At 43.4% G+C, this 72,089-nt stretch overlaps 2 protein-coding genes across 2 annotated transcripts; both read right to left on the reverse strand.

Moving 5' to 3' along the window:
• Positions 1–7,118: 7,118 nt before the first annotated feature.
• On the reverse strand, positions 7,119–20,398 carry LOC112250456 (isthmin-2). The gene is made up of 6 exons (XM_024420624.2): positions 19,248–20,398; positions 15,673–15,927; positions 13,021–13,342; positions 10,305–10,442; positions 10,025–10,093; positions 7,119–9,905 (listed from the first exon to the last, which is right to left on the reverse strand). Exons 1-6 carry the CDS (start codon positions 19,596–19,598, stop codon positions 9,388–9,390), a joined length of 1,653 nt encoding a protein of 550 aa, XP_024276392.1. The 5' UTR covers positions 19,599–20,398; the 3' UTR covers positions 7,119–9,387.
• Positions 20,399–20,653: 255 nt separating this feature from the next.
• Positions 20,654–48,684, reverse strand: LOC112250457 (serine palmitoyltransferase 2). Its single transcript, XM_024420625.2, has 12 exons — positions 48,441–48,684; positions 45,793–45,987; positions 44,801–44,955; positions 43,631–43,779; positions 42,291–42,415; positions 35,632–35,725; positions 35,091–35,196; positions 33,415–33,634; positions 32,730–32,856; positions 25,774–25,909; positions 25,361–25,490; positions 20,654–23,917 (listed from the first exon to the last, which is right to left on the reverse strand). Exons 1-12 carry the CDS (start codon positions 48,603–48,605, stop codon positions 23,765–23,767), a joined length of 1,755 nt encoding a protein of 584 aa, XP_024276393.2. The 5' UTR covers positions 48,606–48,684; the 3' UTR covers positions 20,654–23,764.
• Positions 48,685–72,089: the final 23,405 nt, after the last annotated feature.

Consider the following 72,089-nt stretch of genomic DNA (forward strand, 5'->3'; position numbering starts at 1 on the left):
TACTATAGGCCAGTCAAAAGTTTATAAACAATGTATCCTTTATTATGGTGCAATAATAACATGTATAGCCCTATGTATGTTATGACATGTATATAAGACGGTAATAACAGGTCACAGAGATAGAAATGATCATGTGATCATGATGGAGTTTTGAGTCTTTTGTGAGAGGAGTTCAGAGGAGTTCCAAGGAGACACAAAACTGCACTACTGATCAAAAAAAGGCCTTTTAAAAGCTTTATTCCAACTTCCAGCTTAATCAATTGAGAGAAGAGAGTATGACTCATGTGAATGTACTGGGTGCTCAAATATAACCTAGGCCTAACTGATGTGTCATAGATACGTGACATGCACTTGTTGCATTGTAAAAATCTGCTCATGCATTTCCCTCTAATAGAGTGTTAAGAGAGGTGAATTATAATGTTCCATGTCTCTGAACTTCTCATTGAGTTAGACCTCCATATCCTCTCATCCACAGTTAGGCGTGTGGGTGTGCGTGTGTTTGTGTGTGTGTGTTTGCGTGCGCGCAGAGGTGTGTGTGGGTATCTTTTCTCTGCCCATACATTGCGTTGAAATCTCATCTGCTCCAATGAAGAGGCAAGGAATTCCTTCTTTGGCTCAAAATAGGAGCATTGTTATGATAGCCAGGCGTAGAATGGTGTATGTAGAGCTAACTAATCCCACACTTCACTGCCTAAGAACACCTATCCCTCTCGGTTGCAGAGCAGAGCGGGCATCCCTTAGAAATACAATTACACCCTGATGATGGGGTAATTGTGGGAGTCATTTGTGGGAGTCAACAGATTTCAAAGTGAGTTCAAAAGTGAATTCAAAATAGCAATTCACTGTGGAGGAGGAAGCAGTGATGCACATGAACATTGTCAATGTGAAGGTTGAATAGTTCTGTACGTTGCTCTGACTATGTTTATATCTCCTTGTTGAATGCATTATGAAGTGCTGTCTCAATGTGTGGTGGGGAGAAGAGAGGCAGGGGCACAGACAGTGGATGACTATGGATCTGTTGGCTAAACATGAAGTTTCATGGTCATGATTTATTTCGACAGGATATCAGGAGAGTTCTTGCTGTTTGTGATTCTTCAAGGGAATGAAGTTGATCACTTCTAATGTCTTCGCGCACCAGATTAAGAAAGTCATTGTTCCACAAGAGAGGCTCTCTGTTTCATAATAAAACCTGTAGCCTACCTACGACAAGTCATGATTGGTCATGGAAATAGAATTATCATCCTTGCTTAGGATGAACTCTATTTTAATTTGTCAGCCACACACCAGGCAGAACAGTCAATTCAGGTGAAAAAGAAGCGCAGTGTTTTCAGTTTAGATCACTATTAATAAAGGAGAGGAGAGGAGGAATCCTCTCTAGACTATTGAGATGCTCCCGAGTGGCGCAGCAGTCTAAGGCACTGCATCTCAGTGCTAGAGGCATCACTACAGACCTTGGTTCGATTCCAGGCTGTATCACAACCGGCTGTGATTGGGAGTCCCATAGGGCGGCGCAAACCCTAACCAGCATCGTCCAGGTTAGGGTTTGGCTGGGGTTGGCTGTCATTGTAAATAAGAATTTGTTCTTAACGGACTTGCCGCGTTAAATAAAAAAATAATAATAAAAAAGATGCAGCCCATGGCTCAGTGATGCATTGAGGTATGTCCAACAGAGGACGCCTCACTAGACTATTGAGATGCAGCCCATGGCTCAGTGATGCATTGAGGTATGTCCAACAGAGGACGCCTCACTAGACTATTGAGTGCAGCCCATGGCTCAGTGACGTATTGAGGTATGTCCAACAGAGGACGCCTATCTAAACTATTGAGATGCAGCCCATGAGTCAGTGACGTATTGAGGTATGTCCAACAGAGGACGCCTATCTAAACTATTGAGATGTAGCCCATGAGTCAGTGACGTATTGAGGTATGTCCAACAGAGGATGCCTATCTACACTATTGAGATGCAGCCCATGAGTCAGCGATGTATTGAGGTATGTCCAACAGCAGGGGTCACTCTATGTTAGGTTTTGAAGATCCTTCCTTCCTAGTGTCATGCTGAGGGCCTTTGCACTGCCTCACTTACATAGGTTAGTTAAGGCAGTGATTCTCAACAGTACCCTGGGGGGTACTTGGCCTATCCACAGGGGGTACTTGAGAAGACTCATTAGACCATAGGCCTACTGCTAAATTGCACATGAGGGGGTACTTCAGGGGTACTTCAAATGTACTTGGTGGTACAGTAACCAAAAAAGGTTGAGAACCACCGAGGTAAGGAATAGGATGAAGCTGCTCCCAGATCTAAGGTCAATTTCTCAATCACACAATTTCAATCAATCAGTAGCCTTGTCCCCAGGCTCAATTGAGTGAGCTGGCTGGTGGATGAGATTAACCAATGAGTTATTACCATATTTATTCATGTTTTATCAATCTTCTACAACCTCCCATAGATTGTAGATTTCCCCTCTCTGAAGAACTGTTTGTGTGGTGACATATCAATGATACGTTATCGGCCATACCCGCCATACAGGCTACTGGGTAGATGAAATGAAATCCAAAATTAACTCAGGCAGTATGTACAGTAGGTTATACTTCACCTTGAACTACTAAATCTCATTCTCCGCTATGCCAACTTCACGCCTGTACATATTGTTCCCAATAACTTCAGTGGTACTCTGCTTTTTTTATTCACAGAGGGGGAAAAAGGAGCAATCATATTTTTGAACTGGTCCTTGGCTCAGTGTAAGGCTGTAAGCACCGGAGGCTGTTCAATGTTGTTATTGTTATGGCTGGCTCACTGCCGTCCCAGTAGTATCACTAGGCTGGCTTCTCTTCTCTAGGCAAGGCTGAGGCTCATCATGTTGCAGGGTATTGTCTTGGCTCATCTTGTGGTTACATTAACAGCCGACAGAGAGAGGCAGGGAGAGAGAGGAAGAGATACAGAGAGACAGAGCAGATAACACTAAAGAGAGAGAGACACAGAGAGAGAAAATGTATTAATCCTCCTGGAAAACAGCATCAAAACAAACATTTCTGGAGTCTGATTCCACAGACGAATTTGTTGGTCCTTTTTTAAGGAGGATATTGCTGTCCTCTATTGGGATCATTGTGCTGAAAATTGCTCAAACAATGTATTGGAATCACGCCACTGTAGGAAGTAATGCCACTATGTAGGTATGTCAATGTCAACCACAATTGCTTTACCAACTTCTCCAGAACTCATAGAATACATGGAATAGAATACAACTGTATTATCCATTGGTTAGAAAGGACACACGTTGAGAGGCACAGGATCAGCAGCAGTGCAGTGCCCCTGGATGGAGAGCAATTGTGGGGGGTTAAGTGCCTTGCCCAAGAGCACAATGGCAGGAGATGGTACATTGCATCAGAGACCATGTGCAATCATCTACCAACTCTGTCTGTTGTAAATGTGACCACAAGAGAGACCTCACACATACTCAACTACAACATTCTAACAACATGCAGGTTAAAAGGGATGTGAACCATTTTTATTTTAAAAAACAACCCCTGTTTCCTGTCTTTCTGTGTACCTTTGATTGACGGTGTGCGTTGATATGTTTGTTTGTTAAATGCATGTAAATCATAAATCACTGCTCACAAGAAAGAAAGCATGTGACCGCCTCAGAGGCACACAGATGTTTACAGGTCTCCTGGGGTTACATATTAGCTGGAGTAGATCACTTCTGTATGACAGTCTCCAATGGCGTCAGTTCTAGTAATTGATCTGTATTTGTGTGTGTGTGTGTGTGTGTGTGTGTGTGTGTGTGTGTGTGTGTGTGTGTGTGTGTGTGTGTGTGTGTGTGTGTGTGTGTGTGTGTGTGTGTGTGTGTGTGTGTGTGTGTGTGTGTGTGTGTGTGTGTGTGTGTGTGTGTGTGCGCGCGCACGCGCGCGCGTGTGTGTCCTGTGTACTACTCTCATATAGGCGGGCCACAGTGTGTGTTGGGGGCTGGGGATTCTGTTGGGGATATAGGGAGTGTAGTGGTGGAGAACTTAGTCCACTATATGCCGGTCCTGGTCCACTGCGGTGCACTTAACATGCTGAGGAAATCTCATATTCCTGTCAGCCTAGCAGAGTTAACAGGAGCGTAACCACCAAGTCCTGGCTCTGGGCCTGGCCAGCCATGACTAAGACTGCATCCATATACTTTCACGTCATCCATCTGCACAGCTTCCTCTCCGATGCCTCACCTACTGTAACGTTGCTTTTACTAGTAGCCTTTTCTATTCCCCCTTATTCTTCGTCCACCCTTTGCTTCACAAGGATTTATCATGCGTGGTATTGTAAGATTGCATTACAGTGTACAGCAACTGCATAGTGAATTGTGTATTCTGAACTCAAGATCCATAAACGAATGTCTAGTTCTGTTATGAACATCTGTGTTTTGGTGAAATATGGAAATGATAGAACCATGCCGTGAGATGATGTGCGTGTCGCGCTCATGTTGAGTTGAGCAAATATATGCAGCTCATTGAAAAACACCTCTTTCTTGCATGATTCAAGATTTCAGATAACATTTTTAGTCAGTCCCAAAAATGTCTCCAATCCTTTTTATGCTCTTTCCTTGAGCATTTTCTTTCTCCTTCTCTGTAGACCTGGGTTCAAATACTATTCAAAATCGTTCAAATACGTTGTGCATTTGTTTAAGCCTGCCTAAAGTGCCAGATGGGCAGGGATTACACCTGTGGGACTATTCTATTGGTCCATTAAACCAGGCAACCTCAGTCAAGCACAGATCAAGTATTTGAAATGATTTCAAAGAGTATTTGAAGCCATGTCTTCTTCTCTGTTCTGTCTTCACATCTGTGGATATTTATCTATTATTCAGAGAACAAACGTGGTCAGCATCTGTCTGGATGCATTCCACAGACAGCTCATCTTTAGTCAACTTAGAACTAGAACTAACTGTAAAACGCTATCTAACACAGATTTCTTTATAGTTAAATGATTCTACCGGCAACTCAAATACATACAAATCTTCACATACTGCATTGATATGTGTGCAAACTTTCACATACCAATTTTGGGTACAGCCGGAAAGGGACTCGCAACTCCTCGGAGCCTGGTTCCTCTCTAGATTTCTTTCTAGGTTCCTGCTTCTATGGTGTTTTTTCTAGCCACTGTGCTTCTGCCTCTGCATTACTTTCTGTTTAGGGTTTTACGTTAGGTATCTGTAATACACTTTGTGACAACTGCTGCCATAGAAAGGGCTAAATTAAAGTTGACTGATTGAATTTAGAAACTTGGAACAATATAACTGTAGAACACACACACACACACACACACCATCAACTCCTTATTAACCAGTCCTGCATTTGTGTGAATGAGCAAACCAACACTGGTGTTTCTTTCTTACTCTTTTCCTGCTTTTAAGTATACATATTTCAAATCAGTATAGACTCAATTGCCACCCGGACCCATGAGCAAAATAATGTTCCGTTCTAGAAGTATCAGTGTTCCTCTGGTGTTCTCCTTTCTTACAGGGGACAGAGAGGCAGGAGAAAATGCTATGCTATGAATTATGGTGAGGACCTATAGGAATTAAGAGAATCTAAAAATGGTTAAATAAAAGAAATAATGTGTACTTGAGGTACACTCGACAGACAAAAAAGTAGGCGTAACAGAAAGTTCAAGACTGTACCTTCCTTTTGAGAAGGAATGATACGCCTATGGATCTGCACTGCCCTGACCTCTGAATCTCCATTATTTAACCCCCCTGTAAGAGTATACGGAGTTACGGACAGACATGATTATGTACAGATTAGAGAACCGAGAACAACCCAGAAAACAGATGAGATTGTTGTCTATGTTGCCATCTGTGAGTTATAGAATCAAAAATCAATGCGGATGTGATGTGCCTTCCTCACCCTATAGCAAGCGAAACCACATTATCATCCCTGCACTTGATACTTCCTTGTGTCAATAAGAAAGAGAACGAGGTTCCTGTGATTTCTATAGTAATTAATAGGTCATCATGTTTTGGTCTAAGAAGCGTTTGTTCCGTTATTAACTCTGGCTTCTCCAAAATCTGGGTTGGACTTTGAAAACAAATTGATGCCATCTGGAGAACACAGTCGACGAAGCAAATTGAGTGTGATTCTGTTGATGCATGGTGTTTCACTACGGTAATATAATAACGTAACCAGTCCGAGCACTCTTCATCCATATGTGATTGAATCAGGGTGCAAAGTTCAACCCTGCTTCTCATCATTTCAGTATAGAGTCAATAGTCACGACGAAATGTGGCACAGAACTAACGTTTCATTTTGTTTCCAAAGAGGATCATTGAACTACATAATAAAGATGCATTCATGAGCCAATGTTGCTTCGTGTCTTGCAGCTCAAGTTCAGGATTTGGAGGTGGAGAATAGAACTCACCTCAATGGTCTACTCAATCATTCTCCAATCCCCCACTTACTGACAAAATCAACAACGACAGACAAAAGCCTCTTTGATCCTGCCTTTTTGTTTGCAGCCAACAGAACATAGACGAGCTCGCTCCGAGAATAACCAACATGTAAAAAAACAAAACATTCTGCCTGTCCTAAAATGTATAACGTTTCAGGCCGTTTGGTCTCCAAGTGAAAGCAGATTGCTCCACACATGCGGAGGCTGGGGTTCAGCCTTGTAAGATCAGTCAGCAGGCCATGCCTGGACGACCCTGGTTAAGGCACAGCAAGTGGAAAAACAAAGACATCAAAACGCAGTCAGCTTCTCTTCTTCTCTGCCTGCCCGAGACCCTGGGAGAGAGAGAGGGCATGCTCCACAGATCAGGTTCTTGTGAAAACGTTCAATTTGGAAGTGATACTACTGAGTAAAACACAGGGCCGTTAAAAGTTCACCGATCTCAACTTTTTTGGGGGGGTAGTGAACAGCCTTTTTTGATGAAGACCTTGGGCCAAAACATCAGTAAACTTAAGCACCTCTAGAAAGAAAGATTTGCGGCCAACTTTTCTTATGCTTTACTGTGTTTTGAAATCTAGTAGATGAGTTGTGGCTTTGTGTATGATGAGGAAGTCAACTACACAGAGAAACTACGCAGATTTCAAAGACACCTGATAGTATACAGAAGGACAGAACAAGGACAATTATGAGCCAGACAATCAATGCAAACGTCTTTATATTCCTCATTGTATTTGTCACAACATATTTTCATAGCACAGAAGTACAATAAAATGATAAAATGATACAGACACTTGATGGAGTTGCTGTTGGAGTGGTCATATCATGTGAGGCAGGTCGTTTCCCTTCTGACGTCACCATGGAGTCAGAGTGTCTCAGTCCGAAGTAGATTTTAAAGATTCCAGAACCTTTCCCGAAACAATTCCAGGAGTTTTCCAGAAATCCCAGTTGAAGAACTCCAGGTTGGATGATTCCCTCGCAGGTTATGCCCTGCTGATTCCACAAATATTCCAGCCAGGATTTTCTTTACCTGGGTATTTTGGGAAAGTGAATGTTGTGAATTTTGCAACCCTAGTAGTGCACCATGTGGGTTTTAGTAGAGTCATTTCAAAGCTTTAGCAGACTTAAAAAAACGGACAATAAATACTGTACAAGACAATATGGTACACTCTTAGACAAAAGGGTTACAAAAGGGTTCTTCAGCTGTCCCCATAGGACAACCCTTTTTGGCTCCAGGTAAAACCCTTTTTTGTTCCAGGTAGAACCATTTTGGGTTCCATGTAGAACCCTCTGTTGAAAAGGTTCTATATGGAACCCAAAACCGTTCAACTTGGAACCAAAAGGATTCTACCTGGAACGAACAAGTGTTATTCTAAGAGTTCTCCTAAGGGGACAGCCAAAGAACCCTTTTAGGTTCTAGATAGCACCTTTTTTCTATGAGTATAGTTATACTAGTTTAAGAAATCACAAAATATCAACCATGCTTTTAAACAGAAACTCACATGATAATACACTTTACAAATGGACAATGCAGCATTTCTGGCAAGTTACCCTTTCACAATTATAACATTATAACATATAAACATTTGATTTTCATACATGCCATCGTTTGTATATATATATATATATATATACCTTAAATAAAGTGCCTTCCTTAAAAAAAACAACAACATGTGATTTCAAAATGTAATGCATGTTTGCACACATAAAAAAAAAACTGAATTCCTGAAAGAGGTTTGGAGCATAAATGTTAAGACTTCAAGCCAACAGTTCCCACTCCTATGAAGTCTTTGCAAAAACAATGCAACATATCGCAATGGAATAGAACAGCTATTCAACTTTAATTACATTGACAGAAAAAATGGCTTGCCAAAAACCGCACAAAGAGCATCATTTCATAACTTTATCTGAATTAATACTGTATTTATCCGCTCTTCATCCATTTACACTGTAGATCCAACTTTTTCGTTTCCGTAACACGTACCATTCTCATCTTTAATGTGCGCTCTGAAGTACAGTCCGAGGTGCACTCTGAAGTGCACTCTGAAGTAGTGGTTCCCAATGCTGCTCCACTGTTGAGGTACATATGGGCTATAATCTCTAACAATATGAGTCCCCCTGAGAAAACTGTAGAAACATCCATGATTGAAGGTTCTCAAACTGTCATTGTTGAAACAGAGGACGAGAAGTTCAGTCCAGACCAGAAGACTGTCTCCACCTCCAAGCTTCTAAGAAGTTGTTCTGTTGGCATGTTATCAAGAATGAGCATGAGGTGCTGGGTGTGGTTGTTCGTGCTTGTAAACTTCTTTCTTTAGACCAAATTCTCTCCTAAGCTTTAGATTATATTTTTTAAGAATAACCTTTCAGCAAATTCATGTTTGTTCAATCATATATCCCCCTCCAGTACCTATTTAACTTCATCTTCTCATAGCAGCATAGTTATGACTATATTCATGTGTTGGGCATGACACATTCCACAATCCCCTTTTCAAAACAAGACTTACTACAGTATCAAACATCTCACACAGCAAAATCAAATCAGGAAGTACATTTGGGATGTTCATGTTGCTTTCGTCAGTCACACAGAGCCACAACACCTACAACAAGCCACCAACAGGCTAGACGACAATGTCATGGACAGACAGCGTGAGAGAGAGACAGAGAGCTTGGTACCATGCTGGATGCGAAACACGTCGGCAAGCATTGACAGGACTGCGTCTTTTTAGTTGTTATTCAGTTCAATGAAGTTCAGTTCTGTTCTGTTGGGTCTGGTCACAGGGTGTTTAATGTGCCAAATCCTAACTTGAAATCAACTTGCACCTCAACCTTGCAACCGCCATACCTCCTTATATGCAAAATGCAAAAAGCTATGCAAAACAGTCCTACACGCACTCCCTTCTCAAGTTAGGATTGGGCCCCACTGTACGGGTGAATTCTGGGTAGTGTAGTTTTGGCTGCTGTGTGTGTTCTCAGTATTCCCGGGCCTCCTCCAGCTCGTTCATGAACACGTCATGGTGGGGGTTCTCCGGGCAGACCAGGCCGTTGTTGGGCGGCCGCACCGCGTGGAAGCGGCTCCAGTCCCCTTTACACAGGATCCAGGGAAGCACGTCCACCTTGAAGTGGAGCTCCGGGGAGAAATCCGTGCTGATCAGGTTGGGCGTTCCTGCACCCTTACCCCGTGTGATCAGACAGCCACGGTCGTCGTAGCAACAGTGCTGGGCGCCGAGTGTAGCGACATCGCTGGAGAGGGCCGAGCGGATGCAAGTCCTCGCAGAGGGTTTGTAGATGTCCAGGCGTTCTTTAGGGCCACTGGCGTCATGCCAACGGAAGGTCCGGTCGTGTCCCTCGTCGAAAGCGCTGACCACGGTGTAGGCGGCGGCCGAGGGGTAGGCACAGGGGCAGCTGGGTAGTTCTGAAAGGACCTGGTTGAGGTATCTCTGGAGGAAGTCACTCTTACAGTTCAGCCACTTCTCACAGGTGTCCACATCTAGAGGGAGAGGAGAGAGAGACCATGTTAGATGTAATTCGATTAGTAGGTGCATTCTAACTGCCCATGTTTGCTAGTTTGACTAACCTATTTGCCAAGTGTACATTGATTCGACATACCTGTGCCAAACGGTTCAGTGCCGTTCTCCATCTCGAAGGGGAAAGGTTCAGCCACTGTGTTGACAGCGTCTGCAGAGACAGGAATGGTACCATTTAGTTAGATCACGTCTCTAGCTCACATTCACAGATGATTCAGCTAATCGACTAGTTGACCAACTAACTTAAATTAGCTGAATTGGGTGTGTAAGTGCTGGGCTGGAGCAAAAGCCTGTACATCCTGTGGCTCAGGACTAGGAGTTGGTGACCGGAATCTAGAATAAACGTTGTGTGTGAAGTTCACCTGGACAAGGCTCCATGTCACATTTGGTGGCCTCTGTCAGGGTGCAGCTGTAACCACAGGACCGTGTCCTCTTCCTCTCTCCATGACCACAGGTGACTGAGCACAGAGACCAGGCACTCCACTCCTCCGTCCCCTCCTCTGTACGGGGGGAGACAAAACAACAAAACTGAAACTCATTAAGGATAAGGATCTGGATTTACATAGTGGTTTCCATGTTGTGGGGTAACTGTAACTCATTAGCCTGGGACCAGACTAATACTTGTCTTTGTTTCACCTTTGGTTTAGCTAGCAAAACTTCTGTCTGGTCACAGTAAGCTAGTATCTCACGCCTTCCATAACGGATGTGTAGGAACCACAACTACACACCCCTAGAATCCCCCTAATGCTCACTCTCTAATCAGAGAGAGTTGAATTCCTCTCCCAGCTGTAGGGTTCCCTAACTAGGTTCCGTAACTGTGTAGAACTCCCATTAAAAGCATTTGGTTTGTTCACCACATACATTTAACAAGCTATCACGGAAAAGGAAAACAACAACTTGAAAGGATTGATTAGGAGTGGGCACGAAGGAAAACTCTGCATAGTAAATAGTGCTGCTGGGAAAGAATGCTAGATTAGGTTTAGATGCCTTTCCTGAACCGAAGTATAAGCCGGAGCATACTGTAGACTCTTACACAGGAGTAGCGTTTCCCTCTCAAAGACCCCTTAATTAGCAGTTTTTCTAAAATAATATTATCTGCAAAAAAAATCTATTGACTAAATGTTAATATTTGCTATTATAGCTAAGCCATAACAAGGCCTGTATATAAGTTTTCTATCTCAGGCAACAGTATAATTTTCCTCGGGTCTAACCTTCTCCCAGCCCCATAGTCCTGTAATGTAGACTCTGCCAAATTAGAGACAAGTCTCCGCAATGAGGCTGAAGTTCTCCATCTGCTTCTGAGAGGTTTGAGTCTGGTGTTAATGATACCGAAAACATGTCCGCCCTCGATTACAGACAAGATGAGGTGGGCGCAGAAATGGCAGCTTTGTTGGTGGTGCAGCTTGGGCCTTTGTGGCGCTGCCAGCTCACCATGTGGCCAGAACACAGGAATAGACTCTTCTCAGTACAGGAGCATTTTAATTACAGAAGGGAAGCCCCAACGTTACATTACGCTAGTCTGGCATACATACTTTATATTCACTAGAATCTTATTTTATATCTGACCACTTAATAGACATGGTCGCCTTGTTCCTAACCAACATACACCTCATTTAGCAACGTTCAAGCCAGATGCACATGCACATACACATCCTATACTCAGTGAAATTGTTCAACTGACTATGTTATCGGAATGTACTGTGTTTTGGTTCATTGAGGTTTGAGGTTAAGAGCAATTGCCAGAGTTAACAGTCCGTCTCTTTTGTCTGAAACCAATCCCTTTGTCTGATCTGAAGGGTAGAGGCAAAGGGCACACTGGCTAAAATGAGTGACTTAGAATTAAACAGGGAGCTCCTCTGCCTGTGCACTATCAACGTAAACATTCATCAAACTACGAAGTTGTAACCCCTCTCTGCCTATCCTCCGAGGCCGGATTCTCTCATCCCACTGTCTTTTCCATTCCTTTAAAGTTTCCACATCCATACTCTTCCCTTCTCTTTTCATTGGCTCTGCTCTGCGGGGCTGAATAAAGCTATCTGCCTGTGCAACCAGAAGGCATGGTGCTCTTTTCCCACCATGCAGAAGGAGAAAACAGACTGAGGAGAATTAAGAGAAACAAAAAACAATAGAGGAGTAAATGTTCTGCACAGCCCTGAAAGCCCCGAATTCTTGAACTGTCTCAAAAGGCCTTGCCGCCTAGGGCCCAGGGCAGAGGGCCGAGCCAGGGTCTGGGGGCCTGGGGTCCCGGAGGGGGGATGAAAGACCCAGCCGAATGGCCCCTGTCATCCCCTCTTCCCAATCTGCCCTCTAATTGTTCACAAGCAGTGAGCTGTTTTGTCTGTCAGGGGGAACAGGCTCACGCTGCCATTAGCGAGTGCATCGGGCCCATCTTCAAAAGACAGCAGGCCTCCACAGTGAGCTGCGAGCTGGGACCCAGTGTCCACTTCAAAGGCTTGGGCTCCACAATGGGCCTGACGGTCGAGTGCTTGCAGAGTGGAGAGCTCTCTTGCTCGCATGCTCAGTCAATACTTCGGTCTCTCTATCTCTCTCAATTCTGTGTTCTATCTGTCTATATTGTACCACTTTTCTACATTAACTTCCTATAAATCTCTTTGTTTCTCTTTCTCTCCCACCATTTTATCTCCCACCATTTCAAAACATCCTCAACTTTTGGATGCCATTTTATCAACTAGTCTCAGACAAGGCATGCCAAAGACCAGTGGATCAAAGATGAAAGTTTTTCCAATTAGAACGATTTTTGGAAAGACTTTGGTCCAGAACCGTTGCCTGGAAGCCAAAATGATTGCCTAGATTATCAGTTGCTACTGGCATGTAGAGAAATGTTGACTCTACTGTACTCAAAGTGATCCCAAGTTAGGTGTTAACTAAGATGGCTGGTGTGACATCTAGACAGACACTGTGCCACTTAGGAGTTTACACAGGCACCCCAATTCTGTTATTTTCCCCAATTAATGGCAAAAGATCTGATCTGATTGGTAAAAAAAAACTATTATTGGCAAAAGATCCGAATTTGGCTGCCCGTGTAATCTCAGCCTTAGCGAAGACAAGAAGCCTCACCATAGTAGCTATGAGTGGCGTCCCAACCCTCGTTCCAGCGACTGTCCCAGTCTCCCCCCACTCCACTTGGGAGGGGCTCCTCACTACCATACTCCAACAGGTAATCGTCGTCCTCCTCCTCTTCAGTCTCCTCCAGCCCTGAGCGGCCAGTTCCATCCTCACTGGAGTCAGCATCTGTGTAGCCCCAGAACAGGGGCCAGAACAGCTTCTTACCACCCAGCCAGTCTACAGTAGAAGGGGAGGAAGGAGGGATCCAGTCCTTGTCCGTTACCAGATCCATCTCCACTTCTATGTTAGGGTCATCCACCACCTCAATGGTCACCTGGGACAGGTTGAGAGGAAAGAGGGTGTTAGTAAATGTTATTACAAAACGTGCAAGCTTGGTATCAAAGGTCTGCGCATGCTAAACTGGCAACCTCTACACACTCTGGTGTATTCGGGCACACAAAGTCTGTACAAAATAAATAAATAAATAACATTTAAAAAAAAAGACAAGCTCTTTAAATTATATAAAGCGGGTGTATTCGAAAGCCACAATGAAACCAAGATATGACTGAGCAGACTCCTCGGAAATAATCCCAACCTCCAGAAGTACCAGGGAAACTGACCTGCCTAATTTAAAGCTCTGACTTGGCCAGGCAGAAACGAGATATGCATTGAGCACTCAATCAGATGATCCTACTTCCTAAGCATTTGTTATGATTTTAACTCCTCATTAGACTGGTGGGTGACTCCTCATTAGACTGGTAGGTGACTCCTCATTAGACTGGTAGATGACTCCTCATTAGACTGGAAGGTGACTCCTCATTAGACTGGTAGGTGACTCCTCATTAGACTAGTGGGTGACTCCTCATTAGACTGGAAGGTGACTCCTCATTAGACTGGTAGGTGACTCCTCATTAGACTGGTAGGTGACTCCTCATTAGACTGGTAGGTGACTCCTTATTAGACTGGTAGGTGACTCCTCATTAGACTGGTAGGTGACTCCTCATTAGACTGGTAGGTGACTCCTCATTAGACTGGTGGGTGACTCCTCATTAGACTGGTGGGTGACTCCTCATTAGACTGGTGGGTGACTCCTCATTAGACTGGTAGGTGACTACTCATTAGACTGGTAGGTGACTCCTCATTAGACTGGTGGGTGACTCCTCATTAGACTGGTGGGTGACTCCTCATTAGACTGGTGGGTGACTACTCATTAGACTGGTGGGTGACTACTCATTAGACTGGTGGCTGACTACTCATTAGACTGATGGGTGACTCCTCATTAGACTGGTGGGTGACTCCTCATTAGACTGGTGGGTGACTCCTCATTAGACTGGTGGGTGACTCCTCATTAGACTGGTGGGTGACTCCTCATTAGACTGGTGGGTGACTCCTCATTAGACTGGTGGGTGACTCTCCTCATTGGAGAGATGACTGGTGGGTGACTCCTCATTAGACTGGTGGGTGACTCCTCATTAGACTGGTGGGTGACTCCTCATTAGACTGGTGGGTGACTCCTCATTAGACTGGTGGGTGACTCCTCATTAGACTGGTGGGTGACTCCTCATTAGACTGGTGGGTGACTACTCATTAGACTGGTGGGTGACTACTCATTAGACTGGTGGCTGACTACTCATTAGACTGATGGGTGACTCCTCATTAGACTGGTGGGTGACTCCTCATTAGACTGGTGGGTGACTCCTCATTAGACTGGTGGGTGACTCCTCATTAGACTGGTGGGTGACTCCTCATTAGACTGGTGGGTGACTCCTCATTAGACTGGTGGGTGACTCCTCATTAGACTGGTGGGTGACTCCTCATTAGACTGGTGGGTGACTCCTCATTAGACTGGTGGGTGACTCCTCATTAGACTGGTGGGTGACTCCTCATTAGACTGGTGGGTGACTCCTCATTAGACTGGTGGGTGACTCCTCATTAGACTGGTAGATGACTACTCATTAGACTGGTGGGTGACTGCTCATTAGACTGGTCGATGACTACTCATTAGACTGGTGGGTGACTACTCATTAGACTGGTAGGTGACTACTGTAAGACTCATCCTGTATGTTAAAGCTCCAATTGGCAGCCTAATTCTCTATATAGTGCACTACTTTTGAGCCCCAGGGAATAGGGTGCTATTTGGGCCACAGTCTATATAGTAGAGGATGTCAGGACCAGGCAACTGGGGGGCTATAGTGAGGAACTTCCATCCCCAGTAGAGGGCAGAGCCAGCCTGAGGTCATTACATGCAGCTCCAGCTAACCACATCCTGGAATCAACCAGAAGATGTAACCAACTACTGTGAGATTGAGATGAGTTGAATGGAAGGGCATGCTGAAGACATTGAGGCTAATCGCTTGAGAAATCACAGGAAATGGGAGGAATGAAGCAGATTTTCTACTAGAGGTAGATTTATGTGATGTGGAGCTGAGTTGTCCTTCTTCTGACATTTTATGAAATATCCCACTCATCATGCCACAGAGAAAATCAACACCATAGAAATGAATGAAGGTAACCGATCTCTATACTGCCTAACCAAGTGGGCACTCTGCCACACATTGGTATAGGATGAGTTTCCCGCCCTACAATGCAAAGAGATCTCTGTAAAGAAATCTCTGAGAGTGAGAATTTCTTTCAAATATCCAATCAATAATCATCACCACTCACCTGGATGTTGGGGTTCTGAGAGCTGATGTCTGCATTGGCGAGCTCTGGGAAGTTCTTGAGGTCCAGAACGAAGGGTTTAATCTCCTCCTCCGGCTCAGGCTGGGGCAGAACCCCTACGGATCGATGCTGAGAGTGAGACCACCTCCTCTTGTGGCGGTGCTCCGTGTCAGGGGGGAGGAGGCTCTGGACCTGGTTCTGCTGCTCTAAGGCCTCCGGTCCACGATGGACCCCACTGGCGGGCGACTGAGCACGAGCCTGAGTAAAAAGATAGGAGACCTCAATTAAGCATCATGATGAAACACAGTGGACTGGACCATTCTGAAGATTTGGATGAAATGAATAACACACAGTACATTTGCTACTGGCTGGTTTAAAGCCACATAGGTTAAACTTGCTAGTTTAGTTTAGCAGGTTGTTATATGAAAGCTTAAAAACATTGGGGTTTTCATTGTCAACCCCCTATAACATTTCCACCGTGTTACTATCATGTTTCCACTGTCCATGCTGTTAGACCGTTCTGAAAACCATGAGGGCAACAAACCAACCAACCAACAAACCAACCAACCAACCAACCAACAAACCAACCTACCAACCAACCAACCCACCCTAGTCCATCCATTTCTCTTTTTTCCCACAGCAGCCAAAGCCCTGGCATCCAGGCCTTTGACAAAGAGGAGACTGTGCCAGATTCTCTAGTTTTAATGAGAGAGACTCGGAGTCGTGGGACCCCTGGGACGGTGGGCAGGCTGGCCTTGTGTGTCTCAACCTGCTATACACAGACACAAGTTGTAGGGGTCCTCCTCAGTCAGATTCCAACCATCAGACACCTGTCAATGTCTTTTTCTAAATTGAAGCTCATCAGAGAGTAGGATGAAGTTCTCCCCTAATTCTGAGCTAAGATCAGTTTGACGTTTCTCCACTCTAACAGTTAAAGTTCGAATTCAGGGAGGGTGAGCTGATCTAAGGGTAACTTCCACTACTCTAAGCTTTTAATTCAGCCAGCATCTATAAATAAATAGCCCAAACATCTGACGGGGCCTCAGTGTCTGGAGCCGTGCCAGTTTGCGGTCGAAAATGTGGTGCCATTTAAAACAATGAGGGGGAAAAAAATCTGGAGCCGTGACAAAACGGTTGAGCAATTGTGGTTATGGGGCCGAAAACAGACCATACTTTTTCAGTGGCTGCAATTGTCCCATAAAAAAAGTCCATCAGATCAGATCCAACCATGAGAACACATGGCCACCATTTAGAGGTAACCCCTGTCAAACAGCATGAGGACGGGAGAGGAAGATGGGGAGAGAGAAAGGGGAATGAGAAAGAGTAAACAGAGGATTCTGACAAAGAGAGAGAGGCAGAGGGGGATCAGAAAGGCTTCCCCTGGGGTCTAGGCAGGTCCCTCTGAGGCTTAGCATTAAAAGATCTTCAATGCATGGTTTCTACCACTTGTATCATGGTCTGACTAGAGAAGTATTGTCAGAAGTTAGATCTAGTTAAAGGAGCTCACATAAGATACTCCTGACACACAAAGATATACACCGACAAGACTTTAAGATTGGAGTCATGAAAGGCCACATATTTTCACACCTTCCTCATCTTGTCTTTTTTACACATCTGGATTCTGTATTCAGTCTCCTCCTCCTCTCTCTCTCTCCTCTCTCTCTCTCTCTGCAGAGGGGCTCCCCTGATGATCAAAGGCCTATTGGTTGATGGTATGCGGTCTGTCTTTACGAGCCACTATGGATGTGCAGCAGTGGGAGCCCTGGCCTTTCCGACACACAACAAAGGAATTACCATTAAATTCCTCTTCCGTCATGAAACAAAGCTTAGTGTCCTTTGTAGGGGGTGGCTGGGGGGACACTGGAGCCATTTAGGCCGGCCGGCCTAGTAGTCGTCTGTGACACACATTCAGCGGGGACAGAAGAGGAAAGGAGGGGAGGTGGATGTACAGTACTGTATGGATGATGAAGCAGAAGAGAAGGAAAACAGGCAGGCAGGCAGGCGGGTGGGCGGGTGGGTGGTGTGGCAGGCAGGCAGGCAGGCGGGCAGGCAGGCGGGTGGGCGGGTGGTGTGGCAGGCAGGCAGGCAGGCGGGGCGGGTGGGCGGGCGGGTGGTGTGGCAGGCAGGCCTGATTTATGTGTCCACAGATATCAAAGGCCTCTGCACTTGGCCATTTTCTAACCATTACAGAAGAACAATAAACTATGGGGTCCTTTGATCGCCTCTTTGAAAATGTGGAAAAGAAAAAAGAAAAAACAAGTGCTTGAAAGAGGGAGAGAGGAAAGGAGGGGAGGGGGGTGAAACCGAACAGATAAATAAAGCAAACAGGTCTCAATATTTGGGAATGAGGCCACGCACACTTCACACCCCTCCTCTGCCCCCCATGATGAGGGGGAAACCAAAAACAGGAAATTCCACATTAACTCAGTAAAGAGCCAACATAAACAATCAACCAGCCTGACCTCTGACCTTATTCCAGTGTGTGAGAGAGCTGCTGAGGGTTCCTTTTAACCCACTTGGTTATGTAAGCCCTTGTTATTGTGCCTCTCAATCCTCTACTGTACAAACCAGCCCCTCCTCTATCCGCTTACACTGGCATCTAACAGGTCACCAAGAAAGGTGACATAGGGTCATACTCGCTGGTGCCCAAAACGCGCATTCAGCACCACCAGTCACACTCTTCCTCTCTGTCTCTCACTCCCTCTCTCCCTAGCTGTTTGACGTCCAACTGACATGAATCATCCATCAGTTATAGGCCATGGGCATTGGGACATCAATAGGGCACCCACTGGAGGAGAGCCAGGGGAGAGAAAGTACAAAGGAACGACTTCATAACACAGATCTGGAATCTGTCTGTTTGCACCTTTCTTTCATTCGTACATCTGATTCTGTTCATGGTGACCTTCAAGCCCTCTATACACACACGTCCATGAGCGGCACAAATACCCCTATTGGATCCGGTTACAGATGTGAGCTAGGTATGTGTGTTCAAAGGGAATACAGCCTTTGAATGTATTGTAGCTGCTGTGTAATGCTATGCTGCTTAGCTCAGGCTGACCTTCTCTGGATGCTCAGATACCTTACTATACATGGAGAAACACAGAACACTTTGCCCCAAGGCCCTAGAGCTTCATTGAAACAAGTTTCCTTTGGTTCATGAACAGGGAATGGGCAATGACAGTCTGCTATGAGTGCACAGCATTGTAAGTCTGTCTGTGATGCCGTGATTATGGTTTGCTATCAAGTAAACCTTTGAATGATGTGAATGATAATGCAGAATGTTTTTGGCAGGAGAGCAGTAGTTATTTTCTGGAAACTAATTCAGTTATCACAATTAATTTGACTTAAATAAATAATTGGCATGATGGCACCAAAAGAACTCATACTGTAATTTGCACGTAGACATGTGTTTGTAATATATTCAAATATTGTACTAATTAAGTATTAAATCATTTACATATGCTCAATTAATTTAAATACAATTTGCATCACATTTCACTCGTTACATTTGGAACGCATTGCACGGAATTGGCCAAATCTTTGTAGATGGAAATAATCAAGAAAATACATTTGCTTACCTCCAAAGACACTCCGTTATGCAGTTTGTTGTGCTGTTTGGTGGGAAAGCCCATCACCAATCCAACGAAAAGTACTAAAAAGATCATCAATATTGTCAGACATCTCCCCCCGACTTGAATCATTTTCTCCATTGAAGTGACAACTGACAAGTAATTTGAAGTCCCCAATCTATCCAATTTATCCCTAACTTGTATATTCTTTACGTAGCGAGAGAAACGTTGTTTTCTGTCCTCATCCGAGCTTCTCTTTTCCAGAACTTGTTTCCTTACGAGCAGGTCACCTATTCGACCAGCAGCAACAGCTTTAGAGTCTTCCTCTTGATAGAGATGCGCGCTGATGTCCGATGGCATCCGACGCACAATCCATATCCCTCTGCCGCACTTCGACGCAACTCTGACCACTCAGACTCTCAAAGCGACTGATTTCTCCTTTCACTGTCTGTCTGCCTGCCTATATGTTGCGTCTAGGTCAATGTCTAGGTTCTTCAAGCCTCCCCATTTAACCAGACCAACTTGGGCTATAAGTACAAAAGACACACACAACCACGCACTCTCTCAGTGCGCACCGGTGAACGGTTTATTCAACTAGGTTAAAATAGTTGGGTACACTTCCTTATGGATGGGTGAGTGTTTTCTTCCAATACATTGACATCTGGAGTTGAGAATAGCCTGTTTGCGTTCTCTGACGCGTTAATCCATTATCCAATTGAAGTCAGTCGATTATCTACAACGCAGGTTTGTCCAAATCAATCAGTGTCTGAGTCGCACTGGTTCGGATACGCACGTCTTCACACCTTCTACACTGTTGAAGAGAGGAGTGATGCTTAAGAGGGGGTGTCTCGCGGATCTAGTTATCCAAATAGAGGGAGAGAGCCCTTTGGAGATGTGACCGGGACACAGAAACGACTGATAATTGGCACGCGCATAATGGAAGAGGAGATAAGTGACTTTGTAGACTGGATTAAATGGATTACCAGGGAGCCAACACCTTCATTAGGCACATTAGGTGTCACACGTCAAGAAAACATTCCCCCTGAGCAAAGGCGCTGATCAAAGGTCTACTTTCACACTACTCTTCATGTAAAAATATGGTGCGTCAATGCAAACTTCACGGCAAGAGGCGTCATTCTCCAGTAACCGATACAGTTTTACATGCCGATATTGGCCCGTTATTCCCCTATTTAACTATATGAATATATTTCAGAGGTCGGCTTGTGTGTCCACTCTCTCCCTACCGCTCTTTGCTGCGTGTGTACTTTTATATAAACAGGATAAATCATATGATTTCTTTAAGATAGAAAGTTGGAAGTCATTTAATGCTATTCATTGTGTAAAGTCTTCCCGATAGATTATGTTACACATTGTACGCATATAGACCTTCGTAGAAGACAAATCTAACCAAGAGCTTGAAACAAACAAAAATGGATTTAATCTCAGCACTGTTTCCAACAGCAGTCAACACAAACCATTGAACTTGCCAAGAGTAAAAGACTACTGATAACATACAGGTGTATATGCATTTACAGAGTAGGTCAGATCACAGCTCTCTTTCCATTGCAAGTTAAACGATGTAATGTTACATCAAAGGGCTTTTAAATCTTTTAATTTAAAAAACATTTACTTTGAGTTAGATAATGATTAATCACATATGTTTATAGTATTATTGAAATCTAAACAGCCTTCCTGAGGTAAATGGTCATGTTACTGGATGTCAGCAATCACATCATGCCTCAATAGAAAGGAGATGGGAACAGGATACAGAGGGTGATCCCAAATAGCACCCTATTCCCTATATAGTGCACCATTTTGACAAGGACTCTGGTCAAGAGTAGTGCACTATAGGGAATATGGTGCCATTTGGAATGAAGACAGACTACATGGGCCCACCCAGATTTAACTAAACACAACAGAAAAGTAGCACGTTTAAAATATTACGTCTGGACAAATTATAGACACTTTAAATCTCAGCCATAGTTTAATAAGGAGTTTGTAGTAGTGGAATGATCACAGTGCTAACCGCAGCTCTCTTCCACATATTTCTACTTCCAATACAAATAAAACTTATGTACACTCACACACACTACAAACTGGATATGTGACTAAAGACAATATTATACTTGAACTGACCCATAAATTGAGCCATGGAAAGTCAAACATAACATTTAAACAAAACAAACTAAAATTAAAACACAAATCAGCCAATTCTGGAATGCCATATTAGAGAAGAATCATTGTGGAAGACCGCTGGCGGGAAAAGATGCTTTGTTTAAACCAAGCGTCAGTTAGCCAGCCGTAAAGCCTGTCATTTCAGCGAGGCTACATCATCTGTATATTACCAATGCCTGTCAGTAGTACTAGCACTGTCATTAAGACACACATACTCCATCAAAAGTGTTCCTAAAAGGTTTCTTTTGCTGTCCCTGTAGAACTGTTTTGCTTCCAGGCAGAACTATTTCACCCAACAAAGAACCCTCAAAAGAACCTTTTGGTTAAAGGTTCTGGAACCAAAAAAAAAAGGTTCTACCTGGAACCAAAAAAGGATTATACAAAAATAACCAAAGAACCCTTTAGGTGTCTTTATTTGGAGCTGCCACAGAGACATTATATTAGAAACATCTTGCACAAAATAGAGCAGATTGAAAAAAATATGACATTTGTAATAAATAAAGGCGTAACACTTCCAGTATGTCTATGTCGTGCATTATATATAGCTCATAAGGCACTATAAATGCACTTATAATGCACTGTGAAGAAGGTATCAATAGGAAGTTTTACCAAATAAGGACATATCTGTACATCAGAGAAGCATGGCTAGGATGCATCATCTTCATACATACAGATAAACAGGTGGGTCATATTATGGCCAGCGTGTCATAGTTTACGAAGACATCAACGCTGGTTATTAAGATAAGCACTTAGAAGATATACAGTTAGACTCAAACCACGTGGTTCTTCGGTAACGGTCAGTTTCCCGGACACAGATTAAGCCAAGAATCTCCATTCAAATCGTTTTTCAGTCCAGGACTATCCTAAAAATCGGTGTCCGTGATACCAACCCCAAGAGAAACACTTCACACAACATGGCTCTTATCAAGCTTATAGAAATGTTAAAGACTCTTCAGCGATAGACATGTTAAATACGCTAGAGCGTATAGACATGTTTAAGACATTTGGGCTTAAGTCATTCGAGTGCAGGCATAAACACTAAATATTAAAGGCTGAAGAATGATAGAAAAAAAGCTGTAATATATATATATATATATATATATGAAATATTCACAACATGGCAGCTCTTCAAAAGGGTTCTTACCCTATTCTTCTAAACTGGTGAAATATGTAGCTTACACACACAGAGAGAGCGAGAGAGGATTAGCTCTGATAATAGGTCCAAGACATTGAGATTTTACCTGTTAATTTACTGTGTAAACAGCAGATAATATCAACATTGGTCAGGGAAAGAACCCCCGTGACAATATTAAAGCCTAACACACCGATCAGAGTGGACAGTTTAATATAAAATAACCTACACTTGACGGTGTCCCTCTTTTGATATGAAGCCTATATGTTGCCCTATTAGTCATGAATGCTATATATTATTTATGTACTTCTTTCTTGCATTATAACTTCTGCTGTTATCCTAGAAATATAATCCCTAGAACAAAATGTAGATCCCGGTTCTAGGGATTCCATTTCTCTGATTCGTTAACTCCATTGGTGCAACCAAACAAATTGTATATTTTAATGGCAATAGAAATCCATGTCTTGTTCTACTCTTCCTCCCCATCTTGTTATTATTGCACTAGAAGCCCCCATAATGCAGTTGGAACACGGAAATAAGATTCAACATTTAGGTCCAACACAAAAAAAAATGAATTCACAATAAGTTAAGATACATTAAGACAACGATAGGGGCTTACACACTTCGAAACGAACATTAAGACAACGATAGGGGCTTACACACTTCGAAACGAACATTAAGACAACGATAGGGGCTTACACACTTCGAAACGAACATTAAGACAACGATAGGGGCTTACACACTTCGAAACGAACATTAAGACAACGATAGGGGCTTACACACTTCGAAACGAACATTAAGACAACGATAGGGGCTTACACACTTCGAAACAAACATTAAGACAACGATAGGGGCTTACACACTTCGAAACGAACATTAAGACAACGATAGGGGCTTACACACTTCGAAACGAACATGAAGACAACGATAGGGGCTTACACACTTCGAAACGAACATTAAGACAACGATAGGGGCTTACACACTTCGAAACGAACATTAAGACAACGATAGGGGCTTACACACTTCGAAACGAACACACACGATGGGACCTTGGTGACTTTCTTTTATCCCTACCCCACTGTAGTGTAGGTCAAGAGATACTCAAATCCCCTAAGTTCCACTTTACATTTTCATTCTTTAGTCAGGGACTGATTTAGAGCTGGTGCACCAGGTAAGTGCAAAAACAAACAAAGATGCAAGTATGCCTGGTGTAGCTGGTTCAGTTAGTTATATGACAAGAAGGCTTGACGTGGCTGGGCTCCAGGAGCAGACTCTCCGCAGAGGACCATGGACCCAGGGAGGAGGGGAAATCATGATGTCTGGAGTACTTCAGCTGCAACACATCCCCAACCTCACTGATGGCCTCCAATGCCTGGGGGGGAAGAAAGGAGAGATAACAGAAGACCTTATGTTTACTACACATGCAGTCAGAAGTGGGATTCTATACTGAGGAAAGAGGGGAGAGTTGAGTAGCTCACAACAGCAGCATATTGTGAGTATTAAGAACCATGAGTAATTCCTGCTGATCATAGAGACTGAATGGGGAGAGGTGTGCTTCTTACACCATTGTGAGGGTTGCTGAACCATGACATTCACCTGACGAAATTGTTAGTGAAGAAAAATGAGTCTACTTGCGTAAAACTAAAACACAACTGAGCACAAAAAAATAAAAATAAATTGGCCTACACCACTTTCCACAAGAGACTTTCTGTGTTGCGATACCATCGGTCCGCAACCCACCTGGAAACAATTTACCTTCCTTGATTTTCTCTTTTTTACAACACCTTCTCTGAACTTTGAGTAAAGAGGGAGAAAAGACTTCCAAAGAAGAAAAAAAGTGGCTTCATGCATTTTAACAAAGTGAAGCTGATGTGCTTTAAAAATGGAGCTTTAAAAACAGTGTTGACATGCTCTTCCAAAAGATAAATGACTGTCCTTGGACAGACAACGCTAAATCTGAGCTTGCTGCTCCACCATAGTTATGGCACTGTGCGGTCTTCCTTCCAAGACTCCCACACCAGAGTTCAAACAGTATTTGTGTTCTTCCAAATACTTTGAACACATAATTGAGCCTCCCTGGGATTGCCAGATGGGTGGGGTTAGCACTTATGGGATGATTTTGTTGGTTCTGTTGCGCCAGGCGAGCTCAGCTTAAGTATTTGAAGAAAACAAACACTTGCTGAACCCAGGTGTTCTCTCACACCCCCGCCCCTCTCATAAAGCATGTATTGAAATGCCTTTCCTGTCCTCCATGCCTGCAGCACATCAGCCCTGACAGTCAGAAGCCAGGCATGACTGACTCACTGCTGGGAGACAGTCAGTCAAGTCACTGTAACTACTTTGAGGAGAAGAGATGTGGAGGAATTCCATCAGCTATCAAAGGATGATGGTGATGTCTCAAGGGAAAAATAAAGTCTTCACCATACATTCTAACAATGCTAACTATTGTAACTAACCATAACCCTTCACATCAATTGGACTGGACGCGATTCTAGGACCACATAAAAACTTTGGGTACATCTCAATATATAACTGTTGTCTCCTCACTTAGTATCCTTCCTCCTCCTTTCATCCTATACAAAGATAAAAGAGAGTTGAATAGAATATAAATAATTCTGAACACAAATCCTATTGAATGAGACAGACTGAAAAAACAAGGCTACACGTTTGAAAAAGTACCAGCGAGAGCCAGATAGAGATGGCTCCATGGAGAGAGGGAGGAGTCCTTTGACTACTCTGTACTGTGATTAGTTGACTCACTGTGTTAAGCATGTCTGGTGCATGTGTGTGTGCGCGTCTCTGATCGGTGACTCACCGTGTCCAGCATGTCCCTGGTGTGTGCGGCAGACACACAGAACCTGGCCCTGGACTCTATGATGGGTGTGGCAGGGAAGCCAACCACCACCGTCCCAATGTTCCTCTTCAGCATCTCCCTGCCAAACGCCCTGAGAGGGAACCAATCAGAGATCAGGATTATGGACCACGTGACCAATGTGTTAACAATCTGATCATTCTATGGCTGGCTGGCTGACTGAGCAATGTCATGTTGATCGTGTGAGAGAAAAGTGAATACAACAAACAATCTGATCATGTTCACTGTGGTTATTTACTCAACAACTGGTGTTAGTTGACCAAGATGTGTGACTTGGCTGACTGATCAAACCTACTCCATCTTAGCTGAGGTTTGTGTTTTTGTAAACATCACGAACTAGCGGTTACCAGACCTACCCTATTTTGGCGGGCATGTAGAGCATCATGGGTACGACAGGAGAGTCATTGTTTCCGTAGATGATGAATCCCATCTCTCGGAGTTTCCTTCGGAAGTATGTGGTATTTTCTGACAACTGCTTTAGACGCTCCGCCCCTGAAACCATTAACCAATTAAACCATTAGCTAATTCATCTATTAACCTGTTAAACCATTAGCTAATTCATCTATTAACCTGTTAAACCATTAGCTAATTCATCTATTAACCTGTTAAACCATTAGCTAATTCATCTATTAACCTGTTAAACCATTAGCTAATTCATCTATTAACCTGTTAAACCATTAGCTTATTCATCTATTAACCTGTTAAACCATTAGCTAATTCATCTATTAACCTGTTAAACCATTAGCTAATTCATCTATTAACCTGTTAAACCATTAGTGATTACAACCATTAACTAGTAAGAACATGAACAGGTAAACCACAACCATTGAAAGGACTGTGGCATTTACACACCACTTTAGGCCTAACTTCCTTGTTGACTGAAAGGAAGGGATACATCTAGGTGCTCCAACTCAGAAAAACAGCATCTGCCATTTCATTTTGAAACACAGAGCTGAAAATGTAAAGCATTCCAGGCTTAAGTCTGAAATGAAATTAATTTCACAGTCGTTTCCCCTGGGCCCTGGCTTTGGAATTCAAAGCCATTCTGAGAGAATGATAAACGTATAGGCTGAAAAAAAAAGAGTGGTGCTTTCAGGAGAAGGAATTGCGTTCCACTTGTTTGAAATTCCTTTCATATCGAGGGGCTCCCTGGTAGGAATGTCCTGTCTGTCTCCGGTCACATCCACATATTTGATTTGAGCTTCAAACCAGAGAAAGTAATTCTGGTTGTGTTAGGGAGGTGGTTCCCTGAACCACACTCGATATGATGAGCAACCTTGCCTGAGACACTCAAGACTTATTACTCTCCAAGCGTCGAACCCCAGTCAGTCATTCTGGCACATGACACACCGGCCAAAACGTTAGCAGCCTCGATGCCACTACTAGTTATGCAGCTATTGGCAGTGACTACACTTCAAAGGCTTGAATCTCAAACCCACATGGAGCTGGGAACCATTGAACTGTCAATGTTACTCTTTCCTGAGAAAACTGTCAAGTGATTCAGACAAGGCCGTGAGATCAGCCATTTCCATCCATCTGCTTGTCAGAGAATGGTATGGAGCATTGTGATGGTTTGAAAATATCTGCTAGATCAGGCTCATATTCATTGAGGACCAAACAGAAGTAATTTTTTTTTTCACCTTTATTTAACCAGGTAGGCTAGTTGAGAACAAGTTCTCATTTGCAACTGCGACCTGGCCAAGATAAAGCATAGCAGTGTGAACAGACAACACAGAGTTACACATGGAGTAAACAATTAACAAGTCAATAACACAGTAGGAAAAAAAAGGGGAGTCTATATACATTGTGTGCAAAAGGCATGAGGAGGTAGGCGAATAATTACAATTTTGCAGATTAATAACACTGGAGTGATAAATGATCAGATGGTCATGTACAGGTAGAGATATTGGTGTGCAAAAGAGCAGAAAAGTAATTAAATAAGAACAGTATGGGGATGAGGTAGGTAAAAATGGGTGGGCTATTTACCGATAGACTATGTACAGCTGCAGCGATCGGTTAACTGCTCAGATAGCAGATGTTTGAAGTTGGTGAGGGAGATAAAAGTCTCCAACTTTAGCGATTTTTGCAATTCGTTCCAGTCACAGGCAGCAGAGAACTGGAACGAAAGGCGGCCAAATGAGGTGTTGGCTTTAGGGATGATCAGTGAGATACACCTGCTGGAGCGCGTGCTACGGATGGGTGTTGCCATCGTGACCAGTGAACTGAGATAAGGCAGAGCTTTACCTAGCATGGACTTGTAGATGACCTGGAGCCAGTGGGTCTGGCGACGAATATGTAGCGAGGGCCAGCCGACTAGAGCATACAAGTCGCAGTGGTGGGTGGTATAAGGTGCTTTAGTGACAAAACGGATGGCACTGTGATAAACTGCATCCAGTTTGCTGAGTAGAGTGTTGGAAGCAATTTTGTAGATGACATCGCCGAAGTCGAGGATCGGTAGGATAGTCAGTTTTAGTAGGGTAAGTTTGGCGGCGTGAGTGAAGGAGGCTTTGTTGCGGAATAGAAAGCCGATTCTTAATTTGATTTTCGATTGGAGATGTTTGATATGAGTCTGGAAGGAGAGTTTACAGTCTAGCCAGACACCTAGGTACTTATAGATGTCCACATATTCAAGGTCGGAACCATCCAGGGTGGTGATGCTGGTCAGGCGTGCGGGTGCAGGCAGCGAACGGTTGAAAAGCATGCATTTGGTTTTACTAGCGTTTAAGAGCAGTTGGAGGCCACGAAAGGAGTGTTGTATGGCATTGAAGCTCGTTTGGAGGTTAGATAGCACAGTGTCCAAGGACGGGCCGGAAGTATATAGAATGGTGTCGTCTGCGTAGAGGTGGATCAGGGAATCGCCCGCAGCAAGAGCAACATCATTGATATATACAGAGAAAAGAGTCGGCCCAAGGATTGATCCCTGTGGCACCCCCATAGAGACTGCCAGAGGACCGGACAGCATGCCCTCCGATTTGACACACTGAACTCTGTCTGCAAAGTAATTGGTGAACCAGGCAAGACAGTCATCCGAAAAACCGAGGCTACTGAGTCTGCCGATAAGAATATGGTGATTGACAGAGTCGAAAGCCTTGGCAAGGTCGATGAAGACGGCTGCACAGTACTGTCTTTTATCGATGGCGGTTATGATATCGTTTAGTACCTTGAGCGTGGCTGCGGTGCACCCGTGACCGGCTCGGAAACCAGATTGCACAGCGGAGAAGGTACGGTGGGATTTGAGATGGTCAGTGACCTGTTTGTTGACTTGGCTTTCGAAGACCTTAGATAGGCAGGGCAGGATGGATATAGGTCTGTAACAGTTTGGGTCCAGGGTGTCTCCCCCTTTGAAGAGGGGGATGACTGCGGAAGCTTTCCAATCCTTGGGGATCTAAGTGGACTGAAGCTGTGAGGCCCTACTTGGACTTGATCCAATAAGAATGGTTCATTTTCCGTTGTAAAACGTTTCCCATTGCATGCCCTAATTAATACAACCTTGCTGTTCTGTGGCCCACCTGGGAGGGACCTATCCACTGATACCGGGCGAGATATATATGTTTTCATCCCCCAATGGGTAATGTTGGGCTATAGAGTAATCTGATCCTAGATCTGTGGTTAAACGCAACTTCTACCTTGGTGGGAGACGGGAGGAACCTCCCTGTTAGAGTAACAACCCTGGAGTGACCCGGACCCCCGCTGGGCTGTGTGTGCGTTTGTTTGAATCTGTTTTACCACAGCTCGTTCTCTGAAGCCCTGAAGGTCAGGGGAGACACCTAGAACTCTAACCCCCCCCAGCGGCAGGCCGCTTTGTACCCAGCTAGAAGGTGCAAAGACAAACACTCCAACACACAGACATCTGAAACCTATAAAAGCTCTATGTGGGGAAAGTCCATGCTACCACTTCACAGGCTTCAATCACCCAGAGCCCTCTGAGGGATGCAGGGGACTGTCCGGAGGTTTTAACCCAGCCTGGTGCTACTGAGAGGGGGATGTGCTCTGCTGTGCGTGTAGGAGTGACTGTCAACACAGTTGATCTCCTTAACTCCACTCCTTTTAACATGCATTGCCTTTAGTTTTTGAGTGATAGTTGGTGGTCGTAGCCCTTTACACTCGTACCAGTATACAGGTTGAAAATGGCAGATTTGGACACTGATAAGCACCTAAATTGGAATGCAGTGGCTTCACAGTAACATGCTATACATGACGTCAGACCTCAGGCTCCACGCTTCACAGCGCTTGAGCACCGCGCGTGACAAGAAGTAGCCCAAATCCCTCCCGCTAATTGGGCAACTTTTGCTAATGTTTTGTTGTCTGAGTCAGGGAAATGCTGTACATTGAGGACTCGATGTACAGTATTTTGAAAGATGACATGTTGAGGATTATAATAAATACTGCTTTGACGTCATACAAGCAAGCCAAAGACCCATGAGTCCAAAAGTGCACTTCACATTTCCATATCACAAAACACACGTCATATACCGTGTCAACGTTTATGATCACCATGTTTACATGTCCTGTTACAAGACAACATGGCGTTATACACTGGGTTGTGTTGACAGTTGTCCTGAACAGAATGAATCTGTGAAACAGGCATCTGAATGCACTCACGACTCCATTCTATACGCACCAACATTAAACTGAACAAAATGATATAACGCAACATGTAAAGTGTCGTTTCATGACCTGAAATAAAAGATCCCAGAAATGTTTCATATGCACAAAAAAGCTCATTTCAAATTGAGCACAAATTTGTTTACATCCCTGATCATTACACAGGTGCACCTTGTGCTGGCGACAAAAGGCCTCTAAAATGTGGAATTTTGTCACACAATACCACAGATGTCTCAAGTTGAGGGAGCGTGCAACTGGCACGCGGACTGCAGGAATGTCTACCAGAGCTGTTGCCAGAGAATTGATTGTTCATTTCTCTACTGTAAGCCTCAACCGCAGACCACGTGTAACCATGCCAGCCGAGGACCTCCCCAGTGGGTAGGCCTGGCTTCTAAGTGGGTGGGCCTATGTCCTCCAAGGCCCACCCATGGCTGCGCCCTTGTCCAGTCATGTGAAATCTACAGATTAGGTCCTAATGAATTCACTTCAATTGACTGATTTCCTTACATGAACTGTAACTCAGTCAAATCTTTGAAACAGTTGCATGTTGCATTTATATTTTTGTTCAGTATACAATTTGGTACTCTGAATTTCCTAGTGAAAGCCTATCACTAAGATTGTATTTGAAAATGTAGCTTGTCATGTTGGCAATAGAACAAACTTTCAAATTATGCCCACCCTGACCCAGACTGCGATTTATAATGGACAGTTTTTGGATTGCGTAAACAACGGTAATTGTGTTAAGGCGGGGATGCAGGGCTGTGTTCCAAACAAAACAACTACAAGTGTGCTTGATCTACTTCCTTAACGACAGAGCTAGGAGAGCTAAAAAAATGTAAGTAAAAAAAGTACCTTATAGTTAAACTTCTTTGAGTCATAGCCTAGTGGTTAGAGCGTTGGACTAGTAACCGAAAGGTTGCAAGTTCTAATCCCCGAGCTGACAAGGTACAAATCTGTCGTTACGCCCCTGAACAGGCAGTTAACCCACTGTTCCTAGGCAGTCATTGAAAATAAGAATTTGTTCTTAACTGACTTGCCTAGTAAAATAAAGGTAAAATAAAAAAAGTGTATTTGAATGACTTAGGAACTGCGCACACTTTGGAGAGGTGGGTGGCCACTTGGAGACACCAGTTAGACCTCTCACTCAAACCCTTTTTTACCTTGTGTGACACCTACCCCAAAATTCTACAAGAATATTCTTATCATTTTACTGAACGCATCTTCAGTATTTTCAGATTTCATTATCAAATGAGGCAAAAAGTACAGTAAATGTAAAATGTGCATCAAATCAATAGTGTAATGTTTGGATTCAGTCTTGTGACAGGTGGACTGGTGGGTCCTCACCTTTAGTCTAATCATTTTCCAAAGAGTTCCCTTTTAATTGCTACCATGTAATCTTATTAAAATCTGTTCCTATACACACACACCACAGGGACAAAAAAAAAAATCCTAGAATGTTTGGGAATGATGCATAGCCAGGCATTTGTGAAAATTCTACAGCAATATGGAGTGGGAAAGCGGCGATGCGTTTGGACAATTAATAGACACTGCAGTAAATTAAACCAAATGAAAAAATCTGTCTTGTCCAGGACCAGCACGTCATAACCAATCAGAGCTACAGTAGGCCTATATGCAAATAATCCGTTTGCCTGACATTTTACAGGCAGCAGCAAGAGCACGACTTTAAATCATTAGAAAGCAATCGCCAAAATACACCCGAATGGTTTTCTGAAAATATGAAAATACCAATACAGTCCTCTTACATTAGGGAACTTCACAATCCCATGGATCAAACAATGAACAGGTCGGCGCTCTCTCCCTCAGTTGCCTATGCACACAAACAACAACAAGATCAACAACTAATGCCTGCCTGAGTGAGATGAGCTAAAAATCTGCTGTTGTTGAACAGGGAAATGGATTCTTTCACCGTCAGCCACTTTACTTTTAGTCACCAATAAGGCTGTGTGTGTGTCGGGGGAGTCCAAACAGGAATAGTGCCATGGCAACTATATGTGCCTTGGTAGAATGATTATTATCCAGACTCTCCTTTGTTTACCTTTCTCTGTTCGCCACTTAGAAATGTATTATACAGCCTTCATTGCTTGGCTGTAGGTGAGTAATTGCCACTCCTTGAGTCAAAGTACAGATCAGACCAGTTCAAAGCTGGTGAGGAAAATCTATACAAACCCTACATGACATTAAGCTCCCACCTCTGAGCTGTCATCTGTTGGAGAGGGCAATGACTTCGCGTGACAAGATTAACCAAGCAGCAGGGTTTAGGTCAACTCAACAGTGGGCAAAACAGCTCCTAAGCTTTCCAGGTCTTTACTGCCATCTTGTGGCTACTGATGGTAATGACATTGTGGTGTCAGTTACTGCCTAATGCAAACAAAATACTTTTTGTACTGTATAGCAGTCATCAACCCTTTGGCTTAGATTCAACACATCAAATGTTTGATGATTGAGTCATGTTTTTCAGTGCCAGGCAAGAACACGAGCCTATAATACAAATAAAAGTTGTCACACCCGTGGTATACCATGGCCGTCAGCCAATCAGCATTCAATGCTCGAACTACCCAGTTTATAACACCCTGTAGCTCTCCAGGACCAGAGATGAAAAGAACTACCTAAACAGACACTAAACTAGTTTTCAATCAACAACACAGTGTGGTACCAGCTGAAGTGGAGGCTTGCTGTGTAAACTCACCCAGAGTGGTGTTGTCCTCTCCCATGATGATCTTCATAGAGGTGATGATCTGTTGTGACACGGGAGGGGACATGGCCGTGGCATAGATTGAACTGTGGGAGTGGGACCGCAGGTAGTCTATCAACTCCTATGGGGGAGAGATACAATAAAACACCATTGTCAATATAAATGGGTTTTATAGTTACAATAATACTACATAAAGGTTGAACTTCAGATCGTTAAAGTCTCCTATTGATGTGAAAGCATGATTTATGTGACAATCTGAGTTAGGATCTCAAGGCAGGATTTAGCCCTTAGATAATTTCCCACATCATGGGGCAATGATAAAACCAGTTTGTCTTGTTGATGACTAAACCTCCACACCTAAACTGTCCTAGTAAACTGTATCAGAAACCACCCCGGTAAATCTTATCATTATAAATATGATCTCCCATGTCAGTGCCTGTTATCTATACACACACACACCTAGCTTTGTTATAATGGAATGTTTTAGAACATTTACTGCCCTGATCGTAGCTTTGGGGACCTTGGTACCCTGCCAAGAACATTTCTCCTAACCCGTGACCCTTTGGAGAGAGTCACAGGCTGCCCTACTTCCTAGTCTCGTATTCACTCCGTTACCAGAATTGGCAGGTGTGAAGACAGCAGGAAATCAAGGTTGCTTTAGAGCAGACAACAAACTCACCCTCTTCCCTCCGATGTATCCTCCAGCAGCACCAAAGCTCTTCGTGAATGTTCCCATCATGATGTCAACGTCTTTGGGGTCCAGACCAAAGTAGTCCACCACCCCTCCACCTCGTGGTCCGAGAGCTCCGATGCTATGGGCCTCATCCAGGTACAGATAGGCCTTATAATGCTTCTTCAGGGCTATCACCTCAGGCAGACGTACTATAGAGCCCTCCATACTGGGGAGGAGAGGAGAATGGTGAGAGGTGGAGGGAGGAGAGAGAGACACATACACGTTCAAGACTGACACATGCACACTAAAACGATGGGTCAGTTGACTGTACTTTTCACCTTATGTTACTTCACCTAGAAATACAGATGATTAGTTCACCCTAGGTATAATCTCTGCCCACTGAGTGTACACTACACGGTTTAGTTTATTAGGTATACCCATCTAGTACTGGGTCAGACCCCCCTTTGACTCCAGAACAGCCTGAATTATGTTCCTAATGTGTGGCAGGATGTTTATTCCCCACACCGTTACACCACCGCTACGAGGCTGTACCGTTGACCTCAGGCAGGATGGGGCCATTGACTCATGCTGCTTACGCCAAATCCTAACTGCCATCAGCATGACGCAACAGGAACGGGGATTTGTCGGACCAGGCAATGTTTTTCCACTCCTCAATTGTCCAGTGTTGGTGATTGCGTGCCCACTGGAGCCCCCGCTTCTTGTTTTTAGCTGATAGGAGTGAAACCTGGTGTGGTCATCTGCTGCAATAGTCCATCCGTGACAAGGATCGACGAGTTCTGCATTCCGAGATGTTGTTCTGTACACCACTGTTGTACTGCTCCGTTATTTGTCTGTTTGTGGCCCGTCTGTTAGCTTGTACGATTCTTGCCATTCTGATTCGACCGCTCATCAACAAGCTGTTTTCAGGTACAGGACTGCCACTGACAGGATGTGTTTTGGTTTGTCGCACCATTCTCAGTAAACCCTAGACACTGTCGTGCGTGAAAAGCACAGGAGGCCGTTTCTGAGATACTGGAACCGACGCGCCTGGCACTGACTATCATACCACGGTTAAAGTCACTTGTTCCAACAAACAGTAACTGAATGCCTCCATGCCTGTTTGCCTGCTTTATATACCAAGCCTCGGCCACAATGACTCCTTCTGTAGGAACGGCGTGGTGTACCAAATAAATTAGCCACCGAGTGCATCTTATTTGCAGCGCCTTGATCTTTGTTTGCAGTGGGAAGATAATGACTGTTTATCTTAAGTTCCCTAAGGGTGTGTCAGACCATTTTAACTACACATTAGTGAATTATATTGATTAGGGAGAGGCAGCTTTACTAACAACCATATTGATCATTATGTATTGGTTGACTTTTTACAGTAAGTACCTTACGAAGAACTCAAGCCAGACACTTTTTATGTCCACTTTTATGTGAAGTCTGAATGCACTGCAGTAGGATTCACTCTACATCAATCCATTCAGGGTGCTAGAAAGAGCGTATCCACATAAATTCGGTTTGATTCATTTAATCTGGATTACATTTAAAAAAAACATTTTTTTTTAAATAACATGCCTCCACAGAATCCATCTTGCCCTACATATGAGAGTTCAAAGGGTTAGAATCTGTTAGTCTTTCTAAAAAAAAATAATAATAAATAAATAAAAAAGGTAGACTACCTGTAGATTCCCTCGACCAGAATGAGCATCTTCTTCCAGGGCCTGTGTGTTCTGGGCTGGCCGTGAACAATGGCATCTCTCAACAGCTTCTCTAGACTCACCATATCTGGGAGCGGAGACCGACAGAACGGTGTTAGAGAAGACTAGGTCAGGGTGTGAATAATGCAGCCGGAATACCTGAACGTTTTTTTGACGTTCAACAATCCTACATTGTATCCGTGATAAGACAACCAGCTGACAAACACAGACTGACACCCAGTCTCAGAGGAGTCTAAAAACAAAAACCCTGGCATGAACAAGGAGCAGACTATTGGTAATGCTTCTATTACGTGACACACCGAACTGATTACAAGGGGAGGAACAGTAGATTATGTAACGGTAAACGTGTGTGACGGGTGTCGCCGACGGGCACACCCACTACTGGTGCCAGGTAAAAACACACCGAAAACACAGAGCCTTTGTGGAATTCTGATTGTCTAGTTTCCCCCCAGTGTGTAGTGGCCTTGGGGGTAGTTGAGTGGAACTAGTTAAGTGTACTCACTGTTGTGTTTGAAGACGCGGATGGTGGCGCCAGAGAGCCGCGCCCCCAGCGCCAGAGAGGCGTGGTTCAGCTCATCACTCAGAATCAAACAGCCCTGGAAATAGTAAATCAATTTACAGAAAGTATTTTCATACAACATATTCAAACTTGCCCCTGACAGAGCGATGGAGGACATTCAATGGCGTAGACTCCTTATAGGAGCCATTGACTTAAATCAAGTAACTCATACAATATATTACATCAAACAGCCCTAGAATGTAAATACATTTGATTAATATTAAGTCATAGAATAAGCAATACAATATACTGAAGAACTAAAGTGTTATACAGGACAGCTTCCCTGAAGGGGAGGGCTTTACAGACAGTCTCACAGTCAGTGACACCTCGGCCATCACATGACACCACACACCGTTGCATAGTTACCGCAGGACAGGTTACACAATTGAATCATCTAGTGAATGAATGATTGAGCAGAATGAGCTCATTATTCAATGACACAATTTACAAGAAGAAGCGAGGAAAGGAGGAAGAACGAGAGAGAGAGACCGACTGGGTTTAAGAATTCTGGACCTTTACCTCCTCTCTAACCAGTGGTTCCGATGTCCGTCAGGACAGGAAAATGTGTGTTCTTACTCTCACGAGGACGACCACGTGTGTGTAAGAGAGGGTACAACACATGCTATTTACACGCTCAAATGCACACATGGGCTTGTTCACATTGGTCAGACAAAACGCGCACTCGAAGAGTAGCTGAACACAAAACAGCTATCCGCACCAAAAATATGGACTGCGCGATCCCATCCCTGGATGGGAGACCAGATGCTGCTGGAAATGGTGTTGGAGGGCCAGTAGGAGTCACTTTTTCCTCTGGTCCAAAAATAAATAATAATATCCCAATTCCCCAGGGCAGTGATTGGGGACATTGCCTTATGTATGTTGCGTTCTTTTAGATGGGACGTTAAAGAGGTGTCCTGACTCTCTGTGGTCACTAAAAATCCCATGACACTTATCATAAGAATAGGGGTGTTAACACCGGGGTCCTGGCTAAATTCCCAAACTGGCCCTCACACCATCACGGCCACCTAACCATCCCCAGCTTCCCTTCCAATTGGCTCATTCTTCCCCCCCTCCACTCCCCTGTAACTATTCCCCAAGTTGTTGCTATAAAAAGTGTTCTCAGTCAACTTATCCGGTAAAATAAAAAAATTACCAATACATTCGTGAATGCCAATCACGGTGCAGTCTCAACCCTGAAATTCTGGGTAATTGAGAAAGGTTCGCTTTCCTCCAGAGGAGGCAATATTGTGAGGCAATTGTTACAGCGAGCAGCACTTTGGATCGACTGCTTAGATTGCGTCGAGCCAAAGGGTCTGAATGAACAGCTCTCCCTCATCTTTTTTTGTAAAGACGTTTTGTTTGTTTATTTCTCGGTCTGTTGTTACTCACGTGGAATGCATGTGTAGGAATCTTGAATCAATCATACTACTGTTTGAATAACTTGTGTAGTTGCTGTTACTACTGACATGTTTGATTGACATGACGAGCGGGACATTCCCCTGCGAGGTGATACAGGTGCCTCCCAATATCCTTTTCCCACGCAAAGCTCTGGTGAAGGTGATTCATGGCAAAACGTAAGCTTATTGTTTGTTTGTCCCGTTCATACATCTATCAGCTTTACACAGAAACAGAGTGCTAATTTTTTCTTTAGTCTCCCGAAAAGTCGACAGTTAAAGTACCCTGGGGTAATTTCATTTTACTTTCTGTCAACACACACACACAGAGAGAGAATGTGTCTGACACAGAGCACTTCCTACTTTTCACATTGTAGTCATTTTGCACACTCTTATCCAGAGACTTACAATTAGTGTATTCATCTTAAGATAGCTAGGTGGGACAACCACTTATCACAGGCATATAAAGTACATTTTTCCTCAATAACGTAGCTGTCAGTAGTCAGAGCAAGGAGGTAGGGTTCAGCGATGTCAACCTTTGTCCTATGATGATTTATGTACCATAAAAATCTGTGATATACGATGCTATCGCCCCCATTGGCCATTTAAATACAACAACTCAAACATAACCTAAAAGCTCTGCTAAAAAGACAGTTAGGCTGTAGCGCAAAATCGAATTTAACTGGACAAATCATGGCGAAAGATGTTGTTGAAAGCCTGGGAAGAGGCTAAGTGCAGGCAATAGCAAATGTTTTCAAACAGGTGTGTGTGTGCGTGGCACACACATGATGGAGCAGTGACTGTCTGATGAGGAACAGTCTTACTGTAGCGAGTTAAGTTATACATCATGGCCTTTAATTGTTTGTGCCATCTCTCATAAAGCTGTGATTGAGAAGCCTATGCCTAGGCTATAGACCTTCATTCTTGAAAGCCACAACAACTCTAGGGCAACACCTTCGTAGCCTAGAACATTTGGGAAATGAGCTACTGTTCATAACTTTAAGTTGTCTTAAGGCTTTTATGATAGGCCTAGTAGGAGATACAGTTGAAGCCGGAAGTTTACGTACACCTTAGCCAAATACATTTAAAAACTCTGTTTTTCACAATTCCTAACATTTAAATTCCGTCATAATCCTATAGAACATTTGTGTGCAGAACTGAAAAAGCATGTGCGACCAAGGAGGCCTACAAACCTGACTCAGTTACACCAGCTCTGTCAGGAGGAATGGGCCAACATTCACCCAACATTTTGTGGGAAGCTTGTGGAAGGTTACCCGAAACGTTTGACCCAAGTTAAACAATTTATAGGCAATGCTACCAATTACTAATTGAGTGTATGTACATTTCTGACCCACTGGGAATGTGATGAAAGAAATAAAAGCTGAAAGAAATAATTCTCTCTACTATTATTCTGACTAGAGGTCGACAATCGGAAATCGGTATTTTTGGGCGCCGATTTAAAAAAAAAATGTTTAAAAAAATATACCTTTATTTAACTAGTAAGTCAGTTAAGAACACATTCTTATTTTCAATGACGGCCTAGGAACGGTGGGTTAACTGCCTCGTTCAGGGGCAGAACGACAGATTTTCACCTTGTCAGCTCGGGGGATCCAATCTTGCAACCTTACAGTTAACTAGTCCAACGCAATAACGACCTGCCTCTCTCTCGCTGCACTCCACAAGTAGACTGCCTGCTACACGAATGCAGTAAGCCAAGGTAAGTTGCTAGCTAGAATTAAACTTATCTTATAAAAAGCAATCAATCATAATCACTAGTTAACTACACATGGTTGATGATATTACTAGATACTATCTAGCGTATCCTGCGTTGCATATAATCTGACTGAGCATACAAGCATACAAGTATCTAAGTATCTGACTGAGCGGTGGTAGGCAGAAGCAGGCGCGTAAACATTCATTCAAACAGCACTTTCGTGCGTTTTGCCAGCAGCTCTTCGTTGTGCGTCAAGCATTGCGCTGTTTATGACTTCAAGCCTATCAATTCCCGAGATGAGGCTGGTGTAACCGAAGTGAAATGGCTAGCTAGTTAGCGTGCGCTAACAGCGTTTCAAACGTCACTCGCTCTGAGCCTTCTAGTAGTTGTTCCCCTTGCTCTGCATGGGTAACGCTGCTTCGAGGGTGGCTGTTGCCGTTGTGTTGCTGGTTCGAGCTCAGGGAGGAGCGAGGAGAGGGACGGAAGCTATACTGTTACACTGGCAATACTAAAGTGCCTATAAGAACATCCAATAGTCAAAGGTTAATGAAATACAAAAAAACTAAAACTTCTTACCTGGGAATATTGAAGACTCATGTTAAAAGGAACCACCAGCTTTCATATGTTCTCATGTTCTGAGCAAAGAACTGAAACGTTAGCTTTCTTACATAGCACATATTGCACTTTTACTTTCTTCTCCAACACTTTATTTTTGCATTATTTAAACCAAATTGAACATGTTTCATTATTTACTTGAGGCTAAATTGATTTTATTGATGTATTATATTAAGTTAAAATAAGTGTTCATTCAGTATTGTTGTAATTGTTCATTATTACAAATAAATAAATAAAATAAAAAAACGTCCGATTAATCGGCATCGGCATTGAAAAATCATAATCAGTCGACCTCTAATTCTGACATTTCACATTCTTAAAATAAAGTGGTGATCCTAGCTGACCTAAAACAGGGAATTTTTACTAGGATTAAATGTCAGGAATTGTGAAAAACTGAGATTAAATATATTTGGCTAAGGTGTATGTAAACTTAGACTTCAACTGTATCTTGTGTACTGCCCTGCTGTGCAATCCGAGACTCCGTTTTTTACTGAGCAGCGCCAGTCAAGTTCAAATAGGCTAAACTATTGTCTGTCACATCAAAGTCGTCACCATCGACAATGGCTGTCAATCATCGTTGATCGACGATGCTATCATAAAGTCTCCCGACACTACTTCATATGCTACTACCCTCAGGGCCATTGGTGTCGTCAGGCATTATGACAATTGACTACCCCGTATCTCAATGTTTTGAGAACACATGGAGGAAACTAGATTGTTTTGGAATGGCGTTAACCCTTTAAGACCAATGTACAACTGGTGAATGAAAACATAACATGTTTTCACCACCAAAAGGAAATATGCTGTGTGCCCAACAGCGATCATTTCAGGGAAGGAAAGGTTACTTTAATACATTGACTTACAGAAAGTGAGAGGAAAGAGGGGAGAGAGAAAGTGAGATCGAGAGAAAGGCACACACACACACACACACACACACACACACACAAAAAAGTGATACATAAGCTAAGTTTACATCCAATTGGCGACAGATTTTCATGCAAATATCCTACAATCCGCATAAAGAAATATGCCTGTTTCAACCCTACTGATAGATTTGTCACAAAAACTGTGGCGTTAATTAGCAACTGTGTCTACTCCGGCCTTGGTAACGTCACTCGAGCCAACAGCTTGCAGATAGGCCGTGGGCAGATAGGCCGTGGGCAGATAGGCCAGATGGGCAGATAGGCCGTGGGCAGATAGGCCGTGGGCAGATAGGCCGTGGGCAGATAGGCCGTGGGCAGATAGGCCGTGGGCAGATAGGCCGTGGGCAGATAGGCCGTGGGCAGATAGGCAGATAGGCCGTGGGATAGGCCAGATAGATAGGCCAGATGGGGGCAGATAGGCCGTGGGCAGATAGGCCGTGGGCAGATAGGCCGTGGGCAGATAGGCCGTGGGCAGATAGGCAGCAGATAGGCCGTGGGCAGATAGGCCGTGCAGATAGGCAGATAGGCCGTGGGCAGATAGGCCGTGGGCAGATAGGCCGCCGTGGGCAGATAGGCCGTGGGCAGATAGGCCGTGATAGGCAGGGCAGATAGGCCGTGGGCAGATGGGCAGATAGGCCGTGGGCAGATAGGCCGTGGGGGCAGATAGGCCGTGGGCAGATAGGCCGTGGGCAGATAGGCCGATGGGCAGATAGGCCGTGGGCAGATAGGCCGTGGGCAGATAGGCCGTGGGCAGATAGGCCGTGGGCAGATAGGCCGTGGGCAGATAGGCCGTGGGCAGATAGGCCGTGGGCAGATAGGCCGTGGGCAGATAGGCCGTGGGCAGATAGGCCGTGGGCAGATAGGCCGTGGGCAGATAGGCCGTGGGCAGATAGGCCGTGGGCAGATAGGCCGTGGGCAGATAGGCCGTGGGCAGATAGGCCGTGGGCAGATAGGCCGTGGGCAGATAGGCCGTGGGCAGATAGGCCGTGGGCAGATAGGCAGATAGGCCGTGGGCAGATAGGCCGTGGGCAGATAGGCCGTGGGCAGATAGGCCGTGGGCAGATAGGCCGTGGATAGGCAGATAGGCCGTGGGCAGATAGGCCGTGGGCAGATAGGCAGATAGGCCGTGGGCAGATAGGCCGTGGGCAGATAGGGGGCAGATAGGCCGGGGCAGATAGGCCGTGGGCAGATAGGCCGTGGGCAGATAGGCCGTGGGCAGATAGGCCGTGGGCAGATAGGCCGTGGGCAGATAGGCAGAGATAGGCCGTGGGCAGATAGGCCGGGGCAGATAGGCCGTGGGCAGATAGGCCGTGGGCAGATAGGCCGTGGGCAGATAGGCCAGATGGGGGCAGATAGGCCGTGGGCAGATAGGCCGTGGGCAGATAGGCCGTGGGCAGATAGGCCGTGGGCAGATAGGCCGTGGGCAGATAGGCCGTGGGCAGATAGGCCGTGGGCAGATAGGCCGTGGGCAGATAGGCCGTGGGCAGATAGGCCGTGGGCAGATAGGCCGTGGGCAGATAGGCCGTGGGCGCAGTCTACATGATGAGATTATTATGGAAAAGCATCGGTCATCATGTCAGCAGAATAAAACCCTCAATATTTATTGGAAAGGAGCATCAAGCGCATCCTTGCACTTTCACCCCCCTGTGAAGTTCATCAAAATGTATTTAATCTGTAGCCTAATAAACTGCATGCTTTCCTGAATCGTAGTAAGCGTACTACACACCAGATCGCGTGACTCAAAGTTTACTTCGATATGGTCATTAAATAAATATTTGAGTATAAAGGCGCTTACATCGCTATTTCTCGCATAATTAATGTTACCGACATAAAAAGAGTGTACCAAAACTTCCATCACAGCTTTCGTGTTTTTAAAAGTTGTTTTATATGGTAGTACTTTATTTGCATTAAAACTGTGGATGGAAATATGGCGAGGCATTCCTGCACAATTCCTACCTTCCCAGCGAGAGCAGGAATGTTCATGGAGTTGGTAGCGAAGCCCATCCCAAACGCCATGGATGACTCCACCCCCAGGAACCTAGCAACCAGCTGCTCCAACTCCTCATGGATGTCCAGGTTACCTGGAGACAGCAGAACATGCCAATACAATAAGGCCTTACTGTAAAAAGGTCAACTCAGCTAAATGACATTGCGGTGCTGCTGGTGGCAGATATTGAGATAAGTGAGATGCAAGACTTCTCTCTCAAACAGTATCTACGCACGTGCACAGGTTCACAGTGTGGTAGCCAGGGCACCAAAACGGAGAAGTTGAGCCACCCACGTTGAAATTGACCCACCATGCTGTTTACTTACTGCATCTACATCCTATCGCTGAGTCTATGAACAAGTGTTCATGTCAATGTAAAGTGCATGACGTCAATAAAGATGCACGAACATAACTATCCATATCAGTAACAGTGATGCTCTGTGGGTGTTTTCACACTTGGACCCTTTCAGACAATTTTTGTGCAGTGTTTACACTTCAAAATGAACTCGGACCACTCAAAAGAGCCATTGAACCAAACAGAGACCATCTCGGAGGTGGTCAGATTTCAGTTTGCGGTCCGATTCCCTTTTTAGGGCAATGTGAACACAAAGCTCTCAGAGTCGCTTGTCATTATTCCCACACCACACACTAGACTAACGCAACACCGTTTCCCCTGCCAAAAGAGAGAAGCTGAGGTGCAAAAAAAAAAAGTGAGTTTTTTAAATATTGATTAGCAATTGTCAAGGATGCACAGAAATTCCAAAATACGTGTGGTTTTCAGTTCAGATTATTAGTCTCCTCCCCTTCATCTACACTGATTGAAGTGGATTTTAAAAATGACATCAATAAGGGATCATAGCTTTCCCCTGGTCAGACACTCATGGAAAGAGCAGGTGTTCCTAATGTTTTGTACACTCAGTGTATGTCCAACATGTCATTATATTCGGTGCTCTGTCATTGTGTGGTACATAATAACAGAAGACGTGCCTTTTGTTTCCTTGTTTCTTTAAAAATGACAAAACCACAAAGAATACGGGAGAAACAAGACCAACAACAAATTGAGCGGAGCAGCTTGTCTGTACTAGTGCAGGCTTCATATCTGTGCTTCGTTTTAGATAGCATATGCCATTCATCCAAAGCGACTTACAGACATGCGTGAATAGACTATGTTCGGGCGGTATCGGGAATCGAACCCACCATACAGCCGTTGCAAGGGCCATGCTATACCAGAGCTACAGAGGTCCACAGATATGAGTGTATCAAAGCAAATGTCCCCCCCCACAAGAAGGTTATTATAACCAGGTCTTACCCATCTCAGAGCGGGTGCTGCCCACTCCCACACCGTACTTGTGTGTTGACCCTGTGGCATTGTCAGCACACCTCCCAGTGTTCTCAGCAAAGCCCAGGTAGTTATAAGAACCCATGTTGATCACGTCTTTCACCACCTTGCCTGTGTGTCTGGCAGACAAAGACACAACTTTGAGCAACTCTGACAAGACATGGAAGTATTAAACAAACCAGTGTCAAAAAGAGAACATACCCATGACAATATGAAGGTGTTTCCTTTATTTTTATACAGTACTTCTCATTTTTGCCAGGCAGCTAAATTAAATACCTTACTGGCTAAACGTGTTTGAAAAGGTTTTTGTTTTTAACGGCATCTTGATGTGATGGGTTCCCTAACACTTACATTTGGTTGTGGAAAATAAGCTAATAAAATCAAATAGGGCCTAGCTAAGAGTGAAAAAGGTCAACCATTAACACACAATAGCATGTGATAAATACAGTTGGTGGTTTCTATCCAGCACATTTGTCCCGACAGTCTCCCCTCACAAAAAGCAGAAAATATATATATTTTGATATTTTTTTCCATCAGTCTTTTGATACGGTCCTAAAATGTTTGGCATTTCAGCAGTCAAGTTAAAATAGTGTCACCAGTGAAACTTACCAAAAAAATCTATTTTTTGAGTGGATTTGTCCTTTAAGTAGGTCAACGACCTGAAGGGTGATAGAGGGGGCATGATAGCGCCATGCCTTCCATGACGTAGGTAGGTAAGGACACACACATTTTGGTATTCTATCCTTGTGAGGACCTAAAATGTATTTCCATTCAAAATCCTATTTTCCCCAACTCTAAACTTTAACCAGTAACCCAACCCAACCTCTCACCCTGACCTTAATTCTAACCCTAATTGTAATCCTAATTGTAACCCTAAACCTAAGCTTAAAATAGCCTTTATCATCATGGGGATGTGGGAAATGTCCCCACAAGGGAGATTTTCCTTGTTTTTCTTTTGGGGGATTTTAGGTCCCCACAAGGATAGAAGAACCAACCCATCCATCCACACACGTCTCCCAAGCTACTCCCATGATTTTCTAGGGCTGGGCCCTAGGCTACAGCGCCAAACAAATGGCCTCGTAGGAGCCCCCCACACACTATAAGTAAGCCCTGTTAGGGTTGTTAGGGTGCGCGACTCACTCGAACGTCCAGTTGTAGTCTTTGGAGGTTCTCTCCACCAGGTCCATCTTGGCTCCAGGGACACTGCAGATAGGCCTGTTCCAGTTGTCACGGATACGCATGTATAGATTCCTGGTGTAGAAGTTCTCAAAGTCCTGGTACAGCGGAACAAAGTCCTACAACACAGACAGAGAGAGATATATCACTGTCATACGTTAGATAGATTAGCTAGGTCTGGATCAATCCAAGCGCACAGGTGTGTCTTTCTTTCAAGCTTTCAGAGAGCTCGTTTGACATAGTTTACGCTTGCACTGAGCATTGCTGTTTACAAATAACAGGTTTGGGAAACGCTTACTCTGTTCAGCAACCTTCCTTGAGTAATTGTTAGGACATAACGGTTGCACTGAGCATAATGGTTGTGAAACACATTCCTGTGTTACATGGCAACATTTCCTTTCATAGGAAAGCCGGAAGAAAAGCCATTATCCATCGGGTGATTGGTTGAGAATTCTTGGGTGTGTGACATCACTCAGAGCCCTTACCAAAACACAAAACATGGCAGACAATCTCTCTCGGGTTGAGATCTGAAACCAGTAGTAACCACCAACTTCAATGAAGTTCAAATTGAAAGACGTCTAATATTCCTACATCCGAATAAGATTGTCGCCAAGGAGACGCACCTTATTCACACAGCGCTTGAGTAAATATTAGAATTGTAATAGTTGGGTCTACATCAAAGCAACGAATCCAGTAAAAGTCAGTTAGGGTGGGAGCAGAGTGTGAGTGGTGAGCAGGGAGTCTGTAGAAGTTATCCCTAACCACTGATACAGGGTCAGATCTTAATGATTAGGTTAGGATTGGGAAGGTGGGCCGGTGAGGTGGTTAGTGGCAAATACCTTATTCTTTAGAAAAATACAGACAAACAAAATGTATAGACACTCTGGATACGAGTGTCTGCTAAATGACCAAAACGCAACAGTAAATATAACAAAAGTACTGTCTGCATCTCTTACCTTCTGTTCGTCCCTCTCTCTGGCCACGTGACAGTTCTCGACACCCCAGTTGCGGAGGAAGTCTCTGAGGTACCCGAAGATGGTGAGGATGCCGTAGCCCACGTAGGTGAGAACCGCCACAAGCAGAGGAGTCTCCTCAAACTGCTCCACAAACGGCCTGTTGTACAGGCTGGTGCTACGCACAACATGGTTGTTCTGGAGAAGAAGAAATACACGGACAACAGAAGACGGTGGTGTTACTTACTCAGTGATTTTGTGTTGATCTTTGCATGAAATTCCGTTAACGCCAAACAAGGTGACACGGAACCGCCATTGTTTTTGGGGTAGGCCTAGTCGTTGCTTAGCAAAGCGTACCCTAACGGCAGTTGAAGTTACTTCTGTCCCATGGGTGACAGCCAAGGTGAGAAAAATATTAACGAGTGACATTTGAGTGAACTTATTATCTCTGATTACATAGGCCAGGGATAGAATCTAGGGTGATTTGTGAGAGTGAACATTTTAAAAAAGGTGTTTAGCTTGGCTTCCAGATCAAGAGAGTCTAACAACTACATTTAAGAGGCTTGCCGAGCCTTTCTATGGACATTAAAACAACTCAGAGGGAAACATGAGGAAAAAATAGGCCCAGGTCTTCTTTATTCAGAGATCGTTTGTTAAAAACACAGAGGGACAAAACAGACCCAAGACCATTTCAAGTTATACAATTTAAAAATTTAAAAAAACATAAAAACATAAGTGCGGTTGTTCCCCCCCATAAAAAGCCAGATCACATAGCCCCTAGGCTCAGAGGGTTATCCATAGGTTTCCAATTGAGGCTGAACTGTGGTTTATTGTCCTGAAAACTATACTCTGAAATCAAATGACCTGAAGTCAGTCAGCCTCGTCCCCCATTAAACCCCTGGCTGCTTAGCAACCACACGTGACCCAGTCATGTCCCTCTCTGAAATACCTTTGTGGTGTATGTGTTTGCACGCATACAGGCTGTTCTGAACTGAGCTCAGAACTGGTCAAACCGGCTACCAGGTTCTGTCTCCCACGGGGAACAAACATGAGGAAATAGCCCTCTAACTAGTCCACTAACCAACATACACCCTGAGGTCTGACTGCTAACAACTAGACCTTTAGGCTAACTGAAATGCACAGAGAGAGAGAGAGTTGCTTCATGTTTAAAGTGAAAAATGCCTTTCAGAGAAAGCAGTTAGTGTCCTAGGCCCTACGTCCACTACCACAGACTATTAAAAACAGACAGATCTTATTTGAGCACCATTTATAGCTGTGCATTAGAAACAGTCCTAAGACCAACTGTCATGTGAGAAGAGACTGCTTTGAACCTGGGGTGGAAACTGGAAATGTAGCCTACAGTACAGTATGTTAGAAACAGATAAGATTAGCATTCCTGAAACATTATTTTGTCTCTGAGAAATTAAGCTAATTGACTGCACCCAAATTGGACATTTTAATTTAGAGGATTCATATAATATTCAATAACTATTCTCCATAGCAGTGTCAGTGTAAACAGAGACCAGCCCTTCTACAACCTGACGTACAATTTGATGTTTTTTTAAACAATGACTTAGAAACAAGGAATCCAAAGACACGGTCAAAAGAAATCGGCTTGCATTGGATTTGTGCCACACATGCTTAAAAGTTAGCTTTTTAAACAGTGTCCAGGTAAACAAAACCAAAGCATAGGTTGCTGTCATACCTTGTCCATAAACTGCTTACAGGGTAAGGAAACCAATGTCATTTTGTAATTTGAGTAAACTATACTGATAACAAATATCACCTAAAAGTAGGAACAGCACCATTTAGTGGTCAGAACCTGGTAATATTAGGATATAGGATGGGACACAAACCGAACAACTTCAATGACTAATTTGTCTCAACTGCCACCACGTCCCTCTCTTCCATATCTTTCTCCTCAAAGACATTCCTGCACTGCCAGGGCCCAGTCCCATTGCCAGCAGCCATTCTCCCCAGGTGCAGGCTTGTGTGCTGCCCGGGGAGGGGGGGTGTGTGTGTTTCTGGGAGACAAAGTACTCCTGTCTAGTTGTTACACAACAAAAGCTCTGCCTCCCCATGCTGACGGGTATTCTCCATAGTAGTGTCAGTGTAAACAGAGACCAGCCCTTCTACAATCTCACACACACACACACAGAGTTATTGCTAAATGCTGTTCTACTACACACATACCAGCATTATCACGTCATCAGGTAGAAAAACAAAACATTATAGGTGTTTTGAGTTTAAAAGAGTGAATTTATGATGTCAATGATTAGTTTAAAAGTGTCTTTGGGGAAAACTAAATAAAACCAATGTTCAAAATGAGTCAAGGATGTGGTTGATTGTGTACTGTAAACTTTCCTATTCACTTTCACCAATGAAACATAGCAGCCTATGATTAGGCGATCTGACAACACCCATAACCTCAGTACACAAATTATGAGGCTTGATCATTTAGTAAGAAAACATCCACCCTGTCAAACTTATAATAATACAACTACGACTAGGTAATAAAAGCTACACAATGAAGCGAATTATTCAACTGTTTGATACTTCGTCGGACTGTGGTTATTCAATCTACTTGTGAACAAAGGCAAGTGTTTCTTCCCTATTCCTATGTAGCGGTAGCGTTGACGGGTGGGCCTCACCTTCTCACTCGGGCGCCGATACTTCTTCTGTTGCGGTTGTTGGAACAAACAATGATTCTTCACGAAACCGTTCCTTCCCGAAGATTTTTTACCGTTTGCGGTCCGGTGGCAAACATCTCCATTTACCAACTTATTCGCCGAGCTCTCAGTCATACTTGGTGGCATTTATTCGCTTGAATATCCCGGTTGTATACTTGTTCACCAAGGGACTCTTCTCTTCTCAGTTAATGCCGGAACTAGCATTCTGCCAGTAGCACAAACAACGACGTCACATTCGTATGGTAATGAAGAAGCCTTCAAAATAAAAGGCCGCATTTCAAAACATTGCAAAGTGGATAACTCATTCAAAATCCAATAAGTAATTTATGAAGAAAAAAATGTATTAACACCAATAATGAAAAAATACAATGTTGACACTGGTATGTTGAGAATATTGGGCTATAGAGAGAAAACGTTTTTACCTGTCTCAGCTAAAGTGCAGTGGAAAATACTCAGAAGGGTTTCTACTAACTAAATACAGTGGGGCAAAAAAGTATTTAGTCAGCCACCAATTGTGCAAGTTCTCCCACTTAAAAAGATGAGAGAGGCCTGTAATTTTCATCATAGGTACACTTCAACTATGACAGACAAAAAATCCAGAAAATCACATTGTAGGATTTTTAATGAATTTATTTGCAATATGGTGGAAAATAAGTATTTACAACAGTCCCCTCCAAAACTACACATATTTGGTTAGTAGAGACCCTACTGAGTATTTCCCCCCTGACTTTAGCTGAGACAGGTAGAAAAGTTCTCTTTCTCCAACCAGTATGTATCCCATTCCCATGTACATTCTATTAAAGTGGATTGCTTTGGGGGCTATGGAGGCGGCTGGGTGAAAAACCAGCAGCAGCCCGTGCGATGCAGTCTCCCTAAAAAATGAACCATATTTGGTTTTCGGGGACCCTACTGAGTATTTCACTCCCAACTTTAGCTGAAATAAGCAGAAAAGTTCTCTCTACAACCTAATATGTATCCCATATTATAGTGTATTGCATTGTAGGCTATGGAGGGGGTGGAGATTGAATGCTGAGTGCTGCTGGATATGCATGACACAGTCCCTCTTAAAAAACTAACCATATGAGTATTTTTAATCCCACTTTAGCTGAGACAGGTTGAAAAGTTCTACAAGCTAATATGTATCCCATATACAGTCTTAAAACAGTGAATTGCATTGTGGGTTATGGAGGGGGCGGAGCGAAAAGCCAGCAGTGGGCCGTGCGACACAATCCCCCTCAAAAACTAAACGTATTTGGTTAGTGGAGACCCGACTGAGTGTTTCCCAACCCAGTTTATATGAGGTAGTAGTTTCTTTACAACTCAATACATTTCCCATATAGAGTGTATTGTATTGCAGTGAATGAATGGGTTGAGTAAGGAGTCACCAGCACTCTCTATTAAACCTGTTGCCCAGCACGAGACAGCAATTTAAGTTTTGCAGACTATTGAGTAGGTTAATTCCAAGAACATATATTTGTATTGTATTAAAAGCTAATTTCTTTAAATATAGCCTACACAATAGTTTTCAACATACTGTACCATTATTTGTGTAAACTTTCAAAAGAAAGTAATACAATATAAAAAAATGCTGCTAGGAGAACGATAATCTCGGGTCTGGGGAAACTAATCTAAACTTGATGCTCTCAATCTCACACAAATGATCAATGAACCCACCAGGTACAACCCCAAATCCGTAAACAGGGCCACCCTCATAGATATCATCCTAACCAACATGCCCTCCAAATACAGCTCTGCTGTCTTCAACCAGGACCTCAGCGGATCACTGTCTCATTGCCTGCGTCCATAATGGGTCTGCGGTCAAGTGACTTCCCCCTCATCACTGTCAAACGCTCCCTAAAACACTTCAGCGAGCAGGCCTTTCTAATCGACCTGGCCCGGGTATCCTGGAAGGATATTGACCTCATTCCGTCAGTAGAGGATCCCTGTTTATTCTTTAAAAGTGCTTTCCTCACCATCTTAAATAAGCATGCACCATTCAAAAAAATGTAGAACCAGGAACAGATTTAGCCCTTGGTTCACTCCAGACCTGACTGCCCTTGACCAGCACAAATCATACTGAGGCATACTCAGCCACGCTTAAGGTCCTAAACGATATCATAACCACTATTGATAATAGACAATACTGTGCAGCTGTATTCATCGACCTGGCCAAGGCTTTCGACTCTGTCAATCACCACATTCTTATCGGCAGACTCAACAGCCTTGGTTTCTCAAATGACTGCCTCAACTACTTCCATGACAGAGTTCAGTGTGTCAAATAGGAGGGCCTGTTGTCCGGACCTCTGGCAGTCTCTATGGGTGTGCCACAGGTTTCAATCCTCGGGCCGACTCTTTTCTCTGTATACATCAATGATGTCGCTCTTGCTGCTGGTGATTCTCTGATCCACCTCTACGCAGACGACACCATTCTCTATACTTCTGGCCCTTCTTTGGACACTGTTAACAAACCTCCAGACGAGATTCAATGCCATACAACTTCAACCGATCGCTGCCCACACCTACCCATCCATCCAGCATCACTACTCTGGAGGGTTTTGACTTAGAATATGTGGACTACTGCAAATACCTAGGTGTCTGGTTAGACTGTAAACTCTCCTTCCAGACTCACATTAAGCATCTCCAATCCAAAATTAAATATAGAATTGGCTTCCTATTTCGCAACAAAGCATCCTTCACTCATGCTGCCAAACATACCCTCGTAAAACTGACTGTCCTACTGATCCTTGACTTCGGCGATGTCATTTACAAAATAGCCTCCAACACTCTACTCAGCAAATTGGATGCAGTCTATCACAGTGCCATCCGATTTGTCACCAAAGCCCCATATACTACCCACCACTGCAACCTGTATGCTCTCGTTGGCTGGCCCTCACTTCATATCCATCGCCAAACCCACTGGCTCCAGGTCATCTATAAGTCGTTGCTAGGTAAAGCCCCGCCTTATCTCAGCTCACTGGTCACCATAGCAGCACCCACCCGTAGCACGCGCTCCAGCAGGTATATTTCACTGGTCACCCCCAGAGCCAATTCCTCCTTCGGTCGCCTTTCCTTACAGTTCTCTGCTGCCAATGACTGGAACGAACTGCAAAAAATCACTGAAGCTGGAGACTAATATCTCCCTCACTAGCTTTAAGCACCAGCTGTCAGAGCAGCTCACAGATCACTGCACCTGTACATAGCCCATCTGTAAATAGCCCATCCAACTTCCCTCATCACCATATTGTTATTTATTTTGCTCCTTTGCACCCCAGTACCGATACTTGCACACTCATCTTCTGTACACCTACCACCCCAGTGTTTAATTTGCCATACTGTAATAATTTCGCCACTATGGCCTATTTATTGCCTTACCTCTCTTATCCTACCTCATTTGCACACACTGTATATAGACGTTCTCTATTGTATTATTGACTGTATGTTTGTTTATTCCATGTGTAACTGTGTTGTTGTTTGTGTCACACTGCTTTGCTTTATCTTGGCCAGTTCGCAGTTGTAAATGACAACTTGTTCTCAACTAGCCTACCTGGTTAAATAAAAGTGAAAAAAAATGAAAAAAAGGGGCCCACTGCAAATGATGCAATATGAGATTACCATAGAGAATGATACAGGTCATCTTGTGGCAAAACAATCGTTTTAGTATGGTCAGCATCATTGACAGCTTCCAGTCATTTTAAAGTATTCAAAGTAGTCAACTGGTTGGGGATTTCTTTGGGTTGTAGCCTCAATGGCGCTACCCATGCTGTCATTGACGCTGTAAGGAGTGACTACTCTAACAATGGAAATGCATTTCCTCACAGATAAAGGAGGCGAGATCAGGTGGGACCATTATAGCCAATGAGAGGGCAGATACCCACGTCAACAACAAGCACAACTTTGATGGTCTTTTTTTGTTGTTGACAAAATGCCACATGCTTCCACTTACAGTGTATCACTGCATTCGTAACAACCTAACCATCACAAAACTACTATTTGATCAAATAAGCCTCACGTAGCAAATTAGCAATTACATTTTTTGTTGACCAGATTTGACACTCTCATTGACCTCCATACAAAAATCCCTCAATTCGTGGTTTTATTTTCATGGACAGATTATAGGCGGAATAAACCCTCTCTTGCTTCGCCTCTTCCTCTCTCCCTGTAGTGGGTGAAACCGTGACGACTTCTTTCCCCATGACCTATTATTACCTTACCTGTGTGTAGAGGACTTTGGCCTTGAGCAATTAGCAAAAGGGAAAAGTGTCAAGGATTTTTCCAAGAAGACTCATACAGGCAGTTCCTATTTGAATTAGAAAAAAAGATTCCCTTACATCCACTCACTGAGCTAGTTGTCCCTGAATAGGATGCTTGTGTAAAGAGTATTTTGGGGAAACTGAATAGAAATACATGAATAAAATACATAGGGAGTACTGTTCTAATGAATGACTCACATTGGGTGTGTTCGAGTAGTAAGGCTAACAAAGCTGACTTTAGACTTTAGTCGACCAGGGAAGTCGGGGGAGGTGCATCTGCAGATAGCTGAAAGGCGGACCCTGTAGTGGTTTTCCAACAGCAAAACTCAGATCAACATGGCAGTGTTAACAGCGAAATTATTGTTTTTGACTTTGTTGTTATAATTCCAATGGGCAGATTCTGGATGTAGATCGAGAGAATCTGCCTGGACTGAATGGGAATATGTGAGATCTGAGCATTATTAGTTCTGTTTTTGGGGTTTTCGTCACTGTTATTTGGATGTATCAGGATTGGGCAAAGGTGGTACTTAAACTTCTTCGCCTGGAGTGCTTCCTGCCTTTACTCACATGGATCATAAGGGGGGACGGGGAATTTCCTCTTGCCAGGGTGGAACTCTCAAATTCTAACACATATGAACACAGAAATTCATCACACATTTTGGCATGGAATTATTTATGTTAACAACAATTCAGTGACCGCACACACAATCCAGCTGCATATTGAACGTTGAGATTACCGAAAGGTCAGTACAAGGAGTGGAATGTTAACGAAACAGACTGGCAACCAGTTCAACAAGGAGTGAAATGTTACAGAGACTGGCAACCAGGGCTAAACTAGCTAGGTAGTTTGCTAGCAAACATAACTAGACACAATAATACCAAAGTCAATATCAGCATGTGTAGTAGCCAGCTAGCTGTAAATTCTCTTAAACAAACTGCACTATCAATTTACGAGTCTACAATCTCACCATGTTCAATCTGCAGATTGTCTGCCTGAGTGTGGAGTTAAGTACTTTTAAATTCCTTGAGTGGAGTCTCTGACGTTGCTGTGGCAACAGCACTTTGGCCATACCACAGAGATTCTGTTTGGGCCACACACAATACACACCAGGGGAGAACGACTGCCCTCGGTCATTGAAGCCACGTAAATTTAAAGCCGATCGCGGTACCGCATTGTTAGCAGAAAACAGAATCCTCCATTATATGGAATGGCAAAGTAGCCATCTTCGTGGTCAATCTTCATGTAAATAAATACAAATTCAGAAGACAATGGTGTATTAGACGCAATAATTGGTACCACATGCATGTGCTTGAACCGATGATTTTACTTAAATCGCACACAGAAGTTGGAAGGCTAATGTAGTTGCTAATTGCAGGTTGTAATAGCCTATTTGGCATTCAACTTGAGTTACTCAATGAGAGGTGGCAGCACTGAGCTAGCCTGCAACGTCACTTCCTGAAGTAGCTCAAACTGAGCATGTTATGTTGATTCCGCTAGTTACCACAGTCACAAAGTGGCTATATTAGCTTTTTGGTCTTCATTTAACGTTAGGGTTATGCATAAGGTTAGCAGTGTGGTTAAAGTTAGGGATAGGGTTAGGTTTAAACTGCAGAAATAGGCAGGGTTTATGACTTTGTGGCTGTAGTAACTAGTGACGACCATGTTGTGTCTCCATGTTACGCCATCTTAACCGACCTCATTAGGCTTTAATGCACTATTGAATCTTCACATAGGAATGACTGGTGTCACATGATCAATTGATTTGTCCATTCATATACTGTACACTGAGTATACAAAGCATTAGGAACACCTGTTCTTTCCATGACATACACTGACTAGGTGAAAGCTATGATCCGTTATTGATGTCACTTGTAAAATCCACTTCAATCAGTGTAGATGAAGAGGAGAAGACATGTTGATTAAAATGGTATTTGTAAGCCTTGAGACAATTGAGACATGGATTGTGTATATGTGCCATTCAGAGGGTGAATGGGTAAGACAAAAGATTTAAGTGCCTTGGAACAGGGTATGGCAGTAGGTTTGAGTGTGTCAAGAACTGCAATGCTACTCGGCTTTTCATGCACAACAGTATTCCGTTTGTTTCAACAATGGTCCACCACCCAAAGGACATCCAGCCAACTTGACACAACTGTGAGAAGCATTGGAGTCAACATGGGCCAACATCACTGTGGAATGCCTCAGACACTTTGTAGAGCCACGAATTGAGGCTTTTCTAAGGGCAAAAGGAGGTGCAACCCTAAAGTAGGAGGTTGTTCCTAATGTTTTGTCCACTCAATGTATACAGTCATTGGCACACACACACACAGAGCGAGAAGGGAGAGGAGAAAATCGTGTTGCGTGATGGTAGTTGAATAAAAAATAAAACATTTGAATAATTTGGTCCACTGTTTAGTTTGAACACATCCAGGGCCGTAGCCAGGGTCTGAGATTTGATGAGGTCGCTGGCTATTTGGAGAACAGCAAAAAACAAGCAAAAATGACTCCAGCCAGTATCACACTGGTTCCTGTAGCTTCCTTCACCTCAGTCAATCTACAAACTGTCACGGCTGTCAAATGAACTGGGCCAAGGTGCAGCGTGGTGAGTGTACATATTCCTTTATTTGATATGACGCCGACAAAAACAATAAACCAGCCAAAACAACCGTGAAGCTAAAGGCTATAGTGCCAACAAGCAAAGACAACTTCCCACAAAGAAAGGAGGGAAAACAGGCTACCTAAGTATGGTTCCCAATCAGAGACAATGATAGAAGGCTGTCCCTGATTGAGAACCATGCCCTGCCAAAACATAGAAATACAAAATCATAGATAACAAAACATAGAATGCTCACCCCAAATCACACCCTGACCAAACCAATTAGAGACATTAAAAGGCTCTCTAAGGTCAGGGAGTGACAGTACCCCCAAAAAAAGGTGCGGACTCCGGCCGCAAAACCTGAACCTATAGGGGAGGGTCTGGGTGGGCATCTCTCCGCGGTGGCGGCTCAGGTGCGGGACGCAGACCCCGCTCCATCTCTGGCTCACCCCGCTTTGGTGACGCCTCTGGTGTTGGGAACCTCGCCGCCGCCCCCGGACTGGGCACCCTCGTTGCGGCCGGCCCCGGGCTGGAGGACGTCTCTGGAGGCTCCGGGCTGGAGGCCGTCTCTGGGAGCAGGCACAGGACTCACCAGGCTGGGGAGACATACAGGAGGCCTCTTCCTTGGCCGAGGCACCGGATACACTGGGCAGTGGAGGCGCACTGGCGGACTCGAGTGCAGAGCTGGCACCACCCGTTCTGGCTGGATGCACACTTCCACCCGGCAAATGCGGGACGCTGGCACTGAGCACACCGGCCTGTGAATGCTCAGCCGAGACACAGTGCGCATCACCCCACGGGGCCTGACTAGTCACATGCTCTCCACGGTAAGCACGGGGAGTTGGCTCAGGTCTCCAACCTGACTCAGCCAAACTCCCTGTGCTCCCCCCAAATATTTTGTTGGGGGCTGCCTTTCGGGCTTCCTCGCTAGCCGTGTTCCCTCGTAATGCTGCCGCTCTGCTTTCGCTGCCTCCAGTTCCTCCCGTGGACGGCGATACTCCCCAGCCTGTCTCCAGGGTCCCTTACCCTCCAGTATCTCCTCCCATGTCCAGTAGTCCATTACACCACGTTGCTTGGTCCCTTGGTGGTGGGACGATTTGTCATAGAAATACAAAATCATGGATAACAAAACATAGAATGCCCACCCCAAATCACACCATGACCAAACCAAATAGGGACATTAAAAGGCTCTCTAAGGTCAGGGCGTGACACAAACATATAGCCTATTAACTATACAATTAGCCACTACACATTAACTCAGCACAGGGATTGAAAACAGAGGGATCCTCAGAAAAACGATTTAATTCACAAAAGGTAAAAATGGTTTGGTTTACATAATTTTGTTGTTGTTGCAGTTTTACAGCTAATTTCCAGCAATTCTACACATTTTCCCATGACTTATACAATGTTAAAAGAACAATGCAGCCATTTCAAATAATTTATTGGTAATAATTAAGAACCGTACTGTGATTCTTTTCAATTAAAATGTTTAAAAAAAAGCTTCTTAGCAAATAGCAATTTCTCAAGCAATACTTTTGCTTGAGTGTCTACATACATACTAGGGGTGTCTACATACTTTTGCATATATAGTGTAGCTAGCATTTGGAACAACATGCTGTTTTTGGAGTAACATGAGTTTACTGTATGCCTACGCATGTATCAATTGAAATGTCACCTGAATCTTTAAGGGGAACTGCACCCACTGATTTGGCCCAATTTTCTGGCTTGCTCCTCCAGAAAAGCTGGCGACCATGACAGAAGCCAAACGTGAGTTGGCTTGATGTGGATATTTCTTGGATATGTTCTTACCACCAACAAGTCACACCCATCTGTCAGAACCTTTCCCCTCACTCAATCACAACAAACAATTCTCCTGGAGGTTGAGTTCAATAAATACAGGCAGATGTATGGTGAGATGCCAGAGGAAGCTTTGAATATTTCAGTAGCCTACAGTGTAATGAGAGGAATGCAATTGTTGAATTTATGTAGATATTCTAAAGTGTTTTCAAATGTACACTACCGTTCAAAAGTTTGGAGTCACTTAGAAATGTCCTTGTCTTTGAAAGAAAAGCATATTTTTTTCTATTAAAATAATTTCTCAGAAATACAGTGTTAATGATGTAAATGACGATTGTAGCTGGAAATGGCAGATTTTTAATGGAATATCTACATAGGCGTACAGAGGCCCATTATCAGCAACCATCACTCCTGTGTTCCAATGGCACATTGTGTTAGCTAATCCAAATGTATCATTTTAAAAGCCTAATTGATCATTAGAAAACCCTTTTTCAATTATGTTAGCACAGCTATGAACGGTTGCTGTGATTAAAAGAAGCAATAAAACTGGCTTTCTTTAGACTAGTTGAGTGTGTGGAGCATCTTCATTTGTGGGTTCGACTACAGGCTCAAAATGGCCAGAAACGAAGATCTTTCTTCTGAAACTCGTCAGTCTATTCTTGTTCTGAGAAATTAAGGATATTCCATGCGAGAAATTGCCAAGAAACTGAAGATCTTGTACAACTGTGTACTACTCCCTTCACAGAACAGCGCAAACGGACTCTAACCAGAATAGAAAGAGGAGTGGGAGGCCCAAACAGCTTTTAAACAGTGCCTTTAAACAGCTTGGAAAATTCCAGAAAATTATGTCATGGCTGTAGAAGCTTCTCATAGGCTAATTGACATAATTTGAGTCAATTGGAGGTGTACCTGTGGATGTATTTCAATGCCTACTTTCAAACTCAGTGCCTCTTTGCTTGAAAATCAAAAGATATCAACCAAGACCTCAGAAAAACAATTGTAGACCTCTACAAGTCTGGTTCATTCTTGGGAACAATTTCCAAACGCCTGAAGGTACTACGTTCATCTGTACACACAATAGTACGCAAGTATAAACCTCATGGGACCACACAGCCGTCATACCGCTCAGGAAAGAGACGCTTTCTGTCTCCTGGAGATTAAAGTACTTTGGTGCGAAAAGTGCAAATCAATCCCAGAACAACAGCAAAGGACCTTGTAAATATGCTGGAGGAAACAGGTACAAAAGTATCTATATCCACAGTAAAACGAGTCCTATATCGACATAACCTGAAAGGCCGTTCAGCAAGGAAGAAGCCTCTGCTCCAAAACCACCATAAAAAAGCCAGACTATGGTTGCAACTGCACATGGGGACAAATATCGTACTTTTTGGATAAATGTCCTCTGGTCTGATGGAACAAAAATAGAACTGTTTGGCTATAATGACCATCGTTATGTTTGGAGGAAAAAGGGGGAGGCTTGCAAGCCGAAGAACACCATCCCAACCGTGAAGCACGGGGGTGGCAGAATCATGTTGTGGGGGTGCTTTGCTGCAGGAGGGACTGATGTACTTCACAAAATAGATGGCTTCATGAGAAAGGGAAATTAGGTGGATATATTGTAGCAACATCTCAAGACATCAGTCAGGAAGTTAAAGCTTGGTCGTAAATGGGTATTCCTAATGGACAATGACTTCCAAAGTTGCGGAAAAATGGCTTAAGGACAACAAAGTCAATGTATTGGAGTGGCCATCACAAAGCCCTGACCTCAACCCTATAGAACATTTGTGGGCAGAACTGAAAAAGCGTGTGCCAGCAAGGAGGCCTACAAACCTGACTCAGTTACACCAGCTCTGTCAGGAGGAACGGGCCAAAATTCACCCAACTTATTGTGGGAAGCTTGTGGAAGGCTACCCGAAATGTTTGACCCAAGTTAAACAATTTAAAGGCAATGCTACCAAACACTAAATGAGTGGATGTAAACTTCTGACCCACTGGAAATGTGATGAAAAAAATAAAAGCTGAAAAAAATTATTCTCTCTACTATTATTCTGACATTTCACATTCTTAAAATAAAGTGGTGATCCTAACTGACCTAAAACAGGGATATTTTTAGGATTAAATGAGTTTAAAACTGGGTTTAAATGTATTTGGCTAAGGTGTATGTAAACTTCCGACTTCAACTGTGTATATATTTTTCTGTCAAACAGCAGTTACCTTGTCAGCTAGATCAGTCAACTAAAGAGTAGCCAGTGTCTGCTCTGCTTGCTTTTACAACTCAAACAAAAGTGCACCACAGACAGCAGCTGCCTTTATTCACCTTTCCTGTGCTGGTCCTATACGCCAACCTTTCAGAAGCTTTGTCATCACACAGCCTCTCCGCAAGCTCTGTGGTGTCTGTGTGGTCCTAAATCCAGCCTGCTCAAACTGGCAAATAGCCTACCTGACCGCTCTGAGGAGTCTGCATGGTCCTAAAGCTCACTGGTGCTGCGTTTTATATCACAGTGCAATTATAAAACTGTTGGGGACAAAAATGAAATTTCAGAATGTGGGGGGGTTATGTCCCCCCCCCGTCCCCAGTGAAAGTTGTGCCCCTGAAAATAACAATATGACAAACACACTCTCACCAAGACACATTTGATTCTCAGAACATTATGCGCTAGCTGGGGATCATTCAAAACTATATTTCCCAATCAGGGCTAGTTTTTTTCAATTTCCCAGTTGTCTTGAATGCACTGAAGTCAGAAGTCTGAGATTTCCGAGGTCCCAGTTGTTCTGAACTCTAAATTATCTCTAGTGACGAGAACCTTGTCGTGATGATGCAGCACAACATGATTTCCAGGGGTGCATTCAGTTCCATTCAACATTTGCTACATTGCGTGATAGTTTGTACTGAACGACATGTTTCCCCATAACGGTGCGCACTGTTCTTCAACAGCCTTTGAGGTACGTTTGCTCGTGTCTGGTGGGTGTGGCGAGGTGTGGCTTATCAATATCATGGGTGTGACCTTTTGAAATCGCAAAACTTGTGCAGCAGACACCTTACACAATGTCCCTCAGGGCCACTATAATCTCCCTGTTCTTCAACTGCTCGTTCAGTACAGTACCGTTTCTGTTTAATTCAATGTTGCAGACTGTTTATTTCATACTGAATGCAGCCCTGATTTCCCAGATGGGTCACTTAGAAGTTAAATCATAGTAAAAATAGTTGTTTACAGAGTTTAATTTCGCTGCTCTATGAAACGCTACATACATTCAGTCTGAGACTGCCATTGTAGAAGTTGTTTCCTGACAACTTATACAGAGTTTAATTCAGTTGCTCTATTGATCGCTACATATATTTAGTCTAAGACTGCCATTGTAGGGGCACCGTACTAATATGGCTGACCCTGTAAAACAACACATCTCACTGCATCTACAGTATCTGGTATTACTGTATGTGACAATAAAACACATGTGTTTTCAGACGCTGGCCTAACCTGTTGGTTTCTGGGAACAATCAGAACGGTTTGAATGTGTTCGCATTCGGGGAGGAGATCAAATCCAGACTCATCGTGGAGAGCTAGTGTTAGTGAGCCTGGCCTGTGGACGGGTAGCCAGGCAAATTTTATTCACTCATAGAACATAGACTATCAGTTTCATCACTGTCCTTTCTGGAGTAGATTATCCCTTTAATATATACAGACAATCACTGATCACAGGATATGTTTTCTCACCCACTCACCATAAGACCTAGCTTACCCACAATAAAGAGTGTGTCCCAAATAGGACCCTATTCCCTTTGTAGTGCAATGCTTTTAACCAGGCCCATTGGGCTCTGGTCAAAGGTATGTCACTATATAGGGAAAGGGGTATTAATTGGGACTCACACAAAGTGAGTCAAGTACATATCACAATCGACTTGTTATGATTGACCATATTAGAAGCCAACTCTTGAACACACTAACATATAGCTAGCAACATACTGCCACAATGACATGCCTGTGTGACCTGATCCTTATCCGCTCCTCTATCAATGGGCCCTTTTTCTACCTATAAAGTATCCCTTCTTGGGAACTCTTTAGAATAGGGATCATAAAGGGTTCATCATTTGCTTATAGGCCATCAATGGAGACACTATAAAACATGAATTAAACAGATAACATTTGTTGGTTAAAATGGTAAGATCATTCATAAACATTACACCAGTACAAGGTGGAACATTACGAGCTCAGTAGACATAGCCTGTTTTGCTTAGTGTTGCCAGCTAAGACATTCCTGGAACAGAAAACAAACACTGAATCAGTGGAATGTCAGATAGTGAATTTAAAACAATAGACCTTTCTTCCTGAAGTCAAGTGCAGGACTCTGAAGTAGAGCTTTAAAAGCCTTCCTGGTCATGTTACAACATCTCTTCCTGTTTGGTCAATATATTTTAGCACACCACACACGTACTGTACCTTTGTTTCCGCACGCATGCGCGCGCACTCACACACTCACACACACACACACACACACACACACACACACACACACACACACACACACACACACACACACACACAATACAATTGACGCTACAACAGCCTTGAGGTCTTCTAGATACATATAAATAGTGCTGGAAGATAAACCGTGCTTCTCCTTGACGCATTATTAAAGTCTGTCTTTCAGATGCTATAAACAATAACACACTTGGTAAGTGTGTGCTCTCTTGGCATAGTAAACTAAAGTGGATTATGGGGTTTGCCAAAGGCTAAATTGAATCATCAAACACAACTGTGAACACACTACACGGTAGGATCAATACAATAACAACCAGTAACTTGGTTGGGAACATATCAATTGGTAAGAGTTTGATTGAATAGTATTTCACTGCTTACCCTACTAGATGGCACTGTGGAACCATAGAAATAGTATAAAGGAAACTTACCCTCATATCACCAAATATTAAAGTATTTCTTTGGTTTAATACCACTGTTGTATACCTCAATATACGACAGCAATGTTCTTACACAATGTGAACTCTGAGATTAAGACATTTTATTTACTGATAACATCAAACCAATTGATTCTCTGTCCGATTGATTTTCAACGGGAGAGTTTGTACTCTATACAAGGTTATATACCATTCACTGTGCTATAATAAATGATCTAGTTTGGCCCTGCCAACCTGCATAGAGGTCGTTAAGACCAGTAGTGTGCGTCCCAAATGACACCCCATTCCTTCCAAAGTGCACAACTTTTGACCAGAGCCCTATGGGTCCAGGTCAAAATAAGTGCATAAAGGGAATATGGTGCCATTTGGGAGGGAGCCTTAGACCTTTTCCTAAGTTGAGAGTGGAGATAACACTGTAAAGCTTTAATAAGATCAAGGACAGGGTTAAGTGGGAGGAGGCTGTGGATCTAATAGACGACACACTACATTGTCACAGTGTTGTCACAGTGTTGCCACAGTGTTGCCACAGAGTTGTTACAGTGTTGCCACAAAGTTGTTACAGTGTTGCCACATAGTTGTTACAGTGTTGCCACAGTGTTGCCACATAGTTGTTACAGTGTTGTTACAGTGTTGCCACAGTGTTGCCACAGAGTTGTTACAGTGTTGTTACAGTGTTGCCACAGTGTTGTTACAGTGTTGTTACAGTGTTGCCACAGAATTGTTACAGTGTTGCCACAGAGTTGTTAGTGATGTCACAGTGTTGTTACAATGTTGCCACAGAGTTGTTACAGTGTTGCCACAGAGTTGTTACAGTGTTGCCACAAAGTTGTTACAGTGTTGCCACAGAGTTGTTACAGTGTTGTTACAGTGTTGCCACAGTGTTGTTACAGTGTTGTTACAGTGTAGCCACAGTGTTGTTAGTGTTGTTACAGTGTTGTTACAGTGTTGCCACAGTGTTGTTAGTGTTGTTACAGTGTAGCCACAGTGTTGTTAGTGTTGTTACAGTGTTGCCACAGAGTTGTTACAGTGATGTCACAGTGTTGCCACAGTGTTGTTACAGTGTTGTTACAGTGTTGCCACAGAATTGTTACAGTGTTGCCACAGAGTTGTTACAGTGATGTCACAGTGTTGCCACAGTGTTGTTACAGTGTTGTTACAGTGTTGCCACAGAGTTGGTACAGTGTTGCCACAAAGTTGTTACAGTGTTGCCACAGAGTTGTTACAGTGTTGCCACAGAGTTGTTACAGTGTTGTTACAGTGTTGTTACAGTGTTGCCACAGTGTTGTTACAGTGTTGTTACAGTGTTGCCACAGTGTTGTTACAGTATTGTTACAGTGTTGCCACAGAGTTGTTACAGTGAGTAGATTTAGTAGTGATTGAAACATAATCAATTCTGATTGATTGGGTATTTTCTTTGGCAATATAAGCTTCTCCAGTAGACTATTCATGGAATAGAATTAATAACAAACTATTGGCAACACACATTGATCAATTACCTTTCAATGTTATTTAGAGGTCTGCATTATCGGTACGATTTTTTGTGATCGGATATGTAGTCGTCAAATATACACAGCCACTAGTGTATCAGCATTTAATTTGCCTGTGGTAAAACACTTTCACTGATCTGTTATCGCTACTCATGTATGCAAATGTAGAGATGCATAGATAATGTTGTTGTTGCAGATGAGGCACTTAGGTAAGAGACCAGTAGATATACATTACCCAATTAATTTCCTGCTAAATTAAATCCCTGCAAAACAATCTCCACAATATGACAGATTAGACTACATGTGTCTGTAATTGTAAACATGCATCAACCCTAAGTTAAATATCCACATAGGAACAACCACTTAATTATTGTGTAAACATGCATCTAACAGTCTCCTCTAACAGGTAAACATGTCCTTGGTAATGTACTGCTGTCACAACTTCCGCCGAAGTCCGTCGTTCTCCTTGTTCGGCGGTCGACGTCACCAGCCTTCTAGCCATCGCTGATCCATTTTTCATTTTCCATTGGTTTTGCCTTGTCTTCCTTCCCACCTGGTTCCAATCCCATCAATTACATGTTGTGTATTCAACCCTCTGTTTCCCCTCATGTCCTTGTCGGAGATTGTATGTGATGTGCTATTTAGTGTTGGTGTGCGACAGGTTTTCTACCCACTTTGTTATTTTGTACATTTTGGTTGTTTTGGAGTTTTGTCAGCATTTATTAAACAGCTCTGTTTATACCAAGTTCGTTCTCCTGCCCCTTACGCATGTTGTTGGCTGTGTTTGTCACGCTCGTTATACGAATGAGACCAAGGCGCAGCGTGGTATGCGTACATTCTTTAATAATATAAGAATGAACACTGAACAAACTAACAAAACGTGAAGCTAATACAGATAGTGCAGACAGGCAACTAAACATAGAATAAGAACCCACAAACACAAAAGGGAAAATGGCCACCTAAATATAATCCCCAATCAGAGACAACGATAAACAGCTGCCTCTGATTGGGAACCATATCAGGCCACCATAGACATATAAATACCTAGACCTACAAAACCCTTAGACATACAAAAACTAGCATACCCATTATCGTCACACCCTGACCTAACCAAAATATAAAGAAAACAGAGATATTAAAGGTCAGAGCGTGACAGTGTTTTACATTCAATTAATGGGTTTCTTTACTCCCTACTATAGATAAAACAAAATAGTTTTGTCACATACACTGGATAGGTGCAGTGAAATGTGTTGTTTTACAGGGTCAATGATAGTAGTGGGTCACCCCTGGAGCAAATTAAGGTTAAGTGCCCTGCTCAAGGTCACATGGACATTTATCACCTTGTCGGCTCGAGTATTCGAACCAGCGACTTTTCGATTACTGGCCCAACGCTATGCTACCTGCCTATTGATTGATGATCTAGGCTAATGCCTAGATGATATATTCACAGCCTTTGTAGTAATTTCCCTATGTTGATGTGATCTAATGAAATCATCAAGGGGCATCAATCTCTCCCTATACACCCTAGACAGCCTATTAGAGACCGATGTTTCGACAAAATAACTATGCACACACACACACACACACACACACATAATTCAACGTCATTTGTCATACTTTAACGCCATACACTTAATAATAAATGAACAAATAATGGATGAAATGATGAAATAAGCTCTAATATACAGGCTGATGAAAGACAATAGATGATCACCTGGCAGTCCATTTATTTATAAACCTAAGCATTACAAATCACATTGTCGGCACCGGCTAAGGTCCTCCCAACCAGGAGATGGATGAATTCATCTCAAATGTTATTGTCGGTCAATACATTGCAGAGGACAAAAATGCCCCATATCAACTACATCTAACAATGTGACATTTCAATTTACTGTATGTGTATGGTTAATGGGGGATGATGATTTTTGAAGATCTTAGAATCATTGCCTATTATAATTTACCAGTGAATGTTAGAAGATAGGGAGGGGAAACAAAGAGGAGCAAGTGAAACGTGGAAGAAATCATCATCGTAGACATCGCCACCATCTGAAAACCTAAGGACACTGCTATTAGCCATTAGGCCCTACAATAACACAGCTGGTCTTTTATTAAATGAAGACTTTGTCCCAGCCATCACTCAATCACACTTCACAACACATTCCAGAGCTGTCAGTCTGCTAAACACTGAATTCCAGGCAGCCATGCCTCTCTCTCAGCCACTGTGTGTGTGTGTGTGTGTATGAGTGTGTGTGTGTTGGGGGGAGGGTTGTCTCTGACTGACACAACCATTAGAGTGTTTTTACGGCTGTCTAAACCTTCTCCTTATAATGGATTATCCTCCCTGGGAATGGGAGAGGAGAGGGGAAGAGAGGAGAGGGGAGGGGAGGAAAAGGGAGGGGAAGAGAGTTTGAAGTACCAAGCTTTATTAGTCGTATGTACGGGATACACATGGTATACACCATCCTACAAAATGCTTCTTGGAGATTCCTTCTCGACAATGTGACTACAATAAGAAAATATAAGAATATGAAAATTAAGTAAATGGCTCAGTAGAATAGAAAACATTTTAGCATTAGTATAATACTGAAAAGCAGAAATGAGAGAAAAGGACTGGAGCTGAGGGGAGAGGCTCTGTTCAGCTCTCCAGGATTCACAGGGTTGTCCCAGTGCAACAGAGGTGGTTCGTAACCACACTTGCTTGATGAGTAACCTTGCCTGAGGTCTTGCGTAATGATTAGGCTTTAACTCAGTGGGCTAAGACAGTCTTGTGGCACACAGGAGACATGGGCCACTGCTGAGGAACGGAGACTCTCTCTGCAGCTCTCCAGGGCTCAAAGGGTAGCCTCGGCTATATACCCACTCCCTGACTGACTGCTCAGTCATCAAATGACTAGTCTCGCGAGCAATAGCCAAATCACAAGCCACATGAATGTCAGTCAAGTGAGACTAATCCAATGAGTTTAAAGCTCAGAACCTAGACTACCAGGTCTAGTCTGGCAATGTGATGAGTGAATGATGCAATTCAGGCAACATGGAAGACCTAACGAAAAAAAAGTGACTGGCTGAAGATGACAGGATTCCTTAGATGGTAGGTTATATGGGGACTGAATGACAATGTCCTTCTGTTTATCATTTACATTGACAGTAAAATCAAATTGTCCATACTCAGACTGATTCAAAACTCTAAAAACAGAGGTGGCAATTATATGGAAAGAGCAAGGGACAAAGAGATGGATTTCAGCATGACCTTATAAGCAGTGGGAAAACAAATCTACATTGTAAAATCTTTGTCCAGAACTTTAGACAGGTCAAAATGATCGTGGAGCACACCCATTTATCACTAAACCCAATCGCTTTCGCCTACCCACTATTAACAGGAAAGAAAAATATCACAGAAACACATTGCAAATAACTATAAACCCCCCTTTAAGTGACCACAGCGAAATAAATAAATATTTCCTGTACAACTCAATATTGTTCCTTTCTGGATTTTGCTCCATTTTGGAGCAAAGATAAGAACCTATCAATCATGTATGTGTTCTGTCTGCACATTGAAGATTCCATTATGGAAGGGCACAAAAGTATTTGGCTGTTTATGTTCAAAGCCAAACAAAAACCGGCCAAAAGAACCAATTTCCTCTTTGTTACCTTCATGAATAAGAAACCCATTCGTCTTCCACTGTTCCACATTCACAACCCAAACAACAGAGTAGTGAAGAGCCATTATCAAGCTGTCTGAGAAAATTAAATACACCTCACAGTCTCAACAATAATGGTCAAAGTTCAACTGAGAATTGAAGGAATACTGTACACTGAGGGTGTCTGTGGTAGGGCTAACCCACTGGACACAGATGTCAGTTCAACATCTAGTTTTGATGTGCATTTGGTTGATTTGTCAACTAACCTGAATTCAACAACAAATTCACCATGTCATTGCATTTCAGATCAATTCCATTATGTTGATGGCTATTTTCCAAACCCAATCAGTTTTCCATATCGATTCAACTCATTGATATGGAAAACAAACATTTTCCAATGTTCAACGTCATCACAGATTTTTGTTGTTGAAACGACAGAAACAACATTGATTTCCCCCCCCAGTGGGATGCTTCAACAGCTAAATTAAATTTGTAGACTATAGCATCATCATAAAGGCTGAGGTGTTCCTGATATTGTTGTGTAAAGGGCTTGGCCAGTCCCATTATAATACTACAGGTAGATATCATTTTAAACCATCATTTGTGCCAGGAGTCTTTCCCTAACCATACAGCCTAACTAGGAAACACTGAGCCGGAGTTGTAGCACAATACAAAGGCTCAGAGGTCAAGGTCACTTCGTCAGGATATCTCTTCGTCCTGTGACCTATGATGTCAACACATCAACATTACAGATCAAGGGTGCATATTTGTGTCTGAACAACCCACAATAAATACATTTTACCGGCAGTAACAGTTACGCACACTGCAGACTTTGCCACCACCATGAACCAGTAGACGAGGCCTTGCATCAGACCAGTAATAACTTTGTTTATTGATTCCTCTTGCTGTTGCCTGATTCTCTCACCCCACGGCTTGTCTCACACCTCCACAGCGAGCCCATTGTCTCCACCGTGACCTGAAAAGCATCTCCCGCTGAGAGGCTATCAGATGACAATCACCGATTCCGCTCCTCTCCACATGCTAAAGGTCAACACAATAAAACGCACCACTTTACAAATGAAGCTAGTCACGCTTTAATGTTTCTCAGAGGGCTGTGAAGACAAGAGTACACACAGGCACACACACCATGTCATCCCTGTGAAGCCTGTAAACAAACAGTGTGTGTGTCTTGGTGTAGTGTGCGTAAGAGCGCATCACGTTCAGACCGACCTCTCACTGGGGGAGGAAATTAATCCTGATGGCAACATAAGAGCTGTGACTAGAGACAGGCTGTGAAGCCTTGAAGAGACACACTGGTGAAGTGGAGTGTGAAAACTGTCTATCCGAGAATCGGCACGGGGGCGAAATAAAGTCAGAGAACAGTCTCCCATCTAAGCTGCTGAACTTGGCATCCTGTGATGATGCTGTAGTTATTGCTTTGCTCTTGTATCAGTCTCGTCTTTTCTGTCTGAGAAGGAACTCTAGGGGCCAGATTGTAGTGTTTGGGAGGAGAAAATGTAGTTCAACCGCAAATAGAATTACAGTACACCTGGGAGGTAGAAGAAAAAGCGAGGTAAACAGTGATGTGAAAGAGAAAGACGTTGACATAAAGTTGAAATGAAGACACGTCGCAGCTTTTGATTTTGGCGTTTCATCATATTCTGCACTTGACAACCCTACAGAATTTGTCTCTACAACAGACAACAGTATTTAAGTTTGCGCTATTGGACTGATAATGACCTACCTCTGACAGAGTATACAAAATCCTGAGCTAAATGTAGAAATCCACAACTTAATTTCAATTGAACTAAATACTTCTATAGAATAAACCCTCTGCTAAGCTACCCCCCCCATTCAAGCATGAGGGCTGGCTGACACAGCATGATACTGAGAAATCCCCAGTCTGCTGGACTGTATCATGTCCTGTTGATTATTTCTTTGAGGCCTGGATGTAGCTCCATAAATCATTAAGATTTATAATTAATGGAACCAGTTTTGTTCTAATCAACTCTAATCTCCCATACAGTTTGGATTGCGGCCCAAATGGCACCCTATTCAGTGCACAACTTTTTACTGGACTAGAGCCTTATACTGGGACAAAAGTAGTGCACTATGTAGGGCAGGGTTTCCCAAACTCAGTCCTGTGGACCCCAAGGGGTGCACGTTTTGTTGTAACAACATGGTGGTGCAGGACCGACTTTGGGATACCCCGATGTAGGTAATAGGGTGCCATTTGGGATCCGCCTCATATTTCCGTTGGTTAACGCTTGGGAATTGATGGGTCCTCCGCCACTTCGGGTCTTTCATCTCATGTAAATGTGAGGCATTATTCAAGATGTGATGAAAATAAAAATCAGGGGAAACTGTGGCACTCTAAACAAAACGATTACAAAAAGAATGTTAGGTCTAGAGGGTTTGCATTCATTGACTGAGGAGAATGCATCTGGGTCATGTTCATTATGGTATGCAATAGAACATGTTTAGAAACAGAAAAGACACTTATTGGATGAGTCAGGTAGTCCCTCCCAGTTGCAGTGGGTTCTCTTCTGGTTGGTGTTGAATAACCTCGACGATTGCATTCTGTTAGTGGATTTTGCATGACACCATAGCACTGTAAAATCTGATCACAAAGGTTTATAACATTTTTACTAGCACAGACTTCTCCGGGGTAATAATAATATTTCTTAGAAATACTAGGGGGCTTTACTTAAAGCTCACGTTACAGGCAGGATGGTGCTGTACGTAAAGATAAAGGGATGCTGTAAAGGAAAAAGTCATTATCATCAAATAATCCCTGCTAGTTCCTGGGGGGTTCAGCCACACAACACACACAAACAGAGGTCAGGGTCCCAACTCTCCCTCCCTCATCCACAACTTTTCCTCTCTCTCCTCCCCAACTTTCCCTAACGTCCTCCCAAAAACCCAGGGTTACATTCAGTAGGTACAGAAAGGAGAAAACAGCTTCAAACAAAAAGGCCTATTCTTGCAAAAATCGCTGAAGTTGGAGACTTTTATCTCCCTCACCAACTTCAAACATCTGCTATCTGAGCAGCTAACCGATCGCTGCAGCTGTACATAGTCTATCGGTAAATAGCCCACCCATTTTTACCTACCTCATCCCCATACTATTTTTATTTATTTACTTTTCTGCTCTTTTGCACACCAATATCTCTACCTGTACATGACCATCTGATCATTTATCACTCCAGTGTTAATCTGCAAAATTGTAATTATTCGCCTACCTCCTCATGCCTTTTGCACACAATGTATATAGACTCCCCTATGTTTCTACTGTGTTATTGACTTGTTAATTGTTTACTCCATGTGTAACTCTGTGTTGTCTGTTCACACTGCTATGCTTTATCTTGGCCAGGTCGCAGTTGCAAATGAGAACTTGTTCTCAACTAGCCTACCTGGTTAAATAAAGGTGAAATAAAAAAATAAAAAAATAAAAATTCTCATTGGATGTGTTCAGGTGACGCCTACGTTCAAGTGAAAAAACACATTCAGTGACTTCTGAACTTTTTATGCATACTGAACGCTACCCTCCCTTCCCATCAGACTGAGGGTCTCAGTCTTGTTCCAATCACTCCTTCCTGCGTTTCTTGTCATGGTCATAGTCCTTGGACCCTCTGCTGGTGGAAGGTCTCTTGGAGCCCCTGCTGGTGGAGGGTCTCGTGGAGCCCCTGCTGGTGGAGGGTCTCGTGGAGCCCCTGCTGGTGGAGGGTCTCTTGGAGCCCCTGCTGGTGGAGGGTCTCTTGGAGCCCCTGCTGGTGGAGGGTCTCTTGGAGCCCCTGCTGGTGGAGGGTCTCTTGGAGCCCCTGCTGGTGGAGGGTCTCTTGGAGCCTCTCATGGTAATGGTAATATTCATGGTAATAGGTGGAGTGGTATCAAATCCATCAAACACATGCAATTCCATGTACTCCATTCCAGACAATATTATGAGCCAGCCTTCCATCAGCAGCCTCAACTTATGTATATTACCTTAAATTAACCCGTACCCCTGCACATTAACCCAGTACCACTTGTATATATCCTCATTGTCATTTTATATCATCCTTTAGTTTGTTTAGGACTTTTAAAAACTGCATTGTTGGATAAGGGCTTGTAAGTAAGCATTTCACTGTAAGGTAAAATGTGATTTGATAAAGGACAGACACACTTTAGTAATAAGGGATACAAAGTATATTGAAAGCAGGTGCAATTATCCTCCCATCAATGTCATAGAGATGGAAAGAGGCCTCATCATTGTGTCCGTACCACTATGGCATCTGTGACAGCATGGGCAGCGCCATTGAGGCCCTCAATTTTAAAGTAGTACATTTTCTTATTTTGTGAAAAAAGTATAAAGCTTATATTGGTGATCCACAGCCTGCAGTGCCTGAATCCTGAACCAAATATTGCGTCATTCATTTATTGTGGCCACTAGATGGCGATGTTTATGCCATTTACAAACCACAGGACCCAATTGGAAGAAGACAATGCGCTGATCATTGGCTGTTGGTTCCCAAACCATAGGAATCCCCACCGATGACTACTTAAAAAATGGTGGAAGCCCTCAATGGAAATGTCCATGCTAAAATGGGTTAGATCCAAGTTGAGTCCTTTATCCATCTCTATACGCCATGAATAAAAAGTCTGTTCCCCATTATTTTGGATACCATGTTTAGAAGAGGAGATCTCGGTGACTTTGAAAGAGAGGTCTCAAAAAGGAGCATAGGGGGTTTAACGCTTTATTATAGGCACTAAACTCCGTTTTTCAACTGGTACCCGGCTACCTTCAGAATAGTCTTGAGGCTTGTTGGGGTCCTAGAGTAAAACCAACGGCATCGTGTTTGTGAGATTCTCGTCTCTCCATAGAGGGGTGTCGTGTCTTTACTATCATTAACTGAAGACTGATAGTTTTGATCAAAGATGCTCTGTAATTAGTTA

Source organism: Oncorhynchus tshawytscha, linkage group LG05 (assembly GCF_018296145.1).
Source record: "Oncorhynchus tshawytscha isolate Ot180627B linkage group LG05, Otsh_v2.0, whole genome shotgun sequence".
NCBI lineage: Eukaryota > Metazoa > Chordata > Actinopteri > Salmoniformes > Salmonidae > Oncorhynchus > Oncorhynchus tshawytscha.

What these genes read in the sequence shown, in the direction of transcription:
- LOC112250456 (XM_024420624.2), bottom strand. Translation starts at nt 19,598, where the DNA reads ATGCCATCGGACATCAGCGCGCATCTCTATCAAGAGGAAGACTCTAAA. An exon ending in ATAACGGAGTGTCTTTGGAG is followed by an intron (nt 15,928 to 19,247) that starts GTAAGCAAATGT and finishes CTTTTTACTCAG; the next exon opens with GCTCGTGCTCAGTCGCCCGC. An exon ending in TGACATGGAGCCTTGTCCAG is followed by an intron (nt 10,094 to 10,304) that starts GTGAACTTCACA and finishes CTGTCTCTGCAG; the next exon opens with ACGCTGTCAACACAGTGGCT.
- LOC112250457 (XM_024420625.2), bottom strand. Translation starts at nt 48,605, where the DNA reads ATGCCACCAAGTATGACTGAGAGCTCGGCGAATAAGTTGGTAAATGGA. An exon ending in TTCCTGCTCTCGCTGGGAAG is followed by an intron (nt 35,726 to 42,290) that starts GTAGGAATTGTG and finishes TACTATTTCCAG; the next exon opens with GGCTGTTTGATTCTGAGTGA. An exon ending in CCAGGGACATGCTGGACACG is followed by an intron (nt 23,918 to 25,360) that starts GTGAGTCACCGA and finishes CTTCCCCCCCAG; the next exon opens with GCATTGGAGGCCATCAGTGA.